The sequence below is a fragment of the Dipodomys spectabilis genome, unplaced genomic scaffold, assembly GCF_019054845.1.
Source record: "Dipodomys spectabilis isolate Male_0828 unplaced genomic scaffold, ASM1905484v1 ptg000176l, whole genome shotgun sequence".
Classification (NCBI taxonomy): Eukaryota; Metazoa; Chordata; class Mammalia; order Rodentia; family Heteromyidae; genus Dipodomys; species Dipodomys spectabilis.
Window position 1 is genome coordinate 1,267,014 of NW_024870853.1, and position 70,659 is coordinate 1,337,672.

General features: G+C 44.9%; 3 protein-coding genes and 1 long non-coding RNA gene across 5 annotated transcripts in view; 1 reads left to right on the forward strand and 3 right to left on the reverse strand.

Annotated features, from left to right (window-relative positions):
* Pin4 (peptidylprolyl cis/trans isomerase, NIMA-interacting 4) overlaps window positions 1–6,537 on the reverse strand; it is an 11,469-nt gene extending 4,932 nt beyond the window's left edge. Inside the window, exon 1 of the mRNA XM_042694896.1 lies at window positions 6,430–6,537. Coding sequence (XP_042550830.1) covers window positions 6,430–6,472 — 43 coding nt within the window. The 5' untranslated portion in view covers window positions 6,473–6,537. The remainder of the gene's footprint in view (window positions 1–6,429) is intronic.
* Window positions 6,538–23,578: 17,041 nt separating this feature from the next.
* LOC122120687 lies at window positions 23,579–35,941 on the reverse strand. Its single transcript, XR_006149769.1, has 3 exons — window positions 33,823–35,941; window positions 24,752–24,760; window positions 23,579–23,589 (listed from the first exon to the last, which is right to left on the reverse strand). It is a non-coding gene; the product is annotated as an uncharacterized LOC122120687 (long non-coding RNA).
* Window positions 35,942–39,907: 3,966 nt separating this feature from the next.
* Window positions 39,908–55,309, reverse strand: Nhsl2 (NHS like 2). The gene is made up of 8 exons (XM_042694877.1): window positions 55,147–55,309; window positions 54,652–54,807; window positions 52,261–52,388; window positions 51,782–51,974; window positions 49,027–49,158; window positions 45,317–47,644; window positions 42,467–42,599; window positions 39,908–41,683 (listed from the first exon to the last, which is right to left on the reverse strand). Exons 1-8 carry the CDS (start codon window positions 55,307–55,309, stop codon window positions 41,359–41,361), a joined length of 3,558 nt encoding a protein of 1,185 aa, XP_042550811.1. The 3' UTR covers window positions 39,908–41,358.
* On the forward strand, window positions 55,017–59,575 carry Rtl5 (retrotransposon Gag like 5). Of its 2 annotated transcripts, none has more exons than XM_042694848.1 (2): window positions 55,017–58,740; window positions 59,158–59,575. In XM_042694848.1, the coding sequence occupies exon 1, from the start codon at window positions 55,358–55,360 to the stop codon at window positions 57,080–57,082; it is 1,725 nt and encodes a 574-aa protein (XP_042550782.1). In that variant the 5' UTR covers window positions 55,017–55,357; the 3' UTR covers window positions 57,083–58,740; window positions 59,158–59,575. The 2 variants fall into 2 exon arrangements, with proteins under 2 accessions (XP_042550782.1, XP_042550783.1); XM_042694849.1 differs by having other exon boundaries at window positions 59,171–59,243.
* Window positions 59,576–70,659: the final 11,084 nt, after the last annotated feature.

Consider the following 70,659-nt stretch of genomic DNA (forward strand, 5'->3'; position numbering starts at 1 on the left):
ACTCAGGGCCTGGATGCTGTCCCTGAGCTTTTTTTTTTTTTTGGTGGTGGTGGTGGGGGCCTGGGCACTGTCCCCTCAGCTCTCCAGCTCAAGGCGAGCACTCTGCCACTTGAACTACAGTGCCACTTCTGGCTTTTTGTGCTTTTGTGGTGCTGAGGAATTGAACCCAGGGCCTCATGCATGCAAGGCAAGCACTCTACCACTGAGCCACCTTCCTAACTCCCTGAGCTTTTTATTGGGGGGAGGGGACTACTTGGAGATAAAAGAGTCTCACAGACTTTCTGCCTGGGTTCAAATGGTGATCCTCTGATCTTTGCCTCCTGAATAGCTATGATTACAGGAATGAGACAGTGGTACGTGGCCCTCACTTGCCTCTCTTGAAATAGGAAATGTGTGCCCTACACAAACCTTTCCAGGAAAATGAATACATAAAAGAGTGTTTCCCACAATCAAATTCTCTGAATCCAGTTTCAAATCCTGCCTTCTAAGGGTAAAACCTCAACCTTGTACAAATTTCCTAATACACACTGCAACTTTGTGGGTTTTTTTTTTTGCCAGTCCCAGGGCTTGAACTCAGGGCTAGGGCACTGTCCCTGAGCTTCTTTGTCCTCAAGGCTACTACCCAACCACTTGAGCCACAGCACCACTTCCTCCTTTTTCCGTTTATGTGGTATGTAAGGAATCAAACCCAGGGCTTCATGAATGCTAGGCAAGTACTCTACCACTAAGCTACATTCCCAGCCCTCAACTTTGTTTTTGAGTGCTTATAATTCCAATAAATAAAATCCCCAAGAATGTATTTAGAATATGCTTGGCTAAGGAATATATTCATTAGGCTGGGAAGGTGGCTTAGTGGTAGAGTGCTTTTCTAGCATGTATGAAGCGCTGGATTTGATTCCTCAGTATCTCATAAACAGAAAAAGCCAGAAGTGGTGCTGTGGCTCAAGTGGTAGAGTGCTAGCCTTGAGCAAAAGAAGGTCTGGGACAGTGCCCAGGCCCTGAGTTCAAGTCTCAGAACTGGCAAATATAAACATAAATATATATATTAATATATATATTCATTCATTGAATTCCACTAAGTTGAAACCTGTTTTGGGGGAAGGGGAAAGGGGAAAGGAAAGCAGACAAATGGAGAAAGGAATGGTGAGCAAATGCAGTCATAATATCCAATGTACATATGTAGAAACAGAATTATTTAACTTGAAGGTACAGATGATATTGGGAAAGATGGGGAGGACAATGGAAGGGGTGACACTGATCAAGATGCAGTGTACTCACAGTCTGACATGGACTCAAAACCCCTTGTATAATTACTTTAAATATGTTTTTTGGTAGGTCTTGGGGCTTGAACTCTGGGCCTGGGCACTGTCCCTCAGCTCTTCAGCTGAAGGCTAGTGCTCTACCACTTGGTCCACAGCACCACTTCTGGTTTTCTGATAGTTCATTGGAGATAATAGTCTCATGGACCTTCCTGATTGGGTTGGCTTTGAACTGTGATCCTCAGATCTCAGCCTCCTGAATAGCTAGGATTAGAGGTGTGAGCCACCAACACCTGGCTTAAAATAATTTTTTACAAAGAACATAATAGTTGGGTGCTGGTGGCTCATGCCTGTAATCCTAACTACTCAGGAAGCTGAGATCTGATGATGGTGGTTTGAAGCCAGCCCAGGCAAGAAACTCCATGACACTCTTATCTCCAATAAACTACTCAAAAGTGCCAGAAGTGGCTCTGTGGCTAATGTGGTAGAGCACTCACCTTGAGCAAAATAACCTCAGGCCGAGTTCAAGCTCAGGACCAACAAAAAAAAATATTCCCGTCCAAATTCCAGGAGTCTACTAACATCACCTATTGATGTCCTCCTAAGAAAAGTCAATGACATTCAGATTAACAAGCACAGACAATTTACTGCTGATTTCTGCATCACAGGCAGTATCCATACTGTTAGAGGTTGGTGTTCCTTAGAATTATAGCAGGGCCAGGTGCCAGTGGCTCCTGCCTATAGTTATAGTTAGTCAGGAGGCTGAGATCTGAGGATCACAGTTCAAAGCCAGTCTGGGTAGAAAAGTAGTCCATTAGACTTTTTTTGGGGGGGGGGGGATCCGGTCGTGGGGCCTGAACTCTGGGCCTGGGCGCTGTCCCTCAGCTCTTCAGCGCAAGGCTAGCCCTCTACCACTTGAGCCACAGTGCCACTTCCAGCTTTTTTCTTTTTGCTTATGTGGTGCTGAGGAATCGAACCCAGGGCCTCAGGCATGCAAGGCAAGTGCTCTACCACTGAGCCACCTTCCCAGCCCTCCATTAGACTCTTATCCCCAATTAACCACCAGAAAACCGGAATTGGCGCTGTGGCTCAAGTGGCAGAACCCTCATCTTGAGCTGAAGAGCTCAGAGACAGCATCCAGGCCCACGACCAACAACAAAAAACAAACTATAGGTGGACAAAAAATGAACTACAGCTGGACTGAGCACTCGGTTTAGTAAACATTTTCTAAATAACTTACATTACAGGCACTGAAGGTAGAAAGCCAAGCAAACTATGTCTTTATTCAGGGAACTAAGACCCAGTGAGCATAGGGAATGTAATGCAACATCTGCAGTTATGGTCTGAGAGCTGTGGAAACCCATGGGGCTTTTTAAACCAGCTCAAGAAAGGACAAAACCAAACCACATTCAGTATAAGAAATTGTTGGGATGAAGCCCAATATAAGGTGGGAGGCATGGAATTGGCCTGCAGGGGGTGAGGTGCTAAGGATCAGGGCATGAGAGCCTTCAGGCCCCAATGAGGAAAGTTTTTTTTCCTTTGCAGTCCTGGGGAGGGAACCCAGGACTTTACAATTGTAAGAAAGGCTGGCACTCTACTACCAAGCTACATCCCCAGTCTGGATCTTGAAATTTACCCTAGAATAGATTATGGAAAAGTTTTAGGGAAGAGGCTCCCTCTCATTTGTCTTAGCACAAATCAGAAAATCCAAAATGCTTCTATTGAAACTTCTCAGCATTTTAGATTTCAGATTTTTCAGATTAAGGATGCTCAACTGGTTGTTTCTGCAAGTATTTCAAAATCCATAAAACTCTGAAATCTAAAACAGTTCTGGTGACAAGCTTTTTGATTAAGGGATATGCAGCCTCTATCTCCAACTTCTAGAGCAGTGCCTGGCACAGAACAGGTGCAAAATAAATGTGCAATGAAACTTAAAACCCCATTAATGACCAGCAAAAGCCTAGGAAAATATTAGTGCCCAGAGTTTTATTAAACCAAAATCTTAAATGGGCTTGCTGAATATTCACTTTTTTTTGCAGGGCGGGAAGGGGGGTGGGGAAGAAGGGAGGGTGATGCTGGTCCTGTGGCTTGAATGCAGGGCCTCGGCACTGTCCCTGATCTTCTTTTGCTCAAGGCTACTGCTCTACCACTCAAGCCATAGTTCCACTTCTGGATTTTTTTTGTAATTTATTGGAGATAAGAGTCTTATGGGGGCTGGGAAGGTGGCTCAGTGGTAGAGCGCTTGCCTTGCATGCCTGAGGCCCTGGGTTCGATTCCTCAGCACCACATAAGCAAAAAGAAAAAAGCCAGAAGTGGTGCTGTGGCTCAAGTGGTAGAGCTCTAGCCTTGAGCTGAAGAGCTGAGGGACAGCACCCAGGCCCAGAGTTCAGGCCCCATGATCGGACCCAAAAAAAAAAAAAAAAGAGTCTTATGTACTTTCCTGCCAAGGCTGCCCTCAAACTGTGATCTCAGCCTCCAGAGTAGCTGAGGTCTTAGTCACAGACATCCAGGTTTTTCTTGCTTTGATTTTTACAAAGCCACCGCGTCTCTTTCTTCATGACTTCAAGCATACAGTGCCCTTCTCCTGTTTGAAGGTCAATTGTTGCAAATCAGTCCTGCACTCCATTTTCTCAGAAATCTCCCTCTTTTGTACTTTCTCTTTCATCTACTGGATCTTTCATTTCAGTCTCACTCTCAAGTTTGTCACATTCTGAAGAAACAAAATGTTCTAATGCTTCAACCTCCTCTATCATTCTAGTTCTGTTTCTTCTATTTAAAATTTCCAAAGAAGCCTGGTGTTGGGGAGTTCACACCAATAAACCTAGCTACTCAGGAGGATAAGATCTGAGGATTGAGGTTTGAAGCCAGCCTGGGGAAGACAAATCAGAAGACACTTGATTACAACTAACAAGCAAAAAACTGGAAGTAGAGGTGTGGCTCATGGTAGAGCACTAGTAGTGAGCAGAAAATGCTGAGGGAGAGTGTGAGGACCTAAGTTCAAGCCCCAGAAGCAGCACAAAAAAATAAAAATCTCCAATAAGTGCACATTGTCTCCAACTTAACACTTTTGTCACGGCAATGTGGCTTCTGCCTTTCTCACTCCACTTGTGCCTAAAGCCAGCTCTAAATCTAAGCAGCCTGTTTCCAGTCTTCATCTTATTTGGTCATTTTGCCATGGTTCATAATGCCATACCCTCCCTGCCCCCTAGTTTGGAGATAGGGCTCACTTTGTATTCCAGGCTGCCCTCATACTTTCCATCCTCTTGCCTTAGGTGTGTGCCACCTCACCTGGCCTCATACTCTTTTTCTTTAAAACAGTAATTCCTTAGGTCTCTGGGCCATCTTTCTTCTGCACTCCCTTTTTCTCTCCTCCTCTCTCCCATAATCACTACCTTAGTTCAGGCCCCCACCATCTCTCACCAAAATTACCTCAACAATCTCAAAGTTCTACTTGGCTTTAACTAACCTTCTTAGTATCATGCATGGCACTCTCCAGGATTTAGTTTGTTTTGGCATTAATGCTTACCACTAGGTCTTGAGGTTTTTCTCCAGTCACACTATACCACACAAACTGTGATGTTTCTCATCTCAATGCTTTGGCTGCTGGCCCCTCTGTCTGGTATGCTTTACCTTCTGTCCACCACCCATCCTGAACTGAACAACTCATCACCAGAGAAGCTTCCCTTTCTGCTCTCTGGCTAGATGAAGCACTTCTTCAGCTTCTGTAATATCCCATACATGTCTCTTAGCACTGATTTTAATACAGTACTTTGGTTATTAGAAATCTTCCCCATTACTTTGGGAGTTCATTAGGAGTATAATCAGTTGTTCATTCACGCGGTAGTGGGGACTTAACTTGTGGCTTGCTAGGCAAGCACTCTACCACTTGAGTCATGCTGCCAGTCCCTTTTGCTTTCCTTTATTTTTCACATAGGTCTCCATCTTTTTGTCTAGGTCAGGTCTCAAACCTCAATTCCCTATACTTCCAGCAATGCTCGGATTACAGGTGTGCACTACCACACCTGACTACATCATTTCTCAGAGCATAGCACTGTGTCCAACACATTTGTGTTCAATGGAAGGTATGGGTCCTTCCTTAATAGAGGGCATGTCGTTCTGTAAGCATTAAAGGAAACCTTAAGGGCAATAATTAATAACGCCTTCTGGTGATGGAACCAAGGACCTTGTACATGCTAGCCAGGTGCTCTCAGCTCAGACTACTTTTTTAAATAGTGTTGGGCTGGTAGTGTGACTTAGTGCTAGAATGCTTGCCTAGCACACATGATGCCTTTGGTTCGATTCCTCAGTACCACATAAACAGAAAAAGCCAGAGATGGAGCTATGGCTCAAGTAGTAGAGTGCTAGCCTTGAGCACAGGTAGGCTCAGGGACAGAAGCCAGGCCCTTAGTTCAAGCCTCAGGACCGACAAAAAAAAAAAAAAAGTTTGTGTGTGCACCCGAGCACATGTTCTCCCTTAGCCTTTTTCCTTAAATTTGACACTCTACAGTAGAGCCTCAGGCCCACTTCCAGTATTTTGGTAGTCAATTGGAGATAAGAGTCTCTGATCTGTCTGACCGACATCTTTTTTTTTTGGTCGGTCGTGAGGCTTGAACTCTGGGCCTGGGCACTGTCCCTCAGGTCAAGGCGAGCGCTCTACCAGTTGAGCCACAGCGCCACTTCCGGTTTCCTGGTGGTGTGCCGGACATTTTTGCCTGGACTGGCTTTGAACCGCGATCCTCAGATCTCAACCTCCTGAATAGCTAGGATTACAGGCTTGAGCCACCGGCGCCCGGCTTACAAACCGACATCTTTAGCTCTCATCCTCCTATAAGTAGTTAGGGTTAAGGCAGGCGTGAGACACCAAGCTCCCAGTTGACAAAATTAAGTTTGACATCTGTAATATCCTCCTTGAAACAGCAGTCTCAAGTTATCGCCTCCGAAAAAGTACACCTACCAGTTTCTACTACCCACCCGAAAGGCTCCTGCATCGTATTCAAGTTTATGTACTACCCCCTCCCTCCTGAGCTTCACCTAAGTAACTGCTGACTTCGGTAGCAGCTTTGAGAGACCACAGGCCATCTGCTGCCTCCGTTCCAGATCCCGAGAGTTGCCTATTCCCTCCCCTGTCCTCCACCGCCCCCACTCCTTGATTGATTTTTGTCGGCTCTACCTTTCCCCCCTTTTCCAGAGCCACTTTTTCCTTTAGGCGGCATCTTCTAAACTCGCTGTTGAACTCCCAACTGCTCCGGAAGCCGTAAAAACCTCTCGAAGCCCCAGTAGAATGTCCTAAACAATGCCTGAAAAAAAGTATAGCACTCAAGGATTTCTGCCTTCTCTCCGGAAACAGGCATTGCCTAGGACAGACCCAGTCCTTTGACTCCTGGACCAATGGGCTTCGACCATCTGTGGAAGAAATAACTGTATTGCAAAGCTCATAGAACTCATAAATGTTATAGACCACTATAGACAATTTGTTCCATGAAAGTTAGAATGTGTTTGTGACTTTAACTAAGCTTCACTATCCCACAATACTGTGAAATTTGGGAAATTATGTAATCAATCACAATAAAGAATTTGGAGAGAAAAAAAAAAGATGTTTAACCAGTAAGAACCTGGAGTCGGGGTGGAAGGGCGGAGACAAAAGTAGTGTCCGGACAGGAAAGACCACCTCTGCGTTTTTGTTTTCACACGCCCTTTTTTGCCCCAGCATCCTCGCTCCTTCTGCTCCCCTCCCCCAGCCCACTTCCTCCACGCGTGCGTAGTAGGAGGGAAAGCAGGGAGAGCGGTGGTAGCCCACATTCCACTCGTCTCCTCCCACACAAGCCTGCTCTCCCTGGTGTTTTTTTTTTTCCTTAAAAAATTGTTTTGCAGCTGTAGTTGATTAAGTTAAAAAAAAAAGGTTTTCTGTTTTTGTTTTTTTTTAAGTTTATCACTGCTCTTCCCCTTGGATTCTACAGACACTTGGAGGCAGACTTCTCAGTAGACTACTGCTGAAATAAATGTTTTACCCACAGAAAAAGGTGCTATTTAAAACAATGATGTTGCCGGTGCTGATGGCTCATGCCTGTAATCCTAACTATTCAGAAGACAGATTTGAGGATCATGGTTCAAAGCCAGATTGGGCAGGAAAGTCCGTGTGACTCTTTATCTCCAATTAACCACCAACATCTAGAAGCAGAGCTGTGGCTCAAGTGGTAGAGTGTCACTCTTGAGTTGAAATAAAGCTCAGAGACAGGGCCCAGGCCCTAAGTTCAAGCCCAGGTCAGGCACACACACACACACACACACACACACACACACACAAATGGTAACGCCTTGTGTACAGGAAAATATCCTTAAGGAGGATTACAGACCAAGATACGAAGGATTCCTTTTTCTAATAGTATCATGTGCTGCAGAATCTACACATATGAAAGACAGGCAGGCTACACAGTAGGGCAAAATATTACTGATGCTGTCAGTCCTAACATTGTTGAGTATGCTTCTGTGTATTTTCCAAAACTCCTATGATGGTGCAGCATCTGAAAGTCATTAGTAGCATGGATTCTGGAGCCACTTGGCCTGATACAAATTTCAAAGTCACTATCTATTAATTAGCTCTCTGTGGCACACTTTCATCATCTGTATAATGGAGTCAATATGTGTTTACAGGGTATTAAAAATTTTTAAATTAAAGTTTAAAAAATTTAAAAGTTCATGTTTGTGAAACACACAAAACATGATTCAAAAATTGTCTGAGGATGCTTCTGTCTCCTTATCCACAAGCCCTCCCTCATCCATTGATAATTACTATGTGATATGACTGCAAGCCAGAATACATAGTTCCTCCAGTTCAGAGTTTCATGTTTTTGATTTTGCAGAGTTGTTGACCAAACCCAGGACCTCAATCAGGTACCAGTGACTGATGTCTGTAATCTTAGCTACTTAAGAGACGAAGATCTGAGGATCACAGACCTAAGGCAGCCTGGGCAGAAAAGTTGGTGAAACTCCTATCTCTAATAATCAAAAAAGCTGTAAGTGGAGCTGTGGCTCAAGTGGTAGAGCACTATCATTGATGGAAAAAGCTTGACAGAAATCAGGCCCTGATATTAAGCTCCAGGACACACACACACACACACACACACACAACCGGGGCCTCATGAATGCCAGGTGAGTGCTCTAACACTGAACTACATCCTAAGCCAGACCTTAGTTGGTTTTTTTCCCTCTTGAGACAAGGTCTCACTATCTAGCTATTCAGGGTGGCCTAAACCAGCCTCTTGCCTACCAATGGCACAAGTTCAGCTGGAGTTTAGGCTTCTTTTATCAGTACTGCCATTTGAACTTGCTGACTTACATTTACCTTTGATCTTTTTACTCAAGACTGACACTCTACGACTTGATCCACAGCTCCACTTTTGACTTATTGCTCGTTAGTTGGAGATAGAGTCTGGGTTTTTTGCCTCAACTATTTTTTTTTAATTTTTATTATTATACAGGTGATGTAAAGAAGGGGTACGTAATGTCTTAGCAAAATTAAGATTAATAGACTTTGCCAGAGAACCACGCAGACATTGAGGTACAGAGAACAAAGAAAGGTTTATTGCTGGGGAAAGGGGGCCCGCAAGACTCCTTCTCACAAGGGAGGAATGAGAAACACCAGCTATTGTCTGGGGTGACCTATATAACCTAGGAGGTTTAGGAGGGGCTAGAAGGGGCTAGGAGGCGGAGACCCTGGTGTGGACGTGTGGGCCAGGGGCTTCATCATGGCAGACTAGGATTTATGGCTGCTGTCTAAATAGTAGATAAGGGTCCTGCAACTGTTCAGACCTGAAGGTCACTCTAAGGGGCTCTTGATGCTTTATATGGTGGTAGCTGCCCCAGAGAAGTGCCATCCCAAGGTACAGGAGGCTGGAAGTTGATTATTTACTGCCTTTACTATGTGGGCCTAGTGCTGCCTAGGAAAGGAACATGCTAAGCTGTGGAGAAGAGAAAGAGTGGACTAAGCTATGGGAAGGGACTCATTTCGCTAACATAATGAGTACATTTTCTTTTGGACAATGTCATCCCTTGCCCCAGCTATTTTTGAACCTCAATTTTCAAATATCAGCCATTTGAGTAGTGTTAGAAATAGCTCAGGGGCTAGGAATGTGACTCAGTGGTAGAGTGTTTGCCTAGCATACATGAAGCCCTAGGTTCAATTCCTCAGTACCACATAAACAGAAAAGGCTGGAGTTGGCACTGTGGCTCAAGTGGTATGGTGTTAGCTTTGAGCAAAAGGTCAGGGACAGTGCTCAGGCCTTGAATTCAAGCCCAAGGACTAACAAAAAAGAAGTAAATAGCTCCGGATGTTGGGGAGCTGCATAAGAATAAGGATACCAAGTCAAAAGGAACTGGGCAATGCAAAGTTTATTTATGCAGAAGGGTGAGCCATCAGCCAAAAATCTGGCAAGCAAACACACAGGGCAGGATCTAGCCGGGTCTGCCCCTCTGCTCACATTGGCTGAGTTCAGGTTCACAATCTGCAAAGGATATGCCTTAATTAACAGGATGCAACTAAAATTCAAGGAGCTTGTAACAGGATGTCATAATTAAAGCACACAGGCAAAAAAATGTATGTAACTAGCCGGGCGCCCGTGGCTCACAACTGTAATCCTAGCTACTCAGGAGGCTGAGATCAGGAGGCTGAGGATCATGCTTCAAAGCCAGCCTGGGCAAGGAAAGTCTGTGAGACTCTTCAGAAAACTGAAAGTGGTGCTGTGGCTCAAGTGGTAGAGTGCTCACCTTGAGCTGAAGAGCTGAGGGACAGCGCCGAGGCCCAGAATTGAAGTCCCATACTGACAAAAAAAAAAAAAAAAGATGTATGTAACTTAAATGTAGTTAACAAGGGCCAAGCCACCTCCCCAAAGTAGAACCTTTCAGAAAACAATTCTATCAAGATAAACAGGAAGGAAATGACTTCGAAAGATTCTTTTTTCATAGTAGCTAGGATCACAGGCACGAACATGGATATCAAGCAGGACTGAGTTTTTGAATATAGTCTTTCCTGGACTCGAGGGTGTCTCATGCTGAAACAAATAGGTCAAGTACTTCAGGTACAGATTCCCAAATCGGTAAATAATACTACTATGACTTCTGGACACATCTTGTTTCATATTGGAAATAACCAACTGTGGTGCAAGAATCCCTGCTCCTGCCAGACACCAGTGGCTCACACCTGTAATCTTAGCTACTCAGGAGGCTGTGATCTGAGGATCATGCTTCAAAGCCAGCTGGGGCAGGAGTCCATGAGACCCTTATCTTCAATTAACCATAAGAAAACTGAAAGTGACATTGTGGTTCAAGAGATAGAGCGCTTGCCTTGAGCTGAAGAGCTGAGGGACAGTGCCCAGGCCCAGAGTTTAAGCCCCACGACCGACAAAAAAAGAAAAAAGAAAAAATAGGAAAAGAAGAAAGAAAGAAAGAAAGGAAGGAAGGAAGAAAGAATCACTGCTCCCTGACATCTGAGCTGGCTCCAAGCCCTCTACTGACTTTCAAAGTCCAGTTGGGAGACAGAGGGTTAAAATATCAGCGTTGCCTCATGTTCATGGCCAAGAGGTCCAGAAAGCCCCTTTAAGTCTTTTTTTTTAAACTTGTGACCAGTGGCTCTAGCCATTGTAGAGTAGAAATGAAGCAAATCAGAGTTCAGATCCTAATGAAGAGTCAACAAGAAAGCTGTGTGTGCGGCTGCATACCTGTAAGTCTACAACTTGGAAGGTGGAAGCAGGAGAATCAAAATTTCAATGTCAGCTTGTTGACCTAGGCTACTTGAGAAGACCTGTCAAAGAAAGAGAAAGAAAGAAAGGAAGGAAGGAAGGAAGGAAGGAAGGGAGAGAAGGAAGGGAGAGAAGGAAAGAAAGAAAAGAAAGGAAGGAAAGAAGGAAGGAAGGGAGGGAGGGAGAGGGAGGGAGAGAGGGAGGGAAGGAAGGAAGGAAAGAGAGAGAGAGAAAATGAAAGTAAGAAAGGAAGGAAGGAGGGAAAAAGGAAAGTAAAGAAAGAAAAAGGGAGGAAGAAAGAGAGAAAGGGGAATAAAAAAGAAATGAAGGGAGGGAAGGAGGGAGGGAGGTGGGGTCAGATAAGTTGATGTTTGGTGAAATGAACCCCAAGATAAGTATTCAAATGTTTTTTCTTTCTTGTGATTGTTTCTAACATATTTATAAGATGATTTCTTTGTTGCTTTTTATGTCCCTCCCCCACGGTATAACCCCTGCTTTCACTGTATTTGATGTTGGTATAATTAGTGGAGGGGAAGGGAAAAAAAACAAACCGTTTAAATAGGGATACAGGTGGACCAATTGCAACAGTGATATGTACGATTCGTTATGTTGAAAAATGAACTTCACAACTTTGGCTGGGCGGGGGCGGGGAGGGGGGGATGGGAAGGGATGATAAAGGGAAACAAAGGAGGAGACAACAATGCTTGATAAGAAATGTACTCATTACATTGCCCATGTAACTGTAACCCCTCTGTACGGTATTTTCACAATAAAAAAAAAAATAAAAAAAGAAAGACAAAGGAAAGAATCAAAAGAAAAGGAAACAAAGAAAAACGAGTCACTCATTTCTGACTTTTCCCCCCTAGTTTCAGTTTTGAAAGCAACATTTCTCTATCCTTCTCCTCAGTCTGGGCTCCAGTGTTCTCTATATATTGACCACTTATTGATTTGATCAACTAGATCTCTGTGTCTGGTTGCTTCAGGCTTTCCTGTGCAGAATATCTTAAATAGGAAAGACAGTGTAGCAAGTGGGATGGGGAAGGGGGTCTGGGCTAAAGTATGTGAACCTCTGTCCTGGGAAGGGGGCTGCCAGAGACCTTCCCTGATTTTGTAGGTTTAAGTAATGTATAGCAGCCTGAGTCTGAGGAGATAATTAGTAGAAAACATAAGTGGAGCCATTACTGGCTGAGTTATCGCACACTCGAGCAGATGTTACCATGGTTTCAAGGCTGAATCTTCCTCCTCTCTGCTCCCTCTTCAGTTAATTTGTCACTCTGCTTAGCAGCCTCCTCCACAGTAAGCCTCCACTGACTGGTGCAAACTTAACCCTCTATAGAAATTGCCTTTTTTGTTGTTTATTTTACAAATAATATTTCTTGCCTCTGTGTATGTGCACGCACACGTGTGTGTGTGTGTGTGTGTTGTGTGTGTGTGTGTGTGTGTGTGCACGCGCGCGCTCTCGAATACCAGTCCTGGAGCTTGAATTCAGGACTTAGGCACTCTCCTTGAGCTTTTTCGCTCAAGGCTGGTGCTCTAGTTCTTAAGCCACAGCCCTACTTCTGGCTTTTGGTTGGTTAGCTGGAGATAAGAGTCTCAAAGACTTCTCTGTCCTAGCTGCTTTGGAACCTCTATTCTCAAATCTCAGCCTCCTGAGTAGCTAGGATTACAGCCTGAGCCACCAGTGTCTGGCATTGGTTTTCTTCAACCCTTGAATATAAAAATTATACATTTCAAGAGCTGTATGAGAATATAATACAAACAAAAAAGTGAAAATTACTCAGAAACTTGCATTTCAAAATATTGAAAATTTTCGATTTCCTGCCCCATTTGTTTCTAGTGCATCTATGCATAGCTGAGATCCTGTATGATTTTGCATCTGAGTGTCTAAAAGTGTTTTTGACCTTGAACTCCCAGCAGACTTATGTCCATCTATTTCTCCTTGGAGCAATTGGCTTTGAAGCAACACTTTGGACACATGTAGTCAGGTTCACGGTTTCATTATCATTGTTGCTGTCATCTGCTGGAACACACAGAACGTTCTTGTGTTCCCAGCACATTAGCCACATTCAGTGGCTTTTTGTTTTTTAGTTTGTTTCCTTTTCTTTTGTTCCCTTCCTCCCCAACCCTCCCTCTCTTTCTTTCCCTCCCTTCCTCCCTCCCTCCCTCCCTCCCTTCTTCCTTCCTTCCTTTTTCTCTTTCTCTTTCTCTCTTTTTTTCTTTCCTTTTTCTTTCTCCTTTTTCTTTCATGTTGGTTCCAGGGCTTAAAATCTAGGCTTCAAGTTCTTGTTCAGCGTTTTCACTCATGTGTGATAATCTGCAACTTGAGTCATGCTGCCAGTCCAACTTTTTGATGCCAGACTTGGGGCTTGAACTCAGGGCCTGGACACTGTCCCTGGGCTTTTGTGTTCAAAGCTAGCACTCTACCACTTGAGCCACAGCTCTACTTCTGGCTTTTGTCTGGTTAATTGGAGACAAGGGTCTCATGACTTTCTTTCCTGGGGTGGCTTTGAATCATGATCCTCAGCTCTCAGTCTCCTGTGTTGCTAGGATTACAGGTATGAGGCACCAGCATCCAGCTTCACTAGACTTTTTGCTGGTTAATTGGAGATGAGGTCTCTAATATTTTCCCCAACTGATTTTGAACTGTGAACTTCAGATCTTAGTCTTATGAGTAGCTAGGATTACTGGCTTGAACTACCAGCACCAGGCAAATGACTAGTTTTTCAACATAAGATTCAGAGAAGACTCTACAGGCATTGTCTATGCAAAAGTAGTACAATTTCTGGTGAGTTTATTTCAGAGGCAGTTTTCTTTTGAGACACTAGAAAACAATGAACACAAACAGCATATGTACTATCAGTCAGGATTTCTTTCCAGTTTTTAATTATGCTGTGTGTGTGTGTGTGTGTGTGTGTGTGTGTGTGTGTGTGTGTGTGTGTGTGTGTGTGTGTGTGTGTGTGTGTGTTTAGTGCTGGTAATTAAACCCATGGCTTTATGCATGATAAACAGCTACTCTACCATTGAGCTACACCCCAAGCCAATCTTATAATTCCCACAACAGACTTATTTGCAAAAATAACACTGTTCCAACTTTAGAACCAAGGAAATAGACTTGTAGAAGTTAAGAAAAATACCCCAAATTTCAGTTAGCTAGGATCTGTGGTAGGCTCGGTCTCTAAAGTCAGGTCTAATACAGTCTCTAGGATGCCATGCCATCAGGTTTTGCCATTCCTGAAAAGAAATTCAAGAACCCCAAAGCTCTTCTGTTTACTATGCATGTTAAATAAGGCAGTTATCCCAGAACCATGAGGTGTACTTGAATCATTCTATGTAGGCAAATATGCCCCAGTGTGGGACATAGATAAGTTATCTTTGGCTTATACATCAGGGTGTTGGTTGAGGAGCCTGGAATATCTCCACTTCTGCTGAACTTCCTGGACCAGAAGCATAGATTGGGAGAAGGGATCTAGCATAGACCTGGGCTGGAGAACAGTAGGGAAGTAGAGGTGAGTAGATCCAGATCTAAGGCTGGCCCAGGCAAAAGACTAGCTGAAAAGCTGACACCACAAGGGCTGTGAGTATACTTAAGTGCTTAGAGCACTGCTTAGTGAACATTAGGTCCTGAGTTCAATACTCTAATAACCAATAATATTATAAACAAAAAGAAATGAGACTTTCAAGAGGTGATCAGACAGTGAACAGTTATTCATTGGATTGATGCTGTTATTACAGGAGTGATTAAGCTAGTATGTTCCTTTCAAAAGGATAATTTTAGTCTCTCATTCTCCTACAGCGTCCCTCCTTCTTTCATTCCCCACCACATTTTCTCTACCCTTGCACATGAGCTGAAACAGCCAGAAGGTCCTCAGCAGGTGCTCAGGCCTTGATCTTGGACATCTCACCTGCCAGAACTGTTTTTCTAGTCAGTTTCAGGTATTTTGTTATAGCAGCACAAAAATGGACTAAGACTCTCCATTTTGTTCTTATTTTTAATACCAGGGTTTCTGAACCTGGCTGCCTTCCTCCCCCCCCTCCCGCCCTTCCCCCTTCCCTTTGTGCTGGCACTGGTGCTTGAACTCAGAGCCTCACGTTCTTGTTTGGCTTTTTCTCTCACAGCTAGAGTTCTACCATTTGATCTATGTCTCCACTTTTGCTGGAGATAGGAGTCTAGAATTTGTCTGTATGGGCTGTCTTTGAACCTCAATCCTCAGGTTTTCACTATATGAGTATTTTCTTCCCTCCCTCCCTCCCTCCCTCCCTCCCTCCCTCCCTTCCTTCCTTCCTTCCTTCCTTCCTTCCATCCTTCTTTCCTTCCTCCATGCCCCCCCCTCCATACCCTCTATTTTTTTCTGTCTCGATGCTGGATATTGAACCAGGGCCTCCTGTATTCTTTTTGTTGTTGTTGTTGTTGTTTGGTTGGTAGTGGAGCTTGAACTCTGGGCCTGGGCGCTGTCACTCAGCTCTTCACCTCAAAGCTAGCACTCTACCACTTGAGCCACAGTGCCACTTCCGGTTTTCTAGTGGTTAATTGGAGATAAGAGTCTCATGGACTTTCCTGCCCAGGCTGGCTTTGAAACGTGATCCTCAGATCTCAGCCTCCTGAGTAGCTAGGATTACAGGGTGAGCCACCAGCTCCCAGCTAACCTCCTGTATTCTAAGGAAGTTCTAACTACTCTTTTTTATTTCTTATATTTGATTGTTTTCAAGACAGAAACCCATTGGGTAGCCAAAGATGACCTTGAACTCACTATTTAACAAAATGGCCTCAAAATTATGCCCCTACTACCTCAGCTTTCAGAGCACTTGGATTCCAGGCATGTGCCACTATTCTTGGGTGTCTAATCTCTTGTTATGACAAACATTGCTGCAATTAACATCTTAACCTCACAGGCACAAGATATCTTAGGATCTATTCCTATGTAGGGATAAAGGACAAGTGTTTTGGAGTTTACTAGTAGTTGTGAAAGTTGCCTTCAGAGACAGAGCACTGACAAGTGCTCCCACTGACCAGGCATATAGTGCCTATTTGCCACAGACCTTTTACCCTTTTTTCCATGCTGAAGATGTAACTCAGAGCCTTGGGCATGCTGGAGAGATGTTCTACCACTAAACTACATTTCCAGCCACTAAAGGAGCTATGTTAGTCACTTAATTAGCTAAAAGTGTAACAAAATCTTCCTACAAAGTTTTCCTCTGTTGGTAGGCACCCAGCCTGGTAGTCTTTTTTTTAATATAACTTTATTGTTATTATTATGGTTATATACAGATGGGTTACTGTTTATTTATTTACTTTTTTGTCGGTGGTGGGGCCTGAAATTTGGGTCTGGGTGCTGTCCCTCAGCACTTCAACTCAAGGTTAGTGCTCTACCACTTGAGCCACAATGCCACTTCTGGCTTTTTTTTCCTGCTTATGTGGTGCTGAGGAATTGAACCTAGGGCTTCATGCATGGAAGGCAAGCACTCTACCACTGAGCCACCTTCCCAGCCTTGGGTTACTGTTTAATAAGTCAGGTAATGAGTACATTTCTTTCTTTCTTTCTTTTTTTTTTGGTCTGATTGTGGGGCCTGAACTCTGGGCCTGGGCGCTGCCCCTCAGCTCTTCAGCTCAAGGCTAGAGCTCTACCACTTGAGCCACAGCGCCACTTCTGGCTTTTTTCTTTTTGCTTATGTGGTGCTGAGGAATCAAACCCAGGGCCTCAGGCATGCAAGGCAAGCGCTCTACCACTGAGCCACCTTCACAGCCCCGAGTACATTTCTTTTTTGTAAGCCCTGGGACTTGAACTCAGGGCCTGGGCACTGTCCCTGAGCTTCTTTTGCTCAAGGCTAGCACTCTACCACTTGAGTCACAGTGCTACTTCTAACCTTTTCTGTTTATTTGGTACTAAATCAAACTCAGGATTTCATGCATCCTAGGCAAGCACTCTACCACTAAGCCACATTCCCAGCCCTGGGAGAAATATTTTTAATATGATTTTATTGTTATTATGAAGGCGATATACCTAGGGGTTACCATTTTATGTCAGGTAATTAGTACATTTCTTTTTGGACAATGTCGCCCTTCCTTTGCTTTCCCCCAAATGTAGTAATCTTTACTCCACAGAAATGGCATTGTGAAGTGAAGTGAATTAATTCTAGACCTTGGGGAGGTTTATACTATATTAGCTATCTGCAAACATTCCCAATCTCTTTTGGACTAGGATTAGATCTACAATATTTCAAGATCCTTTCTCCCTCTCCATCTTCCTCTCCCCCTCCTTTTCCCTCTCCCTCTCCCTCTCTCCTTCCTTCTTTCCTTTCCTTCCTTCCTTCCCTTCCTTCCCTTCCCTCCTTCCCTCCCTCCCTCCCTCCCTCCCTCCCTCCCTCCCTCCCTCCCTTCTTTCTTCCTTCCTTCCTTCCTTTCCTTCCTTCCTTCCTTCCTTCCTTCCTTCCTTCTTTCTTTCTTTCTTTCTTTTTTCTTTCTTTCTTTCTTTCTTTCTTTTTTTTCTTTCTTTCTTTCTTTCTTTTTTCTTTCTCTCTCTCTCTCTCCCTCCCCCCCCCTCTCTTTCTCTTTTTTGTCATTCATGGGGCTTGAATTCTAGGCCTGAACACTGCTCCTCAGCTCTTCAACTCAAGGCTAGTGCTCTACCATTTGAGGCACAGCGCCACTTCTGGTTTTCTGGTGGTTTATTGGAGAGAAGAGTTTCACAGCCTTTCCTGCCCGTGTTGGTTTTGAACCATGATCCTCAGATCTCAGCCTCCTGAGTCCCTAGGATTATAGGCATGAGCCACTGGTGCCTGGCAAGATCCTTTTTCTTTTAAGCAATGTTAGACATGCTGTTTTTTGTAATCTCAGTAAAATACTCTCTTTAAAACTGAATATGATAGCCAAGCACTGTCTACCTGGGCAGGAAAGGTCATGAGACTCTTATTTCCATGTAACCACCAGAAAACCAGAAGTGGTGCTGTGGCTCAAAGTAATAGAGTGCTAGCCTTGAGCAAAAGACCTCAGGGACAGTGCCCTGAGTTCAATCCCCACGACTGACCAAAAAAAAAAAAAGAATAATATGAAGGTTTACTTGGTCTGATGGGTCATTTTGGTGTTTCAAAGCTTTTTTTTCTGGGGGGGGGGGGTCCGGTCGTGGGGCCTGAACTCTGGGCCTGGGTGCTGTCCTTCAGCTCTTCAGCTCAAGGCTAGTGCTCTACCACTTGAGCCACAGCACCACTTCTGGCTTTTTTCTTTTTGCTTATGTGGTGCTGGGGAATCAAACCCAGGGCCTTATGCATGCAAGGCAAGTGCTCTACCACTGAGCCACCTTCCCAGCTCCTCAAAGCTTTTTTTCCCCTAATTTACTTGTATGAAAGTACAATAAACCTGCCTGAAGAGGTTATATGAAGCCGGGCAAGGTGGTACATATCTGTACATCCAGCTAGTCTGGAGGTAGAGATCAAGAGGATTATGGTTTAGGCCATCCAGGCAAAAAGTTAGTGAGAACTCATCTCAACTAATGAGCCAAGCATGATAGCCCCCAGCTACAAAGAAGACAGGTAGTACGCTCAAAGTCTGAGGTCAGCTCCCAGCAAAAATTGTAAACCCACCGAGTGCTGGTGGCTCATGTCTGTAATCCTAGCTACTCAAGAGGCTGAGATGTGAGGATCACAGTTCAAAGCCAGCAGAGGCCGGAAAGTCTTTGAGATTCTCCAGTTAACCGCCAAAAAAAGCTGGAAGTGTAGCTCAAATGTTATAGCACTAGCCTTGAGCATGAAAGCTCAAGAGCAGTATTCAGGCTCTGAGCTCAAGCCACAGGACTGGCACTAAAACAAACAAGCAATCAAAAAACCCTAAACCTTACATGAAAAATAGCTAAAGCAGACAAAGGTCTGGGGATGTGGCTCAAATGGTAGAGTGCCTGCTTAGCAAGCACAAGGCCCTGAGTTCAGTCTCCAGTAACAGAAAGTAATAGGTCATATGATCCAGATTGTAATCAACATTCCCTCAGAGAACACAATACAAAAAGAAGTAGACAGCTTCTGTGTTTCAAGGGTCTTGTGTGTGAAGATGGCACTGGAACCCAGCTGTCTGGATTGAATCCTACCTAATTTTAGCTGTAGCAGTCCTGGGTCAGTTGACATTTCTGGGCTTGTCTGTGATCAGAGGTCATATGTGTGTCTTCCTCACAGGATGTTGGGAGGGTAAATGAATTTGTGTGATTAGAGAGCTAGAGCAATGCTTGGCACATGGTGCTGTCAGCAAACATAAATGACAACTTGGTTTGCATAAGTCAGCCTGCTTTTCCATTTTTGACAGAGTGTGTTGACCACCATAATGAAAGCCCTCTAAGCTGATGTCATGTTGGATGGCAGTGTGATAGTGTACCGTGTTCCCTTCTAGCAAAACCCCTAAGACTTAATCCAAGCCAGAGAAGCAATGAGCACACTTATTCAACTATGAATAAAGTTCATAAAGATGGTCTAAGACAAGTCACCTTCATGATGGAGTGTCCCCTGCTACCTGTCCCAGGTGTCTGCAGGCAGGATTCTTTTCATTAACCATATATCTGCATGGGCTGTTGGGAGGTGTGGGTTAGGGTCACAAGCTGGCAGCTGGGGATGTGTGAATGAAAGCACGAGGGGAGGGGGGTGGAATTTGGTGTCCTGTGGACCCACCTGTCTCCTCTACAACTGGGAGCAATCTGAGCAGGGCCCCTGCAGGCTGGGATGACTATAAATATTTTTGTATTAAATTGAGTTGAATGAAGATAAAGCAAGTCAGGAATGTTGCAAGGACTCCCACACTATGTGAGGGACATTATACCTTGAAAGTCACACAGACAGACAGAGTAGGGAAACTTCAGGAGAAAAAGACAGCCCAACATTGCAGAGAATGTGGACAAACTATTTTTTGGGTCAGTCCTGGGGCCTAGGCAATGTACCCTGAGCTCTTTCACTCAAGGCTAGTGCTCTACCACTTTGAGCCAAGCTCCATTTCCCATTTTCTGGTGGTTAATCGGACACAAAAGCCTCACAAATTTTCCTGCCTAGGCTGGCTTTGAACCATAATCCTTAGATCTCAGCCTCCTGAGTAGTTACTATTACAGTCGTGAGCCACCAGTGCCAGGCTCTAATAAACTATTTTGTCCTGTTTCCACATTTAATTTTTATTAAAAAGAAATTATATACAAAAATAATCTACAGTAAAATTTCTTGTGCTGCTATGATGTTGATAATAAAAGATTTAAAAATTTATCACATCTATTTCTAAACAACACCATTAATAAATAATGCACACAAAACTACAGTTTGAGGTATGGGAAGGTGGCTCAGTAATAGAGTGCTTGCCTTGTATTCATGAGGCCCTGGATTCGATTCCTCAGCACCACATAAGAAAAAGCCAGAAGTGATGCTGTGGCTCAAGTGGTAGAGTGCTAGCCTTGAGCTGAAGGGCTGAAGGACAGCGTCCAGGCCCAGAGTTCAGGCCCCACAACTGGAAAAACAAACAAACAACAACAACAAAAGAACAGTTTGAAAATTTTTGGGTCAAGCCCATCTAGAAACATAGCTACCATACAACCATTATTTGTGATAGAGGCAGTACTGAAATTGAATTTAGGGCCTTTTGCTTGCTAAGCAGGCACTTTACCTTGAGCCACACTCAAGCCCTTCTTCTTGTCAGTCATGGGCCTGAACTCTGGGCCTGGGCACTGTCCCTCAGCTCTTCAGCTCAAGGCTAGCACTCTACCACTTGAGCCACAGCGCCACTTCCGGCTTTTTCTGCTTATGTGGTGCTGAGGAATCGAACCCAGGGCCTCATGCATGCAAGGCAAGTGCTCTACCACTGAGCCACCTTCCCAGCCCCGGACAAACTATTTTTAATCATACCTTCTGACTACCATTGCTGTTATGTTTGTTTAATCCAATGGAGTGGTCGTCCACTATAAATTACTTTGCAGTCATTCCTTTACTTATTCATTCATTCATGTCTTCAGCATGTTTACTGAGCACTTGAACCAGGAATGTTTTGGGCATGGATAAACACAATGGCAGTCCTCATTTGCATCTTGTTTTTGTAGCCTGCCTGTCCACTTAGTAGAGCAGAAGCCACATTGCTCCCACAGTGTCCTCTTGGCTTTTCCTGTGCAGTACACAGCAAAGGTGCGTGTCATGTTGTCTCTTTCTCTACCCAATATATAAAACATACCCTGCCCTAGGCTCATTCTGGACTCTTTTTTTCTCTGTTTACATTCATCGCCCATGTAAAGCCACTTACCCTGCATCACCATTACCAAGGGATACTTTGCAATATGTCTTCTAGTACAGGTTGTGTACATAATCTGCTTTCAAAGAACTACCTGAAGTCTTTTATTGTTACTTCCAGTTATGTAGCGAGAAATCAAAGTTTAGAGAAGCAAATTCACTTGCCAAGGATCACACAGCTGGGTAGTCAAGGATAAAATCAAGATATATATATATATATATGAAGACCTGCAAGATTAGGTATGGTGGCTCAAGCCTATAATCTTAGTTACTCAAGAAATGGAGATTAAGAGGATCTTCCTTGAAGTCAGGCCAGGGAAAAAGTAAGACCTCATCTTAATCAATAGGTTGGTCATGGTGACATGTACCTGTCATCCAAGCTACATAAGAGGCCATAGGTCCAAAGTTGGCCCTATTTGAAAAATAACTGAGGCATAGCTCAAGTGGTAAAGCATTTAGGCAAGCATGAGGCTCTGAGTTCAAATCTCAGTACTAGCAAAAATAACTAAATAAACATAACATTTCACTTGGAAAAAACTATATTAAGTGAAGTAAGCCAGGCCCACAGAAATATAGGTCCCATAGTTTCCCTTATTTGCAATAACTAGTATATGTCTGAGACAAGCAGAAACGGTCAGATAAGTTGATGTTAGGTGAAATGAACCCCGAGATAAGGACTCAAATGCGTTTTCTTTCTTCTATTGTTTCTAACATATTTATAAGATGATTTCTTTGTTGCTTTGTATGTCCCTCCCCTATGGTATAACCCCTGCTTTCACTGTATTTGATGTTGGTATAATTTGTGGAGGGGAAGGGAAAAAACAAATCGTTTAAATAGGGATACAGGTGGACCCATTGCAACAATGAGTTGTACAATGCGTTACGTCCAAAAATAAACTTTACAACTTTGGCGCGGAGTGGGGAGGTCGGGGAGGAGTGAGGGGTGGGGGGAGAGGGCGAAGATAGGAAGGGAGGGGTAAGGAGAAACAAAGAAGGAGGCAACAATGCTTGATAAGAAATGTACTCATTACCTTGCTCATGTAATTGTAACCCCTTTGTACAGTATTTTCACAATAAAAAAAACTATTATTTTTACTTCACTCTACTGTGACACTAAAATACTTTGGCTATCATTTTCTGAATTATTTTTCCCCAAATTGAGGATTATGAATAGATTTTGAAAGTTGTGTTAGACTAAAAGGGTTTCTTCACTGCTAACCTTGTCAGAAACTTTGCTATGTCTACCTTCATTCATTCCATACATTTAGAGTGTGGATGACCTTTAGGTGCTATGGATGCAGTAGTGAGCCAGAGACACAAGTTTCTGCTCTCAGCCGGGCACTGGTGGCTCACACTTGTAATTCTAGCTACTCAGGAGGCTGAGATCTGAGGATCGAGGTTTAAGCCAGCCCAGGAAGGAAAGTCCATGAGACTCATCTCCAATAAACCATTCATAAAACCAGAAGTAGTGCTGTGGCTCAAGTGGTAGAGTGCTAGCCTTGACCTGAAGAGCTGAAGGACAGCGCCCAGACCCAGAATTCAAGCCCCACAAGTGACAAAAAAAAAAAAAAATTTACTCTCCCAAAGCTATGCTGTAGTTGTGATGGGGGAAAACAAGGTCCTATGTAAATAATGACCTCAACTGATTTAAAGACTTCTGGTGGGAGCAAGATTGACCAGAGCTGGGAGAGGGAGGCTTCTTTACATGGGTGGCTCACAGAAGCTTCCCTGGTGTGACTTTGGGGCTGAAACCTAAAGAAGCATGAAGGATGAATGTGGGGGAGGAGCCAACAGGAAGCAGCAAGTGCAGAGGCCCTGATGAGGGGGTTTGCTGCAATAAAAGGAAGCCCAGCCTAGAGTGAAGCTGGGATGGGGTGGGCGGGAATTTCGATTTTACATGGGCTGCTGATATGATGTGATTCCTGGTTTTTTTTTGTTTTTTTTTTGACACGTTTTATTATATATCCCAATCCCAAATTGGCTATGTAGCCCAGATTGGCTTAGAATTTGCCATCCTGCTGCTTCAGCCTCCCGACTTCTGGGATTATAGGCATGAACCATCATATTTGATTTTTTTTTTTAGTTTGTAGTTTTTGATGATTCTGTCTTGTTTACCTTAAATATGGTGTATTCACGTGTATATATTTGGCTTTAAAACAATTCTGTTTGGATGCTGGTGACTCATGCCTGTAATCACAGCTACTCAGGAGACTGAGATCTGAGGATCACGGTTGAATGCCATCACAGGCAGGAAAGTCCATGAGACTCTTATCTCTAATTAACACCAAAAAGCCAGAAATGGAACTATGGCCCAAGTAGTAGAGCACTATCTTTGAGCACAAAAGCTTAGGGCCAGTGCCCAAGCCCTGAGTTCAAAGCCCCAGGACTGTTACACATACATACATACATACATATATACAGACAGACAGACACACTCCTCCCCCCCCCCCCCCCACTGCTTTTGGCAGCTGTGGCTCATGCCTGTAATCTCAGCTACTCAGTAAGCCATTTATTGGGAAGGAGGAGCCCCAAAGAAATTCAGGTTTGCTAGGCTTTCGTGGCTATTCTTTTTTTTTTTTTGGGTCCGGTCGTGGGGCCTGAACTCTGGGCCTGGGCTCTTTTCCCTCAGTTCTTCAGCCCAAGGCTAGTGCTCTACCACTTGAGCCACAGCGCCCCTTTCGGCTTTTTTCTTTTTGTTTATGTTTTGCTGAGGAATCAAACCCAGGGCCTCGGGCATGCAAGGCAAGCGCTCTACCACTGAGCCACCTTTCTTAGAGCCCTGCGGCCTGCCAGCCATCAAAGGTGCTTGTCAGGTGGGTGCTGGGTTTGCTACTGGTTATGGCTGTGGGCGGGGCTTAGAGAGTTGGGAATCCCTTCTGCACTCCTTCCTGCTGCCCTTTGTCCAGTTTGCCTAGAACAGATTGCCAGCAGTAGGTTCCTCTGTTGATGGAGCGAGCGTGGGAACTGCGAGCGTGGGAACCCTACTCTCGTTGCCACATTAGATTTCCAAGGGCTGCTATGTATTTACTGTTAGCAGCCAGCACCCAAGCATCAACTGGGTATTCTTTCCAGCCTGACATATTGCAATTTCTTAATTTTTGCTTCTATAATTAGCGGAAAAAATGGCCATTCAGGTTTTGAAATTAAATATATCTTTTCTCATTAGGAAGAGAAGACATTTTCCCATATGTGTGCCTCCTGATAGTATTTCTCTTCGTCTGTTCGTACTGTTGTTCTTTTTTTGTGTGTGTGCAAGAGTATTTTTGTCACAGCTGCCAAGTCTGGTGAGAGGCCTGCTCTGATGTGCTCTGCCAACAAGGATGGATAAGGGTTGACATTGCTGCCCACTCACTTCTTGGAAAATTAGAAGCTTCTCTAAGCTTATTTTTTATCTTTAAAAAAGAATCAAGGCAACAGCGATACTCACAAGACAATATGTTGGAAATGAACTTTACAACTTGGGGGGATTGGGGGAAGGGACAGTGGGAGAAAAACAAGGGAGGGATAACAATGTTCTACAAGAAATACACTCATTACCTTATGTATGTAACCCCTCTGTACACCACCTTGACAATAAAAATAGATTTAAAAAAAGAATCAAGGCTTGACTTTGGGACCTGTCACTCTCAATTGTTTCCCCCCCCCCCCCCCCCCCCACAACTTAAGCTTTACCACTTGAGTCATGCCTCCACTTCCTGCTTTTTTCTGGTTAATTGCAGATAAGAGTCTTTTGGATTTTTCTGTTCAGGTTGGCTTTGAACCTCAATCTTCAGATCTCAGCCTCCAGAGTAGCTAGGATTACAGGAGTGAGACACCAGCATCTCGTTTATGGTTTCATATTTTCCCCCTGGAGCTAATGTGAACTGTAATCCTTGTATTTATGCTTTCTGTGCAGCTAGGATGACAGGTTTTCCTCACAATGTCCAGTTATTGGTTGAAATGAGGGCTCTATGACTTTTCTTGGGTTGGCTTGGAACTTTGAGCCTCCTTATTTTAGCCTCCCCAGTAGCTGAGATTATAGATATGAGCCAGCATGCCTGGCTGAGATTAAGCACTTCTTCAGTTGTGTGTGCGTGTGTGTGTATGTGCGTGTGTGTGCATGTGCGTGTGTGTGCATGTGCACGCACCAGTCTTGGGGCTTGAACTCTGGGACTAGAAACTGTATAGATTTCTTTTTGGTGATTAATTGGAGATAAGAGTCTCACAGACTTTCCTGCCCAGACTGACTTTGAACCAAGATCCTCAGATCTCAGCCTCCTGAGTAGCTAGGATTACAGGCATGAGTCACTGGCACTTGGTCCTTTTCATGTTTATTGGACATTTGAATTTTTTCTTTGATGGTGAACTATGTAAGTTGAAGAGTTGTAATGAAGTAATTTTAGAGGAGGAGTAAAAAGATCTGAGAGCACAAGGGAAATTGAAGAGGTTACCTTTTAGTGGTCCATTGGTTATAGACCATAAAAATATCTACTTGGGCCAGGCCCTGGAGGCTCATGCCTGTAATCCTAGCTACTAATGAGGCTAGGATATGAGGATCACGGTTCAAAGCCAGCCCAGGCAGGAAAGGCCATGAGACTCTTATCTCCAATAAACAACCAGGAAACTACAAGTGCTGGTGTGGCTCAAGTAGTAGAGCACTAGCCTTGAGCTGAACACCTGAGGGACAGTGCCCAGGCCCAGAGTTCAAGCCCCATGACCAAGAACAACAACAACAAAATCTACTTGGGCACAAATGGAGGTGATTGGAGGAAAGAGAAACCAAGAATGTGGAATCGATCCTCTAAATGAACGCTGCTAAGATCTGCTTTTGGGTATGATGGGGACGTGGGGAGACCCCAGATGAAAGGTGGCACCTGACAGGTGTAGCAGCCTTGGTCTGGAAACTGCAATGGGGAGGGAGCAAGGTGCTTGTGCTATCTCCATGTGCAGAAGTGCTGAGGAAAGACCTACGGAAAAGTAAGGTCCTTCCTTCTTTCTTCTTTCTTTCCTTTCTTTCTTCCTTCCTTCCTTCCTTCTTTCCTCCCTTCCTTCTTTCCTTTCTGTCTGTCTTCTCTTTCTTCATTTCATTTTTTCCTTTCTTTGTACTGGTACTGGCCTTGAACTTAGGGCCTGTACCCTGTCACTTAGTTGTTTTTTTTTTTTTTTTTGGGCCACAGCTCCACTTTAGCCTTTTTGGTGTGGTTAAGTGGAGATAAGAGTCTCTTGAATTTGTCTGGCTAGGCTGGATTTGAACCTCACTCCTCAGATCTCAGCCTCCTTAGTAGCTAGGATACAGGAGTGAACGGATGACACCTGGCTCGAGAGGGGCTTTCTGTTTGAGCCACTGGAGTATTTATCAGTCCTGAGACATGGGGCTCTGTGGGCACCAATGAAGAAGATAGGGATGAGGAGAACCATAGATCAGAGTGGAGTAGGTATGACTAGGTTGCAGCCAAGGTGGTGACTCCTAGCAGCAATGTCAGGACCTTTGGGCCTGGTCTCAAGAGAGAATGCCTGGATCTGCATTGGCCAGTGCTTTACACCTGCACCTGGGACTCTGCCTAGTTTACAGTGGGAGCTCATCGCATACCTGTGTATAGAAGAAATAAAGAAGTAGATGGATTGACACACAGAGCATTGTCTTTGGTAGGTGCTTGATAGTGAATAATACCATTTTAATCAAAGTATTTTATGATGGGTCTATTTATCCATTTGCATATGACACATGATGAGATGCACTGGAAAGACTTTCCTAATGGGGCCTAATGGAGAAACACAAAAATTTAATTGAAATGGCCAGCCTGTGTCCCAGGGTGGAGATGATAATTTAAAAAAGCTGTCAACCTCATCAAATAAACTGCAATTGGTCTAGAGAATGGAATGGATGAGTTTTATAGAAAGGGACATTAGAAAATAAGAAGTGGGGACCATGTGCCAATAGCTCATGTTTGTAATCCTAGCTACTCAGGAGGTTGACATAAGTAGGATCACAGTTTGAAGCCAGCCAGGTAGAAAAGTTTGTGAGACTTTATCTCCAATTAACCAGCAAAAAGTCAGATTGGAGATGTGGCTCAAGGGGTAGAGTACTACCTGAGCAAGCAAGCTGAGCAAGCATAAAGCTTCAAGTTCAAACCTCAGACCCTATAAAGTATCAAGAAAATAATTATTTGGGCTTAGCACACACCTGTCACCTCAGGTAGCTTCTCAGATAGCTACTCAGGTAGCAGAGGTTAGAAGATTGTGGTCCAAGACCATTCTGGGCAAAAGTGAGACACCCAGTGTGAAAAAATGAACTAAGCACTGAGATGTGGGTCGTACCTGTAATCCCAGCTACTTGAGTAGTGGATTATCTGGAGGATCTTTGTTTCAGGCCAGCTCAGGCAAAAAGTTAGCAAAACCCTGTCTGAGCACAGTGGTTTACACAATAATCCCAGCTTCTCAGGAGGCATAGGTAAGATTGTGGTATGAGGCCAGCTACAGGGTAAACAAAACAAAAAGCTAGACCTTATCCCAAAAAATAACTGAAAGCAAGGTCTGGTGGTATGGCTCACATAGTAGAATACCTGCTTAGCAATCAAGAGTTCCTGAGTTGAAACCCCAGCACCACTACCACAAAAAAAGTATCAGCAAGTGTTTAGCACGTGCTGTTTATGGGAGAGAGAGCCTGTGATGAACACAGACCTTTGTCACTGAGAGCTCCCATCAAGGAAGAACTTGTTGCTCACATACTGGGAGCCCTGCCAACATAGAATCTTCTTCAGCTGTCCACTCCTTCAAGAATGTCTGAGCAATATAGAAATGCCTCACTCAAGATCATGCTCTTGAAAGGTGGTCCAGGGCCAATAACTCATTGGAAGCAGAGGTGTGGAAGCCTGTCCTGCCATCTAGCACAAGACACCTATTGCATTCTTTCTTTCTTTCTTTTTCTTTTTGTTGATCGTGGGGCTTGAACTCTGGCATGGGCGCTGTCCCTCAGCTCTTCAGCTCAAGGCGAGTGCTCTACCAGTTGAGCCACAGTGCCACTTTCGGTTTTATGAATGGTTTATTGGAGATAAGAGTCTCATAGACTTTCCTGCCCAGGCTGTATTTGAACTGTGATCCTCAGGTCTCAGCCTCCTGAGTAGCTAGGATTACAGGCGTGAGCCACCCACTGGTGCCTGACATATTGCATTCCTTCCTCTCTCTCTCTCTCTCTCGATGTGTGTGTTGCTGGTGATGGAACATGGAACCCAGGCCCTCTCATGCCAGCCAGATGCCCCACCACTGAGCCATACCATAACCCCTGAGTCATTTAAACTGTAGAACTTGCCATGAGTGTGCTTTTTTGCTGCTCTTTCCTGCCCAGACCAACTTCGCTCTCTTCTCTTCTGTTCTCTTCTACACACATCGTACCCTGTCCAGGACATCTCCTAGAACATTCTGCCCAGTAATTGCATCTCAGTCCATTTCTGGGGGAAACCAGATCAAGACTGCACCCCCAGGGAAGGGCCATCCACCTAATGCTTTCAGGGAATGGAGCTAGTTGTATTTATTGGCTAAGAAGAAGGAAGCCTAGGGAAGTTGGGGAGATCCTGTCCATCAAAAACGTTTTGTTTTGGTATTGGTCCTGGGGCTTGAACTCAGAGGCTGGGTGTTATCCCTGAGTTTTTCTTGCTCAAGGCTAGTACTCTACCACTTGAGCTCCAATTCTGGATCAAAAAAGACACATGTTTAATCCAGAATTGGAGCTGGCATTGAACCATGATTCCCAGATCTCAGCCTCCTGAGTAGCTAGGATTAGAGGCATGACACACTGGCACCTGGCTCAATTTTTATAAATGGCTGACAACATGGTACTCCTGATGATGCAAGTGAGTTCCTCAGCCTTCCATTTGTACCTTTGCTCAAAGGCAAACTCATTCCTTGCTTAATTAGTACACCAGAACCTGTCTTCTAAACTCATTTGATGAATTTGATCAGTGTGGGTTGTCCCTAGAAGAATCACTAACTCACATTTCAGTGGCCAAAAGAGGTTCTGAGACAGCCAGACATCCAACTGCAGGGTCTCACGAAGGGACCACCTGCCATCAAGTCCACTTGCATCCAGTTAGGCCCCTTCTCTGACTTTCCCTTCCTTTAAACAAATGCTATATTGATAGAGCCATGACTCCTCTCCTTTCTAGTGTTTGCCTTGGTGTCTGTTTCCAGTTTTGATGACTTTTTTTCTTTTGAGGACTGGGATTTGAACTTGGATTGACACTTGCAAGAGCTCTACCATTTGAACCCTAACCTGTTTTGGTCATTTTTGCCCAGGCTAGCCTTGATAGAGATCCTCTAATTTAAGCTTATGAGCATGGCACTATGCCCAACTTTATTGATTGAAGTGGGATTTCATGGACTTTTGTGTCCACAATGGCCTCAAAACATGATCCTCCCAATCTCAGCCCTCTGAGTAGCTAGGATTATAGACATGAACCACGATTCCCGGATTTGGTTTTATCTATTTATTTGTGTCCATTTAGGGACATCAGCTAGTACTGAGGCCTGTTAGGTCTGCCAGGGAGAACAGCCCCTCCCCCTTCCTCTTCACCTGCCTGAAACCAGTAATCATCTGCCAGTCACCTGACCGAGTCAGCAAAGGACCACAGACGCGGAGGTCACTTCTTCATCTGCTGAGGCCACTTCCTGAGCTGCCCTGGTCTAGGCTCCCTTGGACAGTAAGAGGTTCCCCAAGCTCTAAGATCACTTCTGCATCCACTGTGATCCAACTTCTTGCCTTTCCCTATATAATCCCACTCAACACAAGTCCCTCTTTTCCCTACCCTTCTCTCTCCACACACTTCCATCTGTGGGGGCAGGCAGTTTGCTCTCCCCCCAATAAACTCCTTTTTTTGCCAGTCCTGGGGCTTAAACTCAGGGCCTGGGAGATGTCTCTGAGCTTCTTTTGCTCAAGGCTAGGACTCCACCACTTGAGCCACAGCACCACTTCAGGCTTTTTGTGTTTATATGGAACCCAGGGCTTCATGCATGATAGGCAAGAACTCTACCACTATGCCACATTCCCAGCCCCCCAATAAACTCTCTTCTATCTGAACTATGTGGCAGTTTTCTTTCTGGGAACCTTACAAGGCCTAGAGAGACATGGATGTGAGCTGCAAGGTCCTCAATCTTAGAAACTAGAGAGCAAGGCTCCTATTTGATAGGAGTTGACCTTCTTGTAGGTAGAGCTGTCACCATCTGCATGGTGGGCTCATACCTTTTTTTGTGGGGTGGAAGTGATCAGGAACACACTGGGTCATGGTGGGTTGATTCTGGCCGAACTCAATATGGTGTCCTTTTCTGAGTGGCTTTCTGAGCTAGGGAAAAAAGTAAGACAGTGCCAAAGCCATCTCCTGTCAGGATTTGCTTTATGAGCGGCAGAACTTGAATGGTTGAAGTCTGGGAGCACACATTACCTGCCCATGTGACCAAGGTAGGTGTGCTGGGTTTCTGCATGATATTGTGGACCATGAGTTTGTTCAGGGTCTTCAGGGCTTTGTGAACATTACACACAATGTATGTGAGTTGCATTGGAGGCCAAGGGAAGACCTGGAAAGACTGTAGCTTCATTTGCTTTTAGGTACCTGCTTTTAGTTAACATTAAAAATGACAAATCTGCAGCTCGAACTGGAGGGCAGTGGTAGAGCACTAGCCTAACATGTACAAGACCCTGGGTCCCATCCCCAGAAATGCAAAAGAAAAAAATCACTAATTTTGGAGACCAGGCATCTAAATGGAATGCTAGTCTACCCCTAGCTTTGCTGTAGGCCACACCTGTGACATATGGGTCATAACAACAATGGATGCTTACTTAACTTTTCAGAGACTGGAAGATTCCTTCTGTTGCAAACACTGCCTCTTCACCTGTCCTCAGGCGTCCAATGGGTGACCTGTCTCCTTTTAGTGAGCACACCGTCTGTTGTGAAACTTATCTGAGTGAGTGGCAGGCTGTACAGGGGACTGGGTCTGGTTGGGGACATGCACACACACACACACACACACACACACACACACACACACACACACACACACAGAGTGATAAAATGCTATCACAAACAATGTTGAAGGTCTGAATTTAGCCATTAGCCCTACAATGAAACTCAGGCAGTGAAACAAAGTGCTTTTGACAGAAAAAGGTTTATTTTAAGAAGACACAAACAGCTCTAGCTATACAAAGAATATAGTTCAATTGCTGGTAGCAAGCCAGTAAGGAATGCTTTAAAAAGAAAAAAAGAAAAAAGAGAGAAAGAATAGACAAGAAAACCCTTTGCAATAACACCCCACAGAGGGTTCCCTTCATTTTGTGCTGGAACCCTACAAAGACTGGGATCATGGTCTCTCCTAGTTGCTGCTTCTTCTAGAAATTTGACTCACAGTCCCATCACTGGGGGAGTGGCCTGAACTCTGCTTCAGCTGAGAACACTGGTCTGTTGGCTCCTGGCTCTTTGCTTGTGTTTAAACACGGGTTGAAGTTCAGCGAGCACCTAATGCTCCACTGATTGGCAGCTACCACCTGATAATCTTCAGCTCTCATTTGGCCTTTAGCAAAGGTGGTCTTTGGGCTCCTTTAGGGTCTGTGGGTAACCCTAATTTCCCCTCCTAATTCTGGCAGAAAGAAACCATTTCCTGGGTGCTTTGAAAGAGGAAAAATCTTTCAAGTTACTTGTGTCTCTGATTTTTAAAAATTTGGATTTTAGAAAGTGTTTAGATCCCTGGGCTCAAATGATAGAAATCAAGCTAAAAGTCCTAAAAAGCAAATATGCTGGGCTAAAAACGTTACGCTTTAAGGGCTTGTGTTCAAGTGATGGGTCCTTGTGGAATTAAGAGTTCTGGCTCAAGGTGTATCCATCTACCTGTCAGTGTCACAGAGGAGATTTTTTTTTTTTTCAAATTACTTCATGGACAGGTCTCAAAAGACAAGAGAGAGAAGATCAGGAATTCTAAGTCCCTTCTGGCCTAGCCCTGTGCCAGAGCGCTGAGAATGCTGGCTGGTGTTCACAAGCATGTGTGTAAGTGTGTGGTTTGTTAGGCAAAATGACCCTCACAGTCCAAGTGGAGAAACCTCACTTCACACAAGCATACAGCTTCTCATCCCTCCTACAGTATGGCAGGTGGAGTTGAAAGCTGGGAAGAGAGAGAAGTAAAGGTTTTAAGACTCACATTAGAGGTTTAGAAAACAGGACAATGTGGTTTGCTAATGTCTCCTAGCTGTGGTGCTGCATGGGCACCCCTAGGTGCCTATCATGAAGGTTTAGCAGCCCAGGGGGCAGGTACCTCATAAGTTTTCTTGTGAGTACTGAGTGTGCTGTCTAGCACTAGGTACAAACGACATGCAGAAACAGACACACACAGCCAGGTGCTGGAGGCTCAAGTCTGTAATTCTAGAAACTCAGGAGGCTAAGATCTGAGGATCATGGTTTGAAGCTAGCTGGAGCAGGAAAGTTTGTGAGACTATCTGTAATAAACTACCAAAAAAGCCAGAAATGGAGCTGTGGTTCGAGTGGTAGAGTGCTAATCTTGAGCAAAAAGCTCAGGGACAAAGGTCAGGCCTTAAGTTCAAGCCCCAGGACCAGCATGTGCGCGCGCACACACACACACACACACACACACACACACACACACACACACACACACACACACATTCAGAGCCTTAGCTCAGGGACAATGACCAGGCCTTAAGTTCAAGCCCCAGGACCAACACGCACACACACACACACACACACACACACACACACACACACACACACGCACACACACACATTCAGAGCCTTAGCTCAGGGACAATGACCAGGCCTTAAGTTCAAGCCCCAGGACCAACACGCACACACACACACACACACACACACACACACACACACACACACACACGCACACACACACATTCAGAGCCTTAGCTCAGGGACAATGACCAGGCCTTAAGTTCAAGCCCCAGGACCAACACGCACACACACACACACACACACACACACACACACACACACACACACACACATTCAGAGCCTTAGCTCAGGGACAATGACCAGGCCTTAAGTTCAAGCCCCAGGACCAACACGCACACACACACACACACACACACACACACACACACACACACACACACACACACACACATTCAGAGCCTTAAAACCAGCTTTTCGAACCTGAAAAGCTGGTGATTTCTCTTGGAAATGATAGATTGGACTAGAATCTAATGGCGCAAAGCTACCAAGCTTTTCAAGGCCAGCTCTAAATTTGGGATGGCAGCATGGGAAAGGACAGGGTGGCCCAACACGTTGGCAGAGCAGACATTGAGGGGGAAGGAGAGCAGTCAGAGGACAAAAGAACTGAGAAAATTCAGACTCCCATTCTTTCCTGCCAGCTGACCCCAAACCTGGGGAAGCAGAGGCCATTGAAATGACAAGGACTGATCCAGAGAAGAGAATAAGAGAATGAAAATTTCTACACTGAGGTAGTCAGTAATGAAAGTGAGTGTGAGAACCAGCCCACAAAGGATACCTTACTGAAGAGTAGTACTTGTTATATGCAGCCCCTCTTCACCTGTCCATGTGCAGTCACACTGACCTTCCAGAGATGTAAGGCAGTAAACCCAGCATGTGGTAAACATGGGGCAGGTTGCAGAAATGCCTGTCCCCAAATAGTCTGGATTAAGGGGTCAGCAAACCCTGACAAGTGGGCCAAATTAAGCCTGAAGCTTTGCCTGGCCTACGGGCTAAGAATGGGCTTTCATGTTTTCCTGGGGTTATATAATAACACTAGCAACAAATAAAACTATGCTTTAGGGACTTCATGTGCTTCAAAAAATATAAAAAATGACTCTGGCCCTTTGCAGAAAACTGTGTCAATGCCTGGGATACATGACGGAGAAAATCCTCCCAATCTCTAGGGAGAATCCTCATAACATGAATGAAAAGGGAAAGTAGAGGAAGTTCAGGAAAAACGGGAATAGAAAGAACTAGAAATAAGGCTCATATGATTAGCATAGCACTCAAGTTGCCTTGTTTGTGTCCATGGAATAGCGAAGTACACATGAACTATGGAAGTAGCCCCAAGAGTAGGTAAGAGAGTCACATTAAGGAACACTAGGCAAAGAATGTTCTGGAAGAGAGATTCCATGTAGTGTTCCGCATTAATTAGGAAACTTTGTTACTGTCTAAGATGGAGAGGAAATTTGAGCCCAGGGATTGAGAAAATATCAATCCAAGTGAAATTTCTTGAAGATAGTTCATGAGTACTTAACCATATGAAAACTTCTCAAAAAGGATTAGGAAGGGAAGGTTATAGTAGATTCTAAAAATGTTAATATTGGTTTGCCCTACTTTAAATAAACATCAAATACAAAAGTTCTCATTTTAAAAATAAATAGAGACATTAAAGGACAATGATAGTAGGCATCTTGATTTTTTAAAAGAAGCTCTCAGAAGATTCTATTATATTGGGAAGCTTCCCAACTAAAAATAAAGTTTGATCTATAAAAATCCATTCTTTATACAATTTTTAGGGAAAAGATTCATTGTACAAAGTAGGGCACGGATACTGAATGTGGAGGGAAATTGAAGTTTTTAAACTGAAATAAAGTTTATCTTTGGATTCATGAACTAAAGAACTTAGCACATTTTGGTAAAGTGCATATGTGTGTGTGTGTGTGTGTGTGTGTGTGTGTGTGTATGTGTGTGTGTGTTTGTTGTTATACCTGGGAAATTCATGTCACAAAAATAGAAGCCAACTGTGGTGTTTTTAAATAACTGCAATACTTTAAATGACAAAACAGCCCAGAAGCAGGAGACCTGGAATTGGGGCTGGGTCCTGCCTCCAGACTTACTGACTTTAGGTAAAGCCACTAGACCTTTCTGGGCCTTAAGTTTCCTCATCGATGCAATGAGAGAAGTTGGTCCCTTTCACTTCTAACATTCTGTGGCTACAGATAAATACAGAAATAAGATAAATACAACAATATAGAAGTAGGAAATATTTCCCCCAAAGTAATCTTTGGAGTCAGTAGAAAAGGGTAGCAATGAAATATAATAAAAAGAATAAAATTTTAACTACTAGCCAGAGTAAATATATCTCATTTAAAAATGAATGGTAAGGATTAAAATTTACAGTTCATTAGGAGACATGGAAACACACATTTTGATACTTTTCACCATCTTACACACGTGGAGGAAGGAATGGATTTGAGGTGACAGTACGCCGAGCGCAGTGCCGCATTTGCATGCATAACATTTTATAAAATCAGACATTTAAAAAAAAGCTCAAGACCACATAGGAATAAATTTCTATAAAGCTTGGTATTACAAAGAGGATTGACTGGGTGTCCTGGTTTCATTTTCTCAAGGGTTCATTACTTCCAAATTATACCCTTTAATCTTAAAATCCAAGATAATGCTTTGAGAGCTCTTCTAGACACAGGCCATGATGGGCATTTATGGGTGGGCAATTCCAAGCAAGCCTAATACCTTTCCCTTTTCTCTACATCTGAGCTAAAAATATTAGGGGTTGGAGGTGTGGCTCAGGTGGTAGAGTGCCAGCCAATGAGCAAAGCCAAGTGTCAGCGAGCTTGAATCCCGGTGGTCTCGGACAAAAAATATTAGGGCAAATGTGCTAGTTAAGTCAAACCAAAGGTTTTTCAGCTTGAACAAGGATTTGATTTAATCCAATAATTTTTTGTGCCTGTCTTGGGGCTTGAACTCAGGGCCTTGGCATTGTCCCTGAGCTTTTTTGCTTAAGGGTAGAACTCTATCACTTGAGCCACAGCTCCACTTCAGGACTATTGGTGGCTAATTGGAGACAAGATTCTCACAGACTTTGAATTGTAAATCCTCAGATCTCAGCCTCCTGAATAGCTAAGATTACAAGAGTGAGCCAATGGCACCTGACTCCAATAATTTTTTAATACCAGAAAAATGGGTGCCTGACCAAAGTAATGGTCTCTTGGCCAGAGATTAACTAATTACCATAATGACAGACAAAACAATGGGAAAGATTCAGATGCTTAGCTTGTTGTGGCTATAGTGATTCAGGGGCTTGAAGAACTAACACCACTGGATCGTTCCTTCTCTCCCTTTTCTACTCCCTCTCTCCCCAGGGATGCTGCTGTTGCTGATCCTGACACACTTTAAGAACCCCTGATCTAGACTTTGGGTTTTACTGAAATATATAGACCTCCTTCCCCTAACCCACTACTCGTGTAAAATTCTTTTGGCTGTACTTATTAAAGTGCCTCAAATAGGAATCTGTAACTATAGACTATTTCAGACAGAAATCTGTTTCAAAGTATTCTAGGACTTTGCTTATTTCATATCATTGTTTAAGTCATTACACTCAGTTTTCCCTTTGACAAAGGCACTTCTTTGTACCTCATCTCCACTCTCTTGTCTTTTCAGATCCTTAATATCTTTGCCACTTCTAGCTGAAATACATGCAAAAGCTTTGGAGGAACTGGGGCTGTGGTGTAGACATGGTCTCGTTCTCTCACCAAGTTGCAGTGTTGAATGGAAAAAATGTGTGTGTGGGGGTGGGTGGGTAGGGACCAAGGCCTGTAGATTCCATAAGGTTGTTATGATAAGTTTAGTAATCACTGGACGACTGGTAACAATTGGACAGTTTCACCTCTCACAAACAGGATACATTTTTTTCACAAACTCTTTAAATCTTTGTGTTCTTTTACTCAAATGTTAATTAATTGTATTTATGGAACCATGTTAATGTACAATATGAAGGATCTAGGCTTTCTCAGTGGCTTTCCAGTAGCCTATCCTGAGAGTTCATTGGCAGTAACCATATTGACTAGCAATGAATATCTGGATAATCTGACCATCAGCTATGAACTACAATGATTTCCAGAAGACAAAGATATTTTCACCACTCTGCAGGGAGCTGTCAGAAAATCTGGCCTTTCCATGGTACAAAATGGACTTCTACAACTAGCTGATGCCTAACATTCTGCAAGCAGCACTTCATTCCTTTGGCTTAAGGCTTTCCCCCTGTTAAAATACAAGTGACCTGGGGCTGGGAAGGTGGCTCAGTGGTAGAGTGCTTGCCTCGCATGCATGAGGCCCTGGGTTTGATTCCTCAGCACCACATAAGCAGGAAAAAACCGGAAGTAGTGAGGTGGTTAAAGTGGTAGAGTGAGTACTAGCCTTGAGCTGAAGAGCTGAAGGACAGCACCCAGGCCCAGAGTTCAGGCCCCACGACCGACCAAAAAAAAAAAAAAAAACCCCAAAAAAAAACAAAAAACAAGCGACCCTCAAGAGAGGTAGCATTAAGCCTCATCATCTCAAACTAAATGAATTTATCCCTTTCCTGAGAGCATGTTTTTCTTAGGAGGAAAAGAAAGTAGGAGGCACTGAGGAGAGTTGGTGCTGGGACATAATGATTAGGGAGCATGGAGCAGAAAGAGACAGGATTGTATAATAGAATTCATTGCTTAGCTGCAGGCTATCCCTGGGGGTTGGGGTGGGGTAACACCACTAAAACAGGTTTTGGAGCAGGTTACCCCGAAATCTGCTGCTTTCTGATAATACTGAAAATTCTTTAATGCATAGGCATACAAAGGCTTCTTGCGATGAATGAAAAAATAGCAATAAAACATTTGGTGCGACAATAGATAGGGAGTTATCTCCCCCAAATCAGAACCACCACACTGGGAAGAAGAGAAACTTAGGCTATGCTACAGAGTGAAAAATCACAGGGTCGGGACGAGGCTAAGGCACTTGCAGGGCCCTGAGAGCAGGCGCCTCAAATTTTGTGCCCTTGTAGGCACCTAGGTAGCCTCACCTTAGTCCTGGCCCTGGCAAATCATATTAAAGTGAAAGCTCACCATTGGCAAACATGGAAGGCTGAACCAGTGAGGAACATGGCATTGAGCTTGAACTTGTCCTTTTCCTAATTCAGGGATGAGGAAGGGGGCAGGTGCATGGGCAGATATGTTCAGAGATAGGTACACAGAGATCAGATCTGTATCATTCAAGTGGGTGTCAGGCAAAATGCTTGTTGGAAGAGCCTTAGAGACTCAGTTATTGGTGACATGATCAGATTGGTTGATCAAAGTGTGATCATTGAGCTAATATAATCTAGCTGACTGCCTGTGACCTTGCCTCATTCACATGGTTGAGATATTGACCATAGATGTAGTTCATGTGGGAACAAGTCGGGGGGTCAGGTAAGAGGTCTAGGCAGGCCAAATAGTACAGGAAAAGGAGAAGAGAAACCAATCAAGCCAGCCTTACTACTTACACTATCTTGCTTAATACTACCAAGTACAATGCCTTTACTTCTGATTAGATTGAAGCCAATCTAGCTGCTATTGGTTGGAACTGGAGGACAACAAAGGGTTAGGAAAGTCTTAAAGTGGAAGCTGACTTCCTGGGGTCAAGTTCGTTCTCTCCAACCATATTCTACCTTTAAAGATTAGTCTCATAATTATTTGTACTAGTCATAGTGGTGGCAGGAGCTTCTTTGAAAGCTTTCCTAAGCAGGGCTTGTTGCTTTTCTTCTCCAGCCTCAATAGATACAGGTGGCCCAGAAGTGCCTGGGTAGGGGAAAGAGCTAGGTTTATGCTAATCCAGCGTAGAAAAGAGGTTGAGTGACAGGAGTAGGAAAGGTGCTTGCTAATCAATGCCTGGTAGTTTTTTAGTTTGGGGTTGCTTGGGGCTAGGTCCACTTGCTGCAAAATATTAATTTAATATTTCTAGTCTTAGCTGTTATGTCTGACTGTACAATCTGTTCCCCAAATCCTCTGCCAATGGGGACACCACCGGGCATTTGAGAGACAGTGATTTTACAGAAGATATTCTAAAATTTCCAGGCAAGAGAGAGTGAGGGAAGGAGTGACATTGTCCAAAAAGAAATGTACTCTTTGCCTGACTTATGTAACTGTAACCCCTCAGTACATCACCTTCATAATAACAATTAAAAATTAAAAAGAAGTTCTAAGCAAATAGGAGTTTTATAGAGGAAAGCAGGAATGCAGGTGATGGAAAAACATCAAGGTGTCTGGGCACTCAGCTTTAAAGCTTCCAGAAAAATCAGCAGAAGTACCAAGTCTTAGACTATATAAGTTCCATACTTGCATACTTGAAAGTTCAGCTGTTCATAATAGTTTTCAAGGAACAGGACCTGGCAGCCCTTCACTTTTGCGAGACAAAAGCACAAGCTCCTTCATTTCCCTACAGAGAACAATGTTTCATCCTTTGGAACTCCGAGTCCAGGGCAGATAAGTGAAACACTCATGTACAAATGAAGGCCTGGATATCTTATTTCACTTCTAGCAACACCCCCCCCTCAGAAACTTGGTTAAGACCTTCAAACCAAATAGTTCAAATAATTGTAAAAGCAGCTGGTATTTCCCTAGATGTTTATTAAGTGGCTTCTTTCTAAATGAAAGTGCTGATTGCCAGGCAGTTGGTAGGCTTGGCCTATTCCTTATTGGTCTAGAATTCAGAAGCAGACCAAGGACCTGGGCCTAAGGCTTCTACATGAGAGTCAAGTTTCAGTACTTAGTATGGTTTTTCAGCTGTTTCATTTAGCTAGAGCATGGGTAGTTGAACTAAGAGCTTGCTCCTCATTGGTGGGAATGTGATCTATCAAAAGAGAGAACTGCTTGTCATTGAAAGTCTGTGTCCTCTCTCCTTGCTGACTGCCCCCCCCCCCCGCCCATCCTCCCCCTTCCTTCCCCGCCCAGGAACTTGACCAATCTGTTGGGTCAAGGAACATTCTTTGTGAAGTAGGCTACAATTTTGTTTAATTTTCCTTTTGACCTCTTGGGACTCATATAATATATTCCCAACACTGATTAGCAGGTTTTCTTTGTTCAATACTTCATCTGTCTTTCCACAACTCTCCCCCATTGCAGAAATCAGGGTTATGGAAATCAGATGAACCATTGTTCTTGCTCTGCTTAAAAAACTGACAAGAGTAGTTAGCGCCTGTTAGAGTTGGAGGGGAAGGAATCACAATGATTATTTTTGGAACTCTTTCAGCATTCCATTTCCCCAAGTTCTTACGTTCTCCTCCAATATGGTTAACTGAAAGTTGGTCAACTAGCAGCACATAAATGGCAAAAAGTAGCCCTTTTTGTGTTATGGGCTATTGTAATTTGTAAGGCTGCCTTTTAGACTTGGGTAGATCTTTTTAGTTTATAAGCTCTTGATTTTTGGAACAGAGTCAGATGATTTCCTTTTATCTGAATTGAATATGTGGGGTAAGATGCACTTACTTTCTATCCTCCTTGAGCCTTTGTTGATGCTGATCGTTCACCTAAGTACCTCCTGTAATGAATCCTATATGCAAATGAAATGCGTTCTTGGAGTGCAGCATGAGCTGGGCACAGATCCTGGATGTCCACGATGTCAGACACTTGAAGGACCTCAAGGAGCATTTGTGAGTTATCTTGGTTAGATCAGAGTGAACAAATTCCTGGTCCATTTGTTGGCTAAGCTTGGTTCATCCAAAGCCACCCAGTCAGGCTCTTTCTTAGCTAATGGTGGGGTGGGGGAATTTAAAAGTTTATTGAGACTCATCACCCTGATCTCCGCATAGACAATCAAACTGAAAAAGGCATGAAGTTTCAGGACAGACTCACATTCATATTTTGCACCACAAAAGCCATCCAATCAACCTCATGCCAAAATAAGAGCACACTTGTGAAACTCTCACTAGCAGAGAGCCACACTGTGGTTGAGGAGGCTTAGGTGTCTTTCTATGACCCTACACAAGAAGTGGATAATTGGAAATGAGGCCTTCTCCCACCTGCCCCTGTTGGGCAGGCCCTAGTCTGCTCCCCCATCGTGCTTCTCAGGGATAGGACTCAAGGGACAGAGCAGCCAGGACATTGACTAAAAAGGGGCACACACCCCCTTACGTCAGGATTTCTTCTTAGTTCAAAGCACTGGGGGAGAATAAGGAACTCCCTAGTCAGTCATGACAAGGGTGTAAGAGTGGGAATGCAGAATGTCTGAAGACTTTTCAAGTGCTTGATGATCTCAGCTCTAGTTGAATTGGCCTCTCTGCCATCCAGAGTGTGAGTTAATGTAAAAGAAATGTAGGCTATTTTGTTATGCTTGTGGTTTCTTTCTAAACCCATTTCTCTTCCCCCTTCTGTACTCAAGCCTAGCAAGCCCTGCTCTTGAAGCTGAGGCTTATGTACTGGGGTTGTCGGTGGTTTCATAGTCTTTTGAAAACTGAGCAATGATTCGTCGAGCCAGTGGGTTAGTGGTCTTCAACAGCTCAGCAGCTGAGGGGCGGGACCTGGGAGTTGCTTTACTTCCCTTCTTCTGGAGCAAGGCCTTGAAATCATCATTTCTGCCAGCATCTAGGCTGGTGCTGCCACTTGGTCCTGAGGCAATGGAAGAAGACTCACTGATGGGAGAATCGGCCGTGTTTTTCACTGGTGAGTGGGAGCTTGGCCTGCTGCCTGCAAAACCCTCTCCAGGCTCCTTCCAGCCAAGCAGCTTTCTTTTGGACCTAAATAAGAGACGATCTGGTCTGAATAAATTCTGGGAACAAATATTTAGCAATGCTTTGCACAACTCCTTGCCTAAGGATGTGCTTGAATACATGCACACGATAGTCTTGCAAGCATACTATTGATCAGCTTTCTTTTACCATTAGGTCACCAGTTTCCTCATTGTACCCCTCTCCTGCCTTTCAATGCCCACAGCTGGAGTCATTTGACTAGTGCCTGCAAGGTGAGTCCTACCAAGCTTCTGGGACCAGGCCAAATGTATGGAGTTGAGGCTAAAGGCTTAGATTAGGGGTTAATCCTGTTCTGAACTGGTGTTCCAGCTCTAATAACTGGGCTCTTAGATCAAGGTTCCTTGTCATTGATCCCCTACCTTGTACCCCTGTGCCTCATCTGCTCCCCCTTTGCCTAAGTCCCTGCTTTGGCTTGCTGCCCAGTGCCCCACATTACTTCTTGAGATTTTTGTGCTACTAGGAATTCTGTAAAGGGTTAAATGTCTCTGACTGCAGACAGAACTGTGAGAGCAGATGGAGCCACAATAGGCCAAGCAGTTGCTAGGAGACAAGGGGCCTCTCTCAGCACCTGGTCCTCCCTCTTCTCCCCTCCTCCACTTTACCCAAAGACGTCAGTGAATTTGAGATGTGAGGCCCCAGACAGGGCTCACATACGTGGATATTTGGGCTCCAGTTGCAATTCTAATGGCTGCTTAGAGATAGCAGTTTTTCTTTAGGTAGAAACAGGAAACGCAATTGCAATTAGAACCAAGAACAAAAAATAGTCCAGACCTGTGTATCACAGTAAACAAATCTTCAGTTGTGCGTGAAGCCACAAACACGTCATCCTCTTCCTCCGCAATCCATTCAGCTGTTTTATCACTGATTAAACTTTTCTCTTCAATGTTTGGTTCCACAGTACTCCCTAGGCATAAAAACCAGAAAGCCTGACTTTGACCACAACAGATATGGCAAAGCACATCCATTTTCATGTTAGTTCATTTGCTGTTTAAAGCATCTCTGGAAGGGTAGCAGAGAGGGGATTTTTAATGTCTCCATTTTAAAAAGAGAAACATGAGGTTCTTTTTTTTATTTTTTTGGGTCTGGTTGTGGGGCCTGAACTCTGGGCTTGGGCCCTGTCCCTCAGCTCTTCAGCTCAAGGCTAGCGCTCTACCACTTGAGCCACAGCGCCACTTCTGGCTTTTTTCTTTTTGCTTATGTGGTGCTGAGGAATTGAACCCAGGACCTCAGGCATGCAAGGCAAGCGGTCTACCACTGAGCCACCTTCCCAGCCCCAGAAACATGAAGTTCTGAAGGTTAATGATTTGCCCTCAGTGGAGTGGGGGGAGGGGGGAGAAGGAGGGAGGAGAGACAGAGTCTCTCAGTCATTCTCTCCAACAGGTGACATGAGCATGTGCTGTTTTTTTATTTGTATATTTGTTTGCTTGATGCTGGAGACGGAATCCAGGGCCTTACCCATGCTAGAAAGCTCTCTCACTGAGCCACACCACAGTCCCTTATTTCATTGTAATATACCATCTTAAAAAAATTACAGGACCAAATGCTGGTGGCTCACATCTGTAATCCTAGCTACTTAAGAGGCTGAGGATTTTCATTCAAAGTCAGCCCAGGCAGGAAAGTGGGAGAGACTTTTAGCTCTAATTAAGCTCCAAAAAGCAAGAAATGAAGCTGTGGCTCAAGTGTAGGAACAGCAACAAGCTCTGAGTTCAAGCCCCAGGATGGGCACAAAAAAATCACAGAGCTGAGGGTGGGTATCAACAGAAGGTTAACAAGAATGAATATTGTCCAAGTCATTTATTTGCATATAATAACACAGAACAATGAAACATGTTGAAATTGTTTTAAGAAGGAGGAGAGAAGGGAGAATGATAGAGGTGGTGAAGTTGATGTATACCTGACTAGAAATGTCACAACTAAATTCCCTCTGTGCACCTAAATGCTGATACAAAACTTTAATTTAAAAAATGCCCAAGATAATAAAAAATATCACTGAGCTGAAAGCAATTTAAAGTAATGACTCTCCCATAGCAGGTGAGAGAGGAACTTTTCTGAATCTCAGAGGGAGCCCGTGGAGTCTTAGAAAGCATATTCTAAAATAACTTGTGGCTTTGATGTGGTTGCTTGTTTTAGTTACAGTGATTAACTTATACTCAGAGTCCAGATGAGCTTAAAGAAGGCCAGGAACCACCAGAAGATGCTCATGACTGTAATCCCTGCTACTCAGAAGCAAACAGAGATGGGAAGAACTGTGAGTCAAGATCACCCTGAGCAAAAAATTAATGAACTCTTATATCAATTAATAAACTGGGGGTTGTAGGTACACCTATGATCTAGCCTCACTATGCTTGAGGCCCTAGGTAGGAGAATGAATCACTGGTCTAAGTCTGGCCCCAGGCAAAAAAATGACTAAAACCTAAAGGGCTAGGGGTTTGACTCAAGTGGTTGAGAGCCTGCCTAGCATGTGCAAAACCCTAAGTTTCAAACCTCAGTATCACCAACCAACAAACCAACAAACAAAAGAAAAAATGTCATGGGATTTTGATGTTCAATGTAAAAATTTCAAAAAGGAAGAGAAACATGGATGGGTCTTGAGAACATTAAGTAAAATAAGCTAGTCACACCAAAGAAAGACTGAATCCACTTATCAGAGGTACACAGTTATCAAACTTACAGACTCCAAAGTAGCATAGTAGCTAGCATCCATTAGGAGGAGGAAAGGTATAACACAGGAGTATGGAATTTGAATTTTGCAACATGAAATGTGAGTGTATATAAACAGGAATGGACTGCATGCTTAAACTTGTTACAGGATTATAATTAAAACATCATCACAAAAAGAGAGGAGAACAGTGAGGCACCAGTGGCTCATGCCTTTAATCTTAGCTACTCAGGTGGCTAAGATCTGGGGATCAAGATTCCAAGCCAGTGTAGGCAGGAAAGTCTGTGAGACTCTTTATCTCCAATTAACCACTAAAAACCTGGAAACAGAGCCATGGCCCAAGTGGTAGATTGACAGCCTTGATCAGTAAAGCTAAGGGACAGTGTTTAGGTTCTGTGTTAAAGCCTCAGTACCAGTACAAAAAGGAGACTAGCCTAGTCTTATGGGTTCAGGAAGAATTAGCCTCACACCATCTAAAGAAGTGAGCTCCCTTTCCTCTGGAAGGCTCAAGGAAAGGATGGATGCCTTCCCATCTGCCATGACACCGGAATATGTTCTGGGAGGGTACTGAGTCAGGCATCAAACTGAATTTATTGCCCCTAATAAAAAAAAAAAACTATTGTGTGGTGAGGAGGTGTCCTAGGGCAGGGAATGCACACCAGTTTGAGTAGATGGGATCCTGAAGTTCTAGGATGCTAAGGCCTAGCTTGATTTAATCACCTAGCACTTGAACCAAGGCTTGGCATTGGACACCTGGGTGTCCCAGATAAGTCCTGATGCCAAGGGCAGTAAGGGTGACCTGTGGTTCCTGTTCAGAGTAATTCATATCCTCAAAAATACCCCTATTTTTTGGCCATGGATGAGGATGACTATTTGAAATAACTGCTACTGTTACTGGCATTCTACTCTCATGCTCATCCCTCCTGAGATTATAAGAAAAAGGTGGCAGCCAGTTTACTAACCTGAAGAGTGTGCCTCTTGCCCCCTGTCAGCCTGAAGAGTTGAAATCATCCTTTTACCAGGAGATGGAGGGTCATTGCGAGTGGGGAGATGCTTGCCTTCTTCCTCTAGGGTGATGATGGGGCTTAGAGGCAGCCTTGTTTCTACCACATAAGCCTCTAGCTGAGCTCCAGGATTGGTGAGAGGCAGATACAGCACACTGGGCTTTTTTGGTACTGGAGGTGGGATCTTGCTGGTCTTTTTCTCAGCTTCTTCCTGGCTCTGGAGGCTTATTCTTTGAGGCAATGCTCTCCCTTTGGGGCTATCATCCTCCATACTTGCCCTGGGAGGCTGTTGTGTTCCTGAGAAGAAAGCACCAGAGGAACTGGCAAAAGGCGTGAAAGCAAGAGAAGAGAGGACAGTTGACTCCCCTGGGCTTCGTCCATCGGGGAAGCTGGAGGACTTTGGTTTCCTCAACACTGTGTAGCTGTCTTGAGAGAGCGGTCTCACATGTTGAATAGAACTCTTAGGGGTCATAGCCAAAGTTGGTGAAGCTAGTGGGTGTTCCTCAGGGACTGATGGCGGCTTGTGGATCAAGCTTGGAGGCCTTCGGGCCAGAGGGGGCTTCTCAGCTACAGGAGGTTTCACTTTTCTCTCAGGCAACGTGAAGACTTCTTCGGCTCCAGGTTCCTCTGGATAGTCTGGGATCTCAGTGTCATCTTCTGGCTCAGATTTGCTGACTGACCTCAGGCGAATGGAACGAAGGTCAGACTGAGTAACCATGGGCATGATGGGCTGGTTGGGGCTAGTTTTCTGGGCCAATTTGGCTCCAAAGTTGGTATCAGAGTGATGACGGCTCACCTTGGTTTTACTGCGAATGGAGATACTCATCCCGGATAGATCCAGGCTGGTCGGAGAGGTCAGTGGTAGGTCAAATGACAGGCGTGACTTGGAAATTTTCTCCATTGGTGATGTTGGAGGCAGTGATGACTTCCTCTCGGGTACCACTGGACGTACTCGAACACTGCTGCTTGGAGGGGGTAAGTGGCCCAAAGTCAAGGACATGGAGACTGTGGGTGTAGGTGTCTCTGATTGACTGGAATAGCCACTGGAGGGTGACATCAGTCCTGTAGGCCTTCCTGGAGAGGATACCTCCCTAGCCTCCACCTCAATGGAGAGTTGGGAAGGTGTTGTGGCTCTGGAGGTGGAAGGTGAGGCAAGAGACTCAGAGCTGCCCTGAACTTGAGTGCACTCGATGACTGTGGTGCCAGTGGCAGTGCTAGAGCTAGACAAGGATTGATAGGTGTCACTAGACTTCCAGTCAGTAAGATACCAGGGGTGGGAGAAATGAGTACCTTCTGGATCTTTGAGGGTTGGCACCGCTGGGTGACCCTGAGCATCTGGGTGGAGTGAGTGAGGATGTCCTTGATTTTCTAAGGACAGGCAAAGGCTCCTGGGTCTCTGGTCCTTGGGCAATGCTGTTCCACCTTCTGGTAAGAGGATGGGCTCATCTTTGACCAGAGAGACACTGCGCATTGGTGGGCAAGGCTTCTTTTTGGCCTTCTTGAGTGAGATGCTTTTGGACCTCTGTCTTCTGTGCCGGGCCTCTTGCTCGGCATTAAGTGACATGATGTTATCAGCACTGTTACTGCCTTCTGAGATTGTGCTGGCATACGGTAAGGCACAAGCCTCGCTGGTCTTGAGCTCTTCATCATAGCTCCCTACTGTGGTACCTGAGTCTGTGGGCACAGACAGTGATCGCTCCCGGAATCTATTGGCTCCACCTGGGCCTGTCTCTAGCCTCAAAGTACCACTGGTCAGAAGGCCAATCTTGGGAGGTCTTCCTAGTGTTTGTCTTCGTTGAGTAGGATGCTCTGAGTATTTGGTTACCCCACTGCATCCTGCCGGGTTATCATGAGTGACAAAGACAGTAGCAGCCTCCTTAGGAACCAGAGGTTGGAGGGTGTTCACCCAAGAATTCCCCAAGGAAGGAGCTTTTCCATTTTCATTGACTTGGTTACTCTGGTTGTTGGCACTTGGAGTCATATAGGTGAAAGTATCTCCCTTCCTAGAAGGGGAGAACGTTGATTCTGTTGGTCCATTGCAAGAACTGGGGACACTATATACCATCCCCATGCTCTCCATGCTAGGAAGATCTGGATCTCCACGTACTTGGTGAGAGTCCCCGGACTGACTGGAAGGATTTCTCAGTCCTGGTGAAGTCAAATTTGGAAATCGTGCTTCTTGCCCAATGGTAACTATTCCATGAATCCCTGGTGGGGCGGAGTGGCTGGGCCTGGCATCCGAGGTGGCAGAGAGGGTCACACTGTCTGCAGGGCTGTTGCTGTGACCTGAAAGAGGAGGGAAAACATAAGAGCATTATGGAGAAGCAGCAAACGATACTCCCCCATCAGCTGTTTTGAGATAGCAGTTACTTTTTTTTTTTTTTGCAAAGAAGCATTTGCCAATAGCTTTGTCAGATTTCCTTCGTTCTTCCTTCTACAAATGAGTATGCTAGGAGACTTGGTCTTTTGCCCACCACTACATAATGAGTCACAGAGTGCCCTTGGATTGGCCAGATAGCTGCCAAAGTCTTTGTAGCTTTGATGATTTCTTTCAGAGTACAAGTGCTATGTGGGACTACCTTGGATTTCCCTGTCTGCTCTCCCTCAAGCTCTTTGAACCATTATAGACATCAGCATACATCAATCCTGGTGACAAACTGATTAAGAACTTGTAATCCCAGCAGCGAACCAGGAGTCCATTATAATTGAACACTAAGTGCCCAGCTGAGATTCTGGAATCTGTTACTCTTAATCTTCAAAATATACCTACCAATGTGATGACACCATTCAGATGATCTCAAGTTCAAGAACCTTCCTGATATACACAAGACTGTTCTATCATTATTATTACTGCTGCTATGATTACTATCTTTGTGATGATAATTTAGACTAACAACCACCATTGATAGAACAACAACTATATCTCAGGCACAGACTCTACAACAGCTCTGAATCCTCACCAAGACTCTCCTGGGTCGATATGATCCTCACAAGATGTAGATGGCGAAGCTGGGGCTCACAGACTATATAACTTGGTCAAGGCTTTATAAAGAGACCAGGACGGGGGCAGGGGAAGGATGGGATGGGAAGGGGAAACAAAGGAGGAGGCTACAATGCTTGATAAGAAATGTACTCATTATCTTGCCCATGTAATTGTAACCCCTCTGTACAGTGTTTTCACAATAAAAATAAAAAAAATAAAGAGACCAGGGCTCATACCAATTTTTCTCTTGTCTGAGTATTTCCTTCTTTCTTTTCAGTGATGGGGATAGAATCTAGGCCCTCATATATGCTAAGCAAATGTTTTACCACTGAGTCACACCCACCCCCAGCCCTGATCTATACTTTTTGGACAGCAATGGTCTGTTAAGATGGTATTTTTAGTCATGATTCCTTTCCTTATCTATGTGCATAAATTTGGCATGTGTGGTTATATTACATTTACAATGGAAGACCATTATGTGATGACTTTATTACCCTACTCTCCATACTTAGTTGCTGAACTTGACCTTGGTTGTCCTTCACCACACTGGCTTTCTCAGGACATTCAAAGCCCCTTTCTTCTGAATTACTCTTGCTCCTCATCCTCATAATGTTACTAAGTGGCAGGACTAGTTGAACAGTTGAGGGGAAGGGTCTGGGAAAGGGATCAGCCGCGTTGGGGTCACCTTGTTCTCGCTGGGAAAAGTTAGAGATTCCAATAATGGTCCGCCTCCGCCTCAGGGTGGACTTGGGGTTCACAGCTGTCTCTGTATTAAACAACGAGTGTCGCAAACTTGCATGTTTATCAAACTGCTGCCCTGTAGCCAAAATAAAGACACTTGGATGCATCCTGGTTTCTGCTTAAAGTATAGTGGAAACTGGCCTTAAGTAGAGAGAAGGAATGATGGCAGTAGCGTAAGCATGAATAGCATCAATGTGGGTGGCACTTCTTCCCCATCCCTCCCAATTAGGTGCTGGGTATTCATGCTGGGTCTCAGAGGTACACCCAGGTCACCTATAAGTTTTTAACCTTGGCTTAATATTGAAACTAACAGAAAGCTTTGAAACCCCTAAACCTGGATTCCATTCCAGAAGACTGAACTCTCTGGGAGTAGACTCTAGATAGAAGTATTTTCTAAGAGTCCTCAAGTGATTATTCAGTTGTACAGCTAGAAGAGAAACATAAATACAAAGTAATAGGATGAGACTAGATTTACTTGTATGTAATCTTTTCTCTTTTTCTTATTTTTGCATTGCTGGGGATGGAACATAGATAGGGCCTTGCTCCTGCCAGGCCAGTCCTCTTCAACTAAGCCACACCCTCAACCCTTGGTTTTCAGAGACAGATCTCACTATGTTACCATTGATGTATTATTTTGGTCAGTTGTGGGGCTTGAACTCAGGGCCTGGGTGCTCTCCCTGAGCATCTTGTGCTCAAAGCTAGTGTTCTACCACTTGAGCCACAGCACCACTTCTTAGGGTCTCACTATGTAGCCTAGGCTAGCCTCAAATTTTCAATCCTCTTGATTCAGCCTCTCAAGGGCTGAGATTGTAAGCTACAATGTCTAGTTTGGTTGTGATCTTTTCTCAGTAAAAAAAAAATCTTATAGGGGCTGGGCGCTGGTGGCCTGTCATCCTAGCTACTCAAGAGGCTGAGATCTGAGGGTTGTGGTTAAAAGCCAGCTTGAGCAGAAATGTCTGTGAGACTCTTAGCTCCAATTAACCACCAGAAAACTGAAGTGGTGTTGTAGCTCAAAGTAGTAGAGCACTAGCCTTGAGCTGATGAGCTCAGGGACAGCGCCTAGGCCCAGAGTTCAAGCCCTATAACCAACAAAAAATATCTTTATAGGGGCCAGGGGAAGCTTGGAGTCTCCAAGAAGTTGTTCCACTGACCTCCACACAAACACTTGGTCACATTCAACCCAAACTGGCTGCTTCATGGTGTGTGAGCCCTGTCTCTCTTAAAGTACTGGATTGGCCTTTGGCTCCTGAGAACTTGCTGGGACAGTGACAAGGTGAGGTGGGATATGGAGCCATCCAGATATGTGTCTCACCTCTTTGTCTCCCAATTAGCAGCTGGCTTGGCAGACCCTTCCTGTCCAGCTGCACTATTGCATGCCTTGCTCAAGTACTTAGTTCTTTGGATAAAACTCAGGAACAGCCTCATTGAGAGTAAGAGGTTTTTAGAAAATGAATTGCTTTGCAAGTCTCTTCTCTTACGACCTTACATTTCTTGGCATACTTCCCTAGGCTATGGGCTCTACTTCATCGCCTATCTTCTCATTTTTTTCTAGATGAATAATAGCAGTGGATAGTCCCATATTCAGGGAACATCATCACAAATGCCAGAGCTGTTCTCCTTTACGTTGACCAACTTTTTTCAGCATTGCAAAGCCAGTGCTGGCTTGCAAGCTCCCTGTAGGTTCCTTTGGGTTAATGAAGTTTAGATTTCATCAAGTCCCTCCTTGTCTCCTTCTCTGGGTCTGGGATCTGTTTATTAGCTTTTTCCCTCAAGGCTGGGTGCTTTACCACTTAAGCCACAGCGACAATTCCAGCTTTCTTGTAGTTGATTAGAAGTGTCTTACAGTCTTTCTTGCCAGGTTGTCTTTGAACCTTGATCCTTATATCTCAGTCTCCCAAGTAACTAAGATTACAGGCCTAAGACATTGGCTTTGGCAAGACCCTTTTTCTATTTGTTTTGTAGGGCATGAAGTGGGGAGCAACAACGAATATGACAGGGGCTGGGAAGGTGGCTCAGTGGTAGAGCGCTTGTCTTGCATGCATGAGGCCCTGCGTTTGATTCCTCAGCACCACATAAGCAAAAAGAAAAAAGCCAGAAGTGGTGCTGTGGCTCAAGTGGTAGAGCGCTAGCCTTGAGCTGAAGAGCTGAGGGACAGCGCCCAGGCCCAGAGTTCAGGCCCCATGACTGGACCCCCCCCCAAAAAAAATGAATTGACATAGTGTTTCCCTAGAGTCATAGCCAGAAGGGTTACATACATTGTCTTCATATTATCCATATCCTTTAGTATGTTTGGTATTTTTGGCCTTCAAATCTTTCCCTTTCCTCCTCCTACTTCCTCTTTTTGTGTGTGAAAAACTTACCAAACAAATTGAAGAGGCCTACCTTCTTGGAAGAGTTAGTATCTAATGAAAGAACAAACTAAAGATAATCCACAAATTTTGTTTCCATATAAGCTTCTAAGGGCATTCAAGTTCCTAACATTGTGGAACATTCTGTTCCACAAGAATGAAGGAAGAGCAGCCAGAGCCCCCTCTTCTGCATTCCTTCATTCCCTGACAAGAGCCATGATTGTGACAGTGCAGGGTGAGCTGATAGCAAAGAGAATGGATCTCCCTCCCCAGCAGTTAGTGAAAGTACATTTGGAGAATGGGTTGTGGTGGCACGGAGAGAAGCAAATAGGTGATGCTAAGTAACTCTACCAGAAATGTTGATGGGCACAAGATCAGACTGAGTGGAGCAGGGCTGAGGCCACCACTTCCCTTCCAAGATTGGCAGAGGGAAGGGGCCATTCCAGGCAGTTTGCTTGTCGGCTGGAGAAAGGCTCAGGGGGGGCTCCAGGGCCCTCACACCCTGGATAGTAGTCTCATCCTCACTCAGCTGCCGATTTGTAGTCTGTTGGGAGAGAGGGTGATATTTGAAAGGGTGTGCTTCTGAAGTGATGAGTGCTCTGACAGGATGACTGCTTAGGCAGTGGTTGGAGGCTTGATCTGGGAGGAAGGAAGAAGGGCCAGGTTGTCAGCTGAGTACCTGCTGTGCAGGGCTCATTCTGGCAGGGTTTCAGTTAGTTCTGCTGGTGAACAGAGGTGAGCAGCAGCTCTAGGGGGGAATGTAAGCATTTCAAGGTTCCCTGTCAGTGGGTGCACGCTGGCTCTCCCAGGTGGGGGAAGAGGCAACTCACCATCAATACAAACTCCAGACGCCTGGCAGACTGGGGCCTTGTGTTGTGAGTGAGGTCAGGGGCCTCATCAGAAGAGCGGAAGGTCTGCCCCAGAAGTCTGGCCTCGGAGTACTGTTCCTCATATTCTTCTGAAAAATAGCACAGTGGAGACACACTCTAGGGGGCCATGGCCAAGTGCTAGGCTGAGGAGGACCATAAAGACAGGGTTCCTGCACTAGCTGCTAGGCCTCACTCATATTGCTTCACTGGGTTATTTTCCTGGTGTTTGAACCACTTGGATATGGAAGTGAAAAAGTTCTGCTTCATAAATAGCCAGAGAAAGAAAAAAAATGAATAAATTCAAGCCATGTTGCTTTGAGGACCAAACCCTCATCTCTATGGCCCCCATACAAGTGCTCTACACAGATGCAGAAGATATTGACTTTTTCTCTTTCTTTCTTTCTTTCTTTCTCTCTCTCTCTCTCTCTCACTCTCTTCCTTCCTTTCTTCCTTTCTCTCTCTCTTTCTTTCTTTCTTTCTTTCTTTTTGCTACAAGGTCTTCTCTTTGAAGCTCTATAGTTCTTCAGATTTTCTGCAACACTAACAAAGAACTGATCTGTATGAAAGAAGAATTTGCCCTGGGAAGTTGTCTGGAGCTTTCTCTTTGGAACCAAGAACTTTTTAAAAATTTCTAATACAGAACTTTTATTTTTAATTTTAAGACAGAGATTTCACTATGTAGTCAGGCTGGACTTCAACTTGTGATCCTCTTGCCTTAGCCTCTCAAGTGCTGAGATTATAGGGATGCACCAGCAAGCCCAGATGCAAGAACTCTTACTTGAGCTTTTGTACGCATGGTTCCACTGTGGGTGGGGTCAGGCCTAAGAAGGAGAGGGAAGATAATTGTGCAGAAGAAGGTGAAGTTCATGGGCATCATCAAAGAGTAAGAAGGATGCATAAGATTTGAATGGGGTTGACTGAAGTGATGATGTAGATAAGAAGGAAGTGCAAGAAAAGAACATTCATGACTATGTACATTTGAACAGATATCTAGTAATATGGAGATTTGGGCTTGTTCTCAGGGGTCTCCAGTTTAATGCCTTATTCTGTACTCAGACCCCTTCTAAGATGTTTATCCAGCCTCAGGGCACATACCTAAAGGGAAGGGAGGCGATTCCCCCCCTCCAAATATGGCTCACTGCCTCTATGGACAATTGGGGCTGTCCAGCATGTTAGAAAAGTTTGTTATCTGGAGGCAGAATCTTCCTCCCTTTGGGTGTCTATTCAATGGCCTTAACTTTACCCCTGGCAGCAGCACAGAACATACTGACTCAATGTGTGGTGGCACTTGGTTATCTGAACACAAGGCTTGAGGTGTTCCTTGACTTTTTTTTTTTTGTCGGTCGTGGGGCTTGAACTATGGGCCTGGGCGCTGTCCCTCAGCTCTTCAGCTCAAGGCAAGTGCGCTACCACTTGAGCTACAGCGCCACTTCCGGTTTTCTGGTGGTTTATTGGAGATAGGAGTCTCACAGTCTCTCCTGCCCGGGCTGGCTTTGAACCGCGATCCTCAGATCTCAGCCTCCTGAGTAGCTAGGATTACAGGGGTGAGCCACCAGCGCCCGGCTTCCTTGACTTCTTGTTGACGTTATGATGGTTGGCAGTCCAATTGGGAGGCTCACTTGGCATCATTGGGGGGATGTAGCTCCATGCCAGGTGCTTTTAGAAACTCAAGGCTAGTACCAAGTTGTTCATTTATGAGGTGCTGAGGATGGACTCCAGGGCACCCCTGGGCTTCTGACATGCTAGGCTAGTGCTTAAACATTGAGTTACATCCCCAGATCAGAGATGTGATGTACTTGGAGAAGCTCAGTCTGGCTAGGAGTACAATATAGGCAACTTTGGGTACTATTTATTGGCCTTAACATTGGTGAGGCAGTAGCTACCCAGGAGATATGTGGACAAGGCTATTGTAGGAGCAGAGTGAAAACCAGAGTTGAAAATCCTGACACTGATGTTCCTTTTATGTTCTGGTGCCAGTATTCCAAAGGCAGGGGCAACTGTGGAGAGGTCTGGAGGGCCCATATTGTGGAATTTTCCCCAAACACCCTGTTCACACTAAGAAGGACTTGATTCATTGCCCTGCCTCAGCTGCTACCCTGTTCCCTCATGGTCTACTGAGTTGAACAATGGGGGAGCGGGTAGGACAAAGTTGGAAACAGAGTCATTTAGAATCATCAATCTGGAAGGTGAAAAAAAAAAAGATGGAAAACATGTGCTGTGATTTTCGACAGCTATGAAACTGTTCTTCTTTCTCTCACTGGTCACGGGACTCTTTCTTCTTGCCTCCCTCCTGCTGCTGTGCTGCTCAACTGGCCTTTGGGCTCTGGCAGCAGCCCCCCTCCCTCTCAGTACCTTGTAATAGGCTCTGGAGATTGAGCTGCGCCTCGCGAAGCAGTTCCTCTACACTCGGGGGCCTGCCCGAGGAGAGGAAAACGTTCACTGGCTGTTGCCATGACGACCTCGAGTGGGCAGTCGCTGTCGAATTTTCCCGACCCGAGTTAGCTGCAGCTAGGGAAGGAGAGAGTCAGTGAGAGGCACAGCCGAGGGGGGGGGGGGGAAGGTATTGGGTGGGTGGGGGAGCAGCGGCCCCAGCCAATGGGTGTTCATGGTTCCCGATGATCCGCCCTTATGGGCGTGGCGTATGTAGATGCCTGGCAGCATTTAAAAGGCCCAGGAAATCGCGGTCCGCAAGATTTTTCCTCGACAGATCCTGCCGCAGTCCGCTCCCTCCCCGCTGTGCCAGCATTGGAGCTTCGGTACTCCTGATCGCTACCACTGCTACTGAGTCGCCACGCCAGTGTCCAATACCTCATGCCTGCTGGCCTGCTCTGCCTTCTGTGAACCCGCCAACGAGGTAACGCGTCCAGGGCCGAGCGGCGGGGCCCTGTGCCCCCAAGCTCCCTAGGTGCTCGCCCCAGTGGGTGTAGCCCGGCCTCGCTGTGCCCCTCCGCCGCACTTCGGTCTCCTCTCGCTTCCTGCCACCCCATTTCTGCCTGCTCCAGCGGCCCATAGCTCCCTTCCCCCACTGCCAGAGCCTCAGAACCCCAAGCTAGTTGAGATGTCTGAGGCGGCAGGAAATCTCAATAGCCTCCGCATGGCAAATGTGGCCCTGCGAGAAGAATTAAATGCCCTTCGTGGGGAGAATGCCAGTTTGGGCCTGCAGCTAGGAAGAGCCCTGGCCGAGGTTAATTCTTTGCGGAGCAATGTCTCAAGCTACATACGCTGGCCAGTGCCCATAGTGCCTGTCCTTACTGAAGAGAACTTTGAGTTCCCGCTCAATGAAATTGACCCCACTCCCGAGGAAGAAGTGCCCTTCTTGTGCTGGCCTCCCCCACGCACGGATCCAGAGTATGTCTCAGATGATCTTTTGATTAACGTGGTACAGGATTACACCAACCCTGACGGGTCCACTGACCCTCCTCTGTCAGTCAGTTCATCCCCCTCTGAGCTGCTGTGCCCTGTGCCCAAGGAGCCGCCCCCGCAGGCCCTTCTGCCACTCCTGGAGCGGCCCGACATAGAGCCTTTTTCAGGCGACCCAGTCTATCTGGCAGAATTTCTGATGCAGTTGGAGACCTTTATAGCTGATCATGAGGATCATTTCTCTGGAGGTGCTGAAAAGGTGGCCTTTCTGATCTCCTATTTCACAGGGGAAGCTAGGGACTGGGCTATCTCAGTTACCCAGGAGGGAAGCTCCCTGCATGCCAACTTCCCGCTCTTCCTGGATGAAATCCGTAAAGAATTCTGTGGCCCCATCCCCCCGCGTGTGGCTAAAAAGGCCATCCGCAAGCTCAAGCAGGGAGACTGTACCCTGGGCAGCTATGCAGATGCTTTTCAGTTTCTAGCCCAGTTCTTGCCTTGGGATGACTGTCGCCTCCAAAACCAATTCCTCAAAGGCCTGTCGGAATTCTTCCGAAAGGAGCTTTTGTGGTCCACTGAAATGGCTGACCTGGATGAGCTGATTCTCGAGTGTGTGGAAATAGAAAGGAAGGTACGTGTACCCAAGCCAATCCCACTTCCTGGGGTTCGCAATGTCTTCTTCTCTTTTACTCCCAACCCCAATGAGGATGAAAATGAAGATGAGGAGCACTACTATGAGGATGAGGGTGAAGAGGAAAGTGGTAACAGGCTTTACTTGAAGGACATGGGGCAACACATGAGGGTTTTCCACCAGGAGATGAGGGAAGAGGAAGAGGAGGAAGAAATGAGGAAGGAGGAGGAAGAAATAAAGGATGAGGAGGAGGATGAAGATCAGGATGAGGAGGGGGATGACGAGGAGGAGGAAGAGGAGGAAGAGGAGGAGATGAAACAGAAAGAGGAGATGAGGAGGATTATGGTTGACGATGAGAATGAGGATGAAGATGTAATTGAGGTGGGGAGCGTGGATCCAGAGCAGGAGCAAGAGAGTGTGGAGATCCATCACTCAGCCCACCATCACTACCATCACCACTACCACCATGGCTTACCAGAGGAGCTGATGGAAATGGAGGAGCCTGTCCTTGTGGACACTTCAACCCAGACTAGCTCCTCAATTGGCTACCATGCTGAGAATTTCCTGGTCATGTCACCTCCCATAATACATTCCAGCCGACGGAGGAACCAGAATCGAGTCCCACTTCTGGAGGGCCTTCCAGGTACCAATTCGCCGTTTTATAGCTCTCCACCACTGATTCGCCGTGCAGGTCGCTTGGGTCAACGCCAAATTCGAAGGCGCCCTCCAGTGCTATTTCGCCTCACTCCAAGACAGGGGGGCCACCGAGCTGCTCGTGGCCGAATTCGCGTGTGAATGCAGGGGTGAGTTGGCCACCCAGAACACACCCTTCTATTGCGTCCCCTGCCCCTGCTACTGCTGCCAGATCTACCCTGACTACTGACCAGTCCTTATAGGAGTTCCAGGCTTGCAGAACCTGAAGAAGACCTGCAGAATTTCAGACCGTCTTGCAGCCCTGACCAGAGAGTGACATATGTCCAGCTAAAGTCACCTGGGAAAGGAGAAGTCAGCAGTAGCTGTTTTCTTGCCATGTGTTTGGCTCATTCTCACTACAAGCTGGAGAGCAAGTTTCTGGGCCTCAATGAACTGGTCACTCCCTTGTGTCCCCCTCTAGTTGTTCCAAACCCTTGCCTCTCGTGACTTTCTCTGCCCTGTGTTCTACATTTTTATCCTGATTGGCTGACTGAGACTTCACCCAATGCCTCACTGATCTGCCCCAATGATTGAAAGGACAGGTTACACTGAACTCCCAAAGCTGCTGTGGCCACTCCCTAGATAGAACTGATAGCAAGCAGGATGGAATCAAGAAATATATCTAGAAGCCTACACTTGTGTCATGCTGTACTTTCAGCCAAAGGGTCTTGGAGAGAAACCTACAGTGAGAGTATACAAAGCTGTATGCCAAATGGACACCTTGACTGAGATTTATTTGCATCTGGCTGACTATGGCAGGCTGGATCTATTTCCAGTTTCTGCACTTACCTCCTCTCAAGACTCTTAACAAGGCTCTTGGGCTAGTTTGGCCAAACATAGGGCCTTCTATAATCACACTGACCTCCTGGACACCCCTCTGCAGACAAAGCTCAACACCACGGTCTCCACTCTCTTTCTTGATGCTGCCTAAAGGGGGTAGGAACTTGGGAGTGGGCAAGGAGGAGGAAGAGGCTGCACAAGTAATTTTGACATTCCTACAGGTGACTCTTGCCTTATGGACAGGGTCCTCCTCCTCCTGCCAGGCCTTGGACTGCAGCCCCCAGCTGAAAGCCTGTGGCAGGAGACTGTCTCCTAGAAGTGGTAGAAGTGGCTCTTGCTGTAGAGGGAAGCCACACTGACAGAGAGAGAGAGAACCCCGCCTACAACCTTCTCTGAGCTTCTTCCAATTCTAAGGATTCTTAGATCTGAGGGGAGAGAGGAAGGTTGGTGCTAGAAACTGCATCACTGCAGCCTTGTGGCCAGATACATTCATGGCTCTCATTTGAGGGTCAGTCCCCCAGTCTACTGCTGCACTTTGATTTTCACAGCATGGCTTAAGGGGTGACTACCTAGTGGCTTAAGGGGGTGACTGTCTTGTATGCAATGCTGTAGCTTCTGGGAGCAAATGTAGATACCCTTATAAACAGATCTCCTGTTCACCAGAAAACACTGCTTCTTCAGTGAAAACTGCACATTTACTATGTCACTTCTAGTTGCAAGATGCCAGCCGAAACTACTGCTGGCCTGGCTTGCCCCTAGACACTGAACTGTCTGCATAAGTGCAACCCAAGTGTCTGAGCAGAAAGAAGAAAGTATAGTAAATGGAGTCTCTGTGCCCCACTGGAGTCTGACAGATAACTTCAGCCCAACTGTAGGATTTTGGGCCTGGAGGCCAGAGGAAGGAGCTGGAGGAAGAGGAGTCACAAAGAGACCCAGTCCTCAGACTGGTTTTGGGTGAGATCTCTGATCATCTATAGGAGGTAAGACTCTTTTTTAAATCACTTGTTTCTCAGCCTGGAGATCAGTGGAATTAGGCTCCTATAACTTGTTGCTGTCTTTTCAAAAGGTCTCACAAATAGAAGAGTAATATATAATCATTATAGAAAATTTGGAAAATAGGGAACACTCTTAAGGACAAAATATCCTCCCCCATTAAGAATCCCACCCATAGATGCATACTTGCTGCGTTTCATTCTAGCATGTTCTTTCAAAGTTGAGATCATCTTGCCAGCTCTAGCTGTTCATCAGCAGAGTTTAAAATGGCTGCCACCAATGTAATTGGGCAAACTGAAGTATTAAGTAACTTCTTGTTAGACATTTAAATGGTCTGTTTCTCCCTCATTCCCACTAGAGCAGGAGTGAACAACCTTATGAAAATGGTTTTGTCTGTTTTTCAGCTTATTTCCTCAGGTGAGAATTCCAGAAGGGGAACTGCTGTTCTTCAAGGCTGTGGACACTGTTTGCTGATGTCATCATGCTGGCCTTGCTGCCCATGTGCTTGTGGAGATGTGCAAAGGACAGGTGCCTTGCACTCCCCTCCAAGGACACCTCAGCACAGGCCCTGCCTGTTCCCATGGTGCTTCTCACCCTGAACCTACATAGCCTCAGCCAGGGAGAGAGCAGATGAACAATGAGCTGGTATCCAGACCTCCGGGGACAGAGAGGGCTTGGATTTTTCTTTGACTTTTTTCTCCCTTTCCCAGATCTTCAATACTTGTTGTGATGTGACAGCCACAAGAGCCGTAAGAAGAACTGTGGGCTTTGGGTACTTCCTTGGGTTTGAGAGAGGGTTGAGGGTGGGTGGGTGGGTGGGAAATGCATGCAAGGGGATGGGAGCAACCCAAGGATTCCCAGAAGCTCGGGAAGAAACCACTTTGAAACAAATGTGTTATTGTTACTATTGTGTTATTGTTGTATTACTTCCGTTGTGAAGATAAGAAATTGCTCTGTATGCTAAAGCTTTCTCTCCTCAATAAAAATATAAAGGGTGTGTAATGATTGTGTCTGTCTGTGTTAGTGATTTTGTTGTTGTTGTTGTGGGGCTTGAACTTGAGGCCTGGGCACTGTCCCTGAGCTTTTGTGCTCAAGGCTAGCACTTTACCACTTGAGCCTCAACTCTACTTCTGTCTGTGTTATTGCGCAAACATAGACAGAGACCAATACACAGAAGGTGCTTACTTTCTAGGCACCTAGACCGAAGCCGTGCTAGATTGGGGACTTGAAATCTTGAATGAAGAAACTGAGGCCAAGATAGGCTCAAGGGACCAGCTTACATCCTATACATAAATGGGTAGTAGGGAAGGGAGGAAGTTGTTGGGAAGGAAGTGGAATCACTAGACACACACACACACACACACACACACACACAGAGGACTTGAAGTGCGAGGGAGGAAAATCAGGAAGGAAGGGAAGGCGCTTCCATTTTTGGGCAGTAGATGGCGCCATGGGATGCCAGTGAGATAGCTAGAGCTGATTTGGATGCAAATCCCCAGAGCAGTTCACACAAGATCTCCTTGTTCCGGGCAGACTGTGCACTCAGAAGAAACTGAATCCCATTCTAGACTTTGCTTATGTTTCCAAGACATAAATTGGACTTTTTTTTTCCTGGAGAAGGAGGTGGGAATGAGTCCTTACTAGTTACTTGTGAGTGCCGGGCTGGGCATTTGAAGTCTATAATCCTATTTCAGCCTCATAAACATCCTAGAATAGTAGGCCCTATTTTCTCCCCCTGCCCCCATCTCGCAGATAAGTATATTGAAGTTTAGAAGTCATTACCCACGGATGTCATCTAGGAGTGTACACAGCTCTGCCCATTAGCTCCAGGGACACAACCCCATTCAATGCCCTACTGTTTTTTCCCCCCATTAACAAAAATTGTTTTATATCAAATACAATATCAAATTGTCATTGCATGTAAACACAGTGATTCTTGGTAAAGAGCCGAGGCCAAAGTACCACAAAAATGGCCATGGAGTAATTACCGCGTAAAAACAAAAACAAAAACAAATCTATAAAAGACCAGAGTCCCCTGACCCTTCCTCCTGCGGATGCCATCCCATGGAGAGCACCAAACCAGAGACAGCAGGTAGCTGTGGAGAAGCTGCTCAGCAGAGGCCCCCGGATTGGGCAGGGCCCGTGGCCGAGGGGTGGATCACCACAGCCTTTCCTGTCCATGTGGAAGCTCTGGTGGGTGTCTGCCTCCTAGAGCCAGAGCCGGAGTGGAGCTGGCGCTGGCTTCTGCTCCAGGTGGGTCGTGGTGCTGAGGTCCGAGGTCCCTTTGGATCAAGGGTTGTCTGGGTTCTCCTGGTTTTGGACCCTCCCCAAACTTGGCAAACCCAAGCAAGAGAAAACCTCAACACTAGCATGCGGGCCTACCGAGGGTGGCAGAGGTGCCCGGAGGCTCACTACGTCTGGATGCCAGGGAAGGGCGCATGCTCTACTGTCTTAACAAGCTATGTTGGTGTCCTGGTTCCTCCCTTCCCTGCCTCTTCTCTACTTCAGGGTTCTAGTTAAAAAAACCCCTAGTTTCACAGGCATGTCTGCTTTGGCACTCTGAGAAGAAGGGCGGGGGAAATTAGCATGCTTCTGGGTAGATGTTCTGCATTGCTAGAATAATTTAATTACGCAGGTAATGGTGTCTCCTTTTAGAGATCTTATGTTCCATGGGGGAACCTAAGACTAAAAACTAAGGAACCAGTCAAATGGTAGTTCTGTCCTTTTGGGAAGCTCTTTCCCAGTTGGACTGGTCAAGTTGAGTGCTGGCCATAGGGCTGACTGGGCCTCATGGAGAGAGGAAGGGATAAGGGGCCATGGCTGTTTCAATAATCACTTAGGCTCCCTTGTAGGCTTCAGGGTTGGGGATCAGAAAGCTATCCAGTAGGGAGGGAAGGGATGGTAGGGGAAAAACAAATGAGGAGGCAACAATGCTGGATAAGAAATGTGCTCATTACCTTGCCCATGTAACTGTAACCCCTCTGTACAGCATTTTTATGAAAAAACTTAAAAAAAGCTATCCAGTAGCTCTGAAATTTCTCTTGATGTCGCAGGTAGGGGTAAGTGAGTCCAGGCTGTGCAAGGGACAATCACATCAAGTGTTTTTAAAGTAATAAAAAGAGGGTGAGCATTGCCTCAGTCCTGCAGCCATAAGCACTGTGGGGGCAGGGAAGAAAGTTCACAGTTCCAATGCAGTCCTGCAACTGAGTCCATTTGGCATCTTACACAGTACCTTTCCCTCTTGGGTCACACCTTCCTAACTTGATTAGTCACCTTGAGTCCACAGGATGACAACATGTGGCAAGTAAGCAGTAAATCTCAACACTGTGGTACAATAAATAAATAGATGAGGAAACAGGCTGCTGGATGGAGACCTCGAGGGAGCCTGTTAAGGAAATCTAAGGATGGAGTAAAGCTTAGAGGACTGGACGATTCGAACCACAATGGAAGTAGGGGCCAAAATATCTCGCTTTCATAGAAGACTTAGAAAACCAAGCGCTTATGCACTTCTCACTCTGCCTGAGTGAGAAGGGTGAGTGAGACAAGGCTGAGCAGAAGCTCATGAGAAAGAGCATATGATGGCTGGGAGCTGGTGGCTCATGCCTATAATCCTAGCTACGCAAGAGATTGAGATCTGAGGATCATATTTCAAAGCCATTCCAGGCAGGAAAGTTTGTAAGACTCTGATTTCCAATTAACCACCAAAAAAAAAAAAAAAAAAAGCCCACAGTGGAACTATGTCTCAAGTGGTAGAATGCTAGCCTCAAGCAACAAAAAGCTCAGGGACAGTGGCCAGGTCCTGAGTTCAAGCCCCAGAACTGGCACCAAAAAAAAAAAGAGAAAAGAGAAAGAAAAAGAAAAAGAAATAGGAAGCGTATGATCATGGAGGCAGGCAGAACTCGGTGTGTACCAATGGACTGGCGGGCTTTCCAAGCTATTAATGCCTTCCTGGGCTACTGTCACTATCCAGAGGTAAAGTCACATCTGGGGTCCTGGCTGCCAGTCTCCAGGTACCAGATGGCACTTCACAGAAGCTTTTACCTTCCATGAGTAAGAAATTACCAGAACACAAGAAAGAAAGAGGAGACCAATGCGAGCAGTAAAGGGGTGACAAAAATGGTGAGGGGTTCCCCAAACCCTGTTCTCAATACATAGAGGAGGGCAGAGAAAATCTGTAACACATTTCTCTGTTCTTTTTACTGAGGAAACAAGAGTCTATGAGGTCAACCTAATGGCTCAAGGTCACCTCCAAACAGTCTGACATCCAGGATCATACCTCTTCCATCATTTAGGCCCATCAGATCAGAATTGCCTAGAATTCCATTTTTTAAAAGCACTCTAAGCAATTTAATGCCAGCCCAGCCCAGTGTAGAATAGAGGCTTGGGTACAGGTATCCCAGGCGACATTTAATGGCTAGTTTGGTTCTGAGCCTTCCCATATAACTCCTGTAACAGAAATGGACCCAGAGATAGAGATCTAACATATAGTAAGTGATCAGGAAATACATTTATATATACACACACATCTATATGTCTATAGACATTCATATGTCTATATGTATATCTAAGTATGTATCTGTGTGTATAGGTACTATGGTTTGATATAAGCTCACCATAATTGGACATTTTCTCTTCTTTTTTTTTTTTTTTGCCAGTCCTGGGGCTTGAACTTAGGGCCTTCTTTTGCTCAAGGCTAGTTAGCACTCTACCACTTGAGCCACAGAGACACTTCTATTTATGTAGTACTAAGGAATCGAACCCAGGGCTTCATGCATGCTAGGCAAGCACTCTACCACTGAGCCACTTTCTCAGACCTAATTGGACTTTCTGATACCCTCCTGAGAAAGGTTGCCTCAGAATGGGTGCAGATGTCTGGCCCCAAGAAGCCAGGTCTACTGAAACCAAAACCTATGCCCATTATGGCCAGATCTGGCTCTTAGGGCTGGAGGAGGGCCAACAATTACAAGACTATCTCCAAATGGAGGGAGGTGGGCACCACCTCTGGCTAGCACTTCCTGTATCCTTCCCAGATGGTGAAAACTTATCAGGCTACTTCTCCCCAGGGACTCCAGGGAGAAACACAAAGCCCTGAGTTCTCACTTGCCTGGGTTGCCTTGGTAACAGTAGGACCTACTTAGAAGAAAACAGTCTCTTAAAGGCTTTAAAGGGTGGATATTTCCTTTGACAGAGCTGACCCTGCACTGATCCCTACATCTCCCTCCTCTTCCTGTCTGCCACCACGGAGGTGGAACCTGGGCCCCTCACCTCAGCCTATCTCCCCAAGGGGTTAGGGCAGATGATGCACTCAGGTCCTGGCTGCTCCTGGGAGGAAGAGGCTGATATGCAAGACAAGTTCTGGCAATAGCTCTGTGTGGCTCAGAAAAGTCATGCCTTCTCTGGGGGACCTGAGGACAATGGAACCCAAGGAGGGCAGTGTCCCCAGCAATTCCTGTCTTCCTCCCTACTTGCTGTGCAGGGATGAAGCCTGTTTGGGTGTGGGGGCATCTAGAGAGTTACTGAAGTTTCAGCCCCTTTTCCTCTGCCCCTACCCCACTTTAGTCTTTCTCCATTTTCCTTCTGGACCATTAAAGTAGCTTTCCATGTCCTTAGTCTATTCTGCCTCATATGTAGCCTCTATAATCTCAGCTCCTTTGGATCCATCCACCTTCCATTAGCCTGGGTGATAGTGTTGCAGAGGTGTGTGTGTGGGGGGGGGTGCTGTGGTCCTCTGACCTCACAGATTTGGTCTTCAATGGACATCAATGTCCTTCCTCAGGACAAAGCTTGTGATCCTGATTCTGGTGTCCTTTGCTAGTTTATGGTGTAGTTCATGGTGTCATGAACTACTTATGCTGACTCATTTGCTCAAGCCATATTCCTTCCTTCTTCTATTAGTCCTAACTCCAGATACTCTGAATTCCTTCATCTCCTCATACATGCCTCTGGACCTTTGCACATCTCATTCCCTGAACCTTAAAAAGTAACCAACAGCTGGGCACTGGTGGCTCACGCCTATAATCCTAGCTACCCAGGAGGCTGATATCTGAGGATCACAGTTCAAAGCCAGCCCAGGCAGGAAAGTCTGTGAGACTCTTATCTCCAATAAAAACCACCAAAACCCGGAAGTGGCACTGTGGCTCAAGTGGTAGAGTGCTCACCTTGAGCTGAAGAGCTGAGGGACAGCACCCAGGCCCAGAGTTCAAGTGCTACGACTGACTCCCCCCCCCCCCCACCAAAAAAAAGTCACCAGCAGCTGGGCACTGGTGGCTCACGCTTGTAATCTTAGCTACTCAGGAGGCTGAGATCTGAGGATCGTAGTCCAAAGCCAGCCCAGGCAGGAAAGTCTGTGAGACTCTAATCACGAAACCACCAAAAAGCCAGAAATGGAGCTGTGGCTCAAGTGGTAGAGCACAAGCTTTGAGTAAAAAAAGCTCAGAGACAGCACTCAGGTCCTGAAATCAAGCCTTAGGGCTATCATATAAAAAATTACAAACATACCAATATGGTAACACATGCCTGTAGTCTGAGTTACTGTAGATTCAGCTACTTGGGAGAGTGAAGCAGGATGATCACTTAAGCCCAGTAGTTCAAGAGTTGCCTGTGCAATACAGCAAGACCCTTGTTTCAGAAAGGGAAAAGGGAAAAGGAAAGGGAAAGGGAAGGAGAGGAGAGGAGAGGAGAGGAGAGGTGAGGAAGGGAAAGGAAAGGAAAGGAAAGGAAAGGAAAGGAAAGGAAAGGAAAAACTGCAAATACTTCTGGCCCCACTCCAACTCAAAAATTTAATTCAAAGATTACTTCCAGCTGAGGGCTGGTGATTTATGCCTGAAATACTAGCTACTCAGGAGGCTGAGATCTTAGGATTGTGGTTCAAAGGCAGTGTGGGCAGACAAATTTGAGAGACTTTGATCTATAATTAGCCAACAAAAAGCCAGAATAAGAGGCATGGCTCAAGTGGTACAAGAGATGAAGGCAAGCAAGAGCTGAAGTTGAAGACCCAGTACTGACACACAAAAAAGAATAATAAGGAATAGAGATCTGAAGCTTCCCCATGAATGCAAATGTTTTTGAATCTAACAGTAAAATAGGCAAAAGTTTTGTAGCTGTATATGAGATCTGGGTGTAGTAACCAATGCTTGTAATTCCAGTATTTGGGAGGCTGAAGAAAAGATGATCATTGAGTTCCTGGCTACACAGCAAGATCCTATCTCAAAAAAGCAAAAAACAAGGGGTTGGGGATGTGGCTTACTGGTAGAGTTACTTGTCTAACATGAATGAAGTCCCAATCAAATCTTCTTTAGTACCACATAAAGAAAAAGCCAGAAGTGGTGCTGTGGCTAAAGTGGCAGAGTGCTAGCCTTGAGCAAAAGAAGTTCAGGGACAGTGCCCAGGCCCTGAGTTCAAGCCCCAGGACTGGCAAAATAAGCAAAAAACAAAACAAAACAAAGCCTGTAATCTCAGCTACTCAACAAGGAGAGAATGGGAAGATGGTTCAAGACCAGTGCAGGCTAAAAGTTAATTAAACCTCATCTCAATCAACAAGCTATGTATGGCAGTTTATTTTTGTATTCCCAGCTTCAAAGGAGACATAGGTACGGGAGGACTATGGTTCTATGCTGGTCCTAAGAAAAAATGGGAGACTCTATCTGAAAAACAACTAAAGCAAAAACGGACTGGAGGCATGATTCAAATGATAGATCACATGCTTAGCAAGTGTGAAGTCTGAGTTCAAATCCTACCATCAGAAAAAAGAAAAGAAAAGAAAAGGAAAATAGAAAAGTAAAAGGCCCAAGGAACTGGAGAGCTCCAAGATCCAAGGCAAAGTCTTCATTTTTTTTTATTGTGAAAATACCATACAGAAGAGTTACAATTACATGGGCAAGATAATGAGTACATTTCTTATCAAGCATTGTTGCCTCCTCCTTTGTTTCCCCTTCTTATTCCTTCCCATCTCCCCAAACAAGAGCATAGTAAAGCTACCAGCACAACTATGTTTATTGCAGCATTATTTACCATAGCTAAGATATGGAACCAACCCAGATGCCCCTCAGTACATGAATGGATCAAGAAAATGTGGTATATATACACAATGGAATTCTATGCCTCCATCAGAAAGAATGACATTGCCTCATTTGTTAGGAAAAGTCTTCATTTTTGTGGGATATGTACTCCTCTGGCAGTGTAGTGAAACCTCTGGACCCCTTCTCAAAATAATGTTTTCACATGCATAAACAATAATACATCAAATTACAAAGGAAATCAATCATATTGAAACTATCATAAAACCTTATCATTTTGTAGCCAGTTATGTCATTACTAATGTATTAATCACAAGTGTATAGATGAGAAGCATTGAGGTGATGGGTATGGTGACTTTTGAAGTTGCAACAATGTTGATGTGATTTCTGGTGATGATAAAGTCTCAGATAAAACTTTTTTTGGTGCTAGTCCTAGGGCTTGATCTCAAGCGGTCTACCACTTGAGCCACAGCTCCACTTTCAGCTTTTTGGTAGTTAATTGGAGGTAAGAATCTCATAGACTTTCCTTCCTGCACTGGCTTCGAATGGTGAACTGAGATCTTCAGAGTTAGAGTTACAGGTATGAGCCAATAGCACCCAGCTTGATACTGTTAATACTTTCATAGTTTCCTGCTTACATTCCTAACTTGAGGAAATGCTCAATTTCTGTTAGTGGTTCTTGGAGAAACAATCAAATCACTTTCAAATCCACATTCCTAATGGTCCCCATACATAGCTGGAAGTCTATGGAGAGCAGTTTAAGAAGCTCTGACCCAGAGTGTTAGACAAAGGACAATGGATGTCCTGTGGGCTGTGGGGACAAGCTGGGGGTTAGCAGAAGGCAACTGTGGTGGTTTCTCTTTCAAGACCTGTTTAGAGCAATCATGAGGTCTGGCAGTCCCCTCTTCCTCTTGGTCTGAAGTCAAGGGTGGGAGTGATGGTAGTGAAGGGTGGGGCATTACACTTGGTTAAAGTTTCAGGCCCTCCACACACTCATCCCAAAGGTAGACTTTTGCCATTTCCATGCCAGGGAATGTTGCTAGGGATTGCTCCATTTTTAAATTGAGACCTGTTTTATAGGGGCAATTGATTTCTCATCAGTCTAGAAATAATCTTGAAGTGGATGTACTATTGGCCCTGACATTTTCTGAAATAAGTGTTTTACTCTAGCACCCAAGCCAAACTTGGGGTTTTCAGAGAGAGTGGGTAGGGAAGATTATCAACGGGGTCAGGTACCCCAGAATACTTGTCATAATCAGCATTTGTGCCAAATCCCACATGCCTTTTCCTTACTTCCTGACTTTCCCACCTGTCAGCTGAGTCCCTTGCTGACCAGGGCAGTATCCTTTGGGCTGTGATCAAGTAGACATATGGTCAGAACAGCAGGAGGACTTGGCTGGTCTTACTTGTCTTTGACCCCATTCAGAACTCAACTTTGCCAATTCTCAGAAAGACCACATCCCCAGATCTTCCCATGATACTTTGCTGGGGGGGCACGTGGCCTGGACCTGTTTCTTTCTGCTCTTCTGCAAGCCCTCATGCATACTTAGTAATGAGCACTACTTGGCTGAGGGACAAGCTGCAGCTCGATTCCCACAGTGAGAGGTTAGGATTGTGACAGCCTTGTGCACTGGAGCCATTGGCTAGTAAAGAGGCTAGTTCTCAATGGAATATGCCTCAGTTAGCACAGAGCAGTATGCATTGGGGTTCAGGCTGACAGCTCCACATGCAGGAATGTGAAGGAGACTTAACTTTCTTTTCTTTCTTTTTTTTTCCCCAGTCGTGGGGCTTGAACTCTGGGCTTGGGCGCTGTCCCTCAGCTCTTCAGCTCAAGGTGAGCGCTTTACCACTTGAGCCACGGAGCCACTTACGGTTTTCTAGTGGTTTATTGGAGAAAAGAGTCTCACGGTCTTTCCTGCCCAGGCTGGCTTTGAACCGTGATCCTCAGATCTCAGCCTCCTGAGTAGCTAGGATTACAGGTGTGAGCCACCAGTGCCCGGCTTAACTTACTTTCTTGACTATAAAAGACACATATGCATATTCTTATTTTCTGAAACATAGGCAGAAGGAGGCTGAATGGGATTTTGAAAAAGCCCTGAATTACCAAGATTAGTTAAGAATAAAAGAAGGAAGCCACCCCCCTCCAGTCACTACAATCAGAAGTGAAGGAGAGGACATTATAATTGATCATATAGAAATAAAAAAATATTAAGCCAGGTGCCAGTGGCTCTTATCTGTAATTGTAGTAACTCAAGAGATTAAGACACAGTAGGTCACAGTTTGAAGTCAGCTTGGATAGAAAGTCTATAAAATTACATTCTAATTAACAAGCAGAACCTGGGGTAGAGATGTTGCTCAAGTTGGGTAGAGGTGTTGCTCACTGAGCAAACAAGCCCAGCAAGTGTGAAGTCCTGAGTTCAAGCTCAAGTGCTGACCAAAAAAAAAAATAGAAAGCAATATACTACAAACAATTGTATGACAATAAGTTAGACAACTTTGATGAAATGGCTAAATGTCCAGGAAGACACAAATTATCAGAATAACTAAAAATAAATGGAAAATCCAAATAAACCCACAACAAAAGAGATTGAATTATTAATCAAAACTATGCACTAGGGGCTGGGAAGGTGGCTCAGTGGTAGAGCGCTTGCCTTGCATGCCTGAGGCCCTGGGTTCGATTCCTCAGCACCACATAAGCAAAAAGAAAAAAGCCGAAAGTGGCGCTGTGGCTCAAGTGGTAGAGCACTAGCCTTGAGCTGAAGAGCTGAGGGACAGCGCCCAGGCCTAGAGTTCAGGCCCCACTACCGGACCCCCCCCCCAAAAAAAAAAACAAAAAAAACCCTACACACTAAAAGGCCAGACATAGATGGCTTCATTGGTAAAATTTACCAAACATTTAAAGAATTCCTATTCTTTACAAACCTTTTCAAAATATAGAGGAGGAGGTAATACTTCTCAAGTTATTATACTAGTCTTGTCTTACTGTGATACCAATAATGACAAAGACATCACAAGAAGAGCTCAGAGCAATAGCTGTTATGAATCAATGCAAAATCCTCAACCAAATATTAGCAAAGAAAAGTTAGCAATATATAAAAAAGGTTATATACCATGACCAAGTGGGATTTATCCCAGGATGCAAGGTTGTTTTAACACTAAAAATCAGTGTAATGCATTATATCAATAGAATAAAAACAAAAATATGATCATCTTGGTAGAGACAGAAAAAGTATTTGTAAAAATATCAAGATCCGTTCATGGCAAACTACATCCAACAAACTAGAAAAGACAGGAATTTCCTCAATCTGACAAGTACTATTCATGAGAAAGCCACAATAATACTACATTTAACATTACTTTTAATGATAAAGTACAGATGTTTTCCTCCTAATATTAGGAACAAGAGTGCTCACACTTACCATTTCCATTCAACATTGTACTAGAAGTTGTAGAAAGAATAATTAGACAGGAAAAGAAATAAAAGCATACAGATCAGAAGGGAAGAAGTAAATTATTCTTGCAGAGATGTCATGATCTCATACAGAGAAATTTATAAACATTCTATTAAAAATCTATTAGAACTAATGTTTAGTAGGGCTGCAAACAATGAACTTAATATAAAACTGTATTGCTATATACTTGCAATAAACAATTCCATTCCCAGTATCTCAAGAGAATAAATATATAGGGATATGTTAAAAAAAAAAACTGTGAATACTGGGCTGGTAGAGTGTTTGCCTAGCATGCACAAATCCCTGGGTTTGATTCCTCATTACCATATAAACAGAAAATGGCGGAAGTAGTGCTGTGGCTCAAGTGGTAGAGTGCTAGCCTTGAGCAAAAGAAGGTCTAGGACAGTGCCCAGGCCCTGTGTTCAAGCCCCAGGACTGG

Bases quoted from the DNA above. Each gene is read 5' to 3' on its own strand.
- Nhsl2 (XM_042694877.1), bottom strand. From the start codon at position 55,309: ATGGGCCGCTGGAGCAGGCAGAAATGGGGTGGCAGGAAGCGAGAGGAG. The intron at 52,389-54,651 runs GTACTGAGAGGG...GCTATTTTTCAG, and splicing joins TCTCCAGAGCCTATTACAAG to AAGAATATGAGGAACAGTAC. The intron at 49,159-51,781 runs GTAGAGTTACTT...TTTTGGCTACAG, and splicing joins TGTGCCCATCAACATTTCTG to GGCAGCAGTTTGATAAACAT.
- Rtl5 (XM_042694848.1), top strand. From the start codon at position 55,358: ATGTCTGAGGCGGCAGGAAATCTCAATAGCCTCCGCATGGCAAATGTG.